The sequence below is a fragment of the Nicotiana tabacum genome, chromosome 7 (genome assembly GCF_000715075.1).
Source record: "Nicotiana tabacum cultivar K326 chromosome 7, ASM71507v2, whole genome shotgun sequence".
Classification (NCBI taxonomy): Eukaryota; Viridiplantae; Streptophyta; class Magnoliopsida; order Solanales; family Solanaceae; genus Nicotiana; species Nicotiana tabacum.
The window spans coordinates 150,201,859-150,273,947 of NC_134086.1; positions in this window are offsets into that span (position 1 = coordinate 150,201,859).

Here is a 72,089-nt window from a genome sequence, read left to right on the forward strand (position 1 = left end):
AGTAGACCCGGAGTTTCCCACACTAGACCGGCCAATCCTCTTATCTCCTCTAGTGAGGGTGTCATTTCAATGTCCCCAAAGCGGAACACAACCCTTTTACAATCCCAAAACAGTGTGGTAGCTTCTATGATCTTGTTGTTAGGTTGGATCTCCAAGAGGGAAGGTAGGTTTCCCAGATACTTTCGGATGAGAGTTTGGTCACTAGAGTGTAGATCTTTCCACCAGCTTAGCAGTTTTGGGTGGATGCTGGTGACCATGCCGAATCTAGGGACTTCGTGCCTCATATTTCTGCAAGACAGATAAAGTTAGGCCCTTACCCCCACCAGACTCGACTATTTAATACCAACAATTAGCATGCAGCATTTAGTTCTTCAAATAAATGCACAGAACGTGACGATGTCCGTTTTGGTTTAGGGAAACCTAGTGGACGTTGGACAAGGCTATATTAAAGGATCATTATATGGACAACATAACTGACCCAGCTAGGTTTGACCATGATGCATGCACAATTCGAACAGAGTAATGGTTTCTATGGGGTTTTAGACTGGTACCCTTGAGCGGACAACTCAAGGGGGAAGGCATGGAACCGTCGACTGCACCACTGATCGACTGGTTCTACCGCAAATATACCTTTTTGAATTTAGGGGGTAATGATATAGGAAGAGTGCTACCACTTATTATAACCGTTGCTATAGTATTTGTTTGGCACGAGTGGAGTATGATGTTGAGTATGATTATGCAATATTAAAACATGTTGGCATGTTAAGAAAGCGATAAATACAGCATTTTCATAATTTAAAGTAGCAATAAAGGAAAGAAATAAGAAGACATGTCAGTTTTGCAGTTGAAAAGGATATTAAATGCTTAAATGAATTAAACAAGTAATTGCATACAAAGAGGTACAAATTCACAAGAATAATCTGAAGTGGTTAAAGCCTAAAAATCCCCAGCAGAGTCGACATGCTGTCGTGCCCCCTTTTTCCCTCTTTGCATCGGAAAATCGAGTTTATGACATTTTTGGGATATGACAACTCATTCCTTTTGGGAATTGGGTTTGCATTTGAAAAGTCGTCACCTAATTATTTAAGGTGTATTAGGACACCTATAGGGTTCATTTCTGAGTTTGTTTGATAACTAGAGATAGGGTAAGGGCTTGAAATTATCCTAAGGGGAAGGTGTTAGGAACCCCTCAGGATCCACTAGTGTGGTTCCCGGCCAGATAGTTTTTGTGAATTTTGTACAATTAGCAGATAGACAGATATAGGCTCAAATAGTAGGGGATTTAAGTTTGAACACATAAGAGTTTGAAAACAATTATTAAAAGGCGAATTTTGAAAATGAGTTACAGTTCTACAAATACTTGAGAATATAAAAAGGAGGGGGTCCTAGGTTTATTTATAATATGAATCACATCAATGTGATACCCGGTATGACACTCCTCAGAAGATGGGATACACGTGGTATTAGCACACCGGTCATCATATCCATATCTACCCTTCCCACCCCATTAAGGTATTGAAGCGTGGATTGGTCTCGACCTCTATTGCATGCTATTACCCATCACATTCCTATCAGCCCAGAGGAATTTAGGACTACGATTCCTATAAGAAGGAGGATTTTAGGCTGACTCTTGGGTTTTAAAGGTAAAAAGGCTAAGGCGACATACAAAACACGTAGGACTGCATATTAGGGAAAACATATAAACAAATAAGAGGCTCATATATACCTCCACAGACAATGCACATAAATAGCATAATTTAAACACAGTTAGGGTCAAAATTTAAAGGTACTAAGGCAGGGTGTTTTAATTGTGCAGACCAAGAAGTCCGAATCAGACCTGCCTGCTGGTTGTAGCAGTTGCTAATTAACAAAGGCAGATTCAATTTTATCATTATTACCTAAGGCTTGCCTAAGTGTGTATTGGTGATGTCCTATAAGCATGATGTCTATTATTGATTGGGAATGCAGTAAAGCAGTGGTTAATTTTAAATAGGCGATTTGGATCCTATAGGCATGCTTTGTAAACTGTATTAATTAACACAAAAGAGCAAGCTGTTTAATTTGATTCAGACAGGCATGAGTCAAACTGATTTTAACTAGACTGATTTAGATCCTATAAGCATGATCTCTATTATAGCTACTTTTAATTCCTATAGACATGGTATCTACGTATTAAAAGCTTATTTTGGTCCTATAGGCATGGTATCTAATTGATCATGCAGTGAAGTAGGCAGGATTTATTTGATTAAAGCGAAATTCCTATGGGCATGATTTCTATTAAAAATTAATTTTTAATCCTATAGGAATGATCTCTATGTGAAAGTAAAGCATGCAGAATTTGAATTAAAACAGAACAGATCATATAGGCATGTTCTTTACCCTTCTAACAGCTAAAACATGCATAATTACCCCATCCCTTTTAACTAGCCAAACCCAATATTTGTTACAAATTATTATAGACCAAATACTGAATTATACCAGAAAAAGTGTAAAACAAGAAGTTACAACCATAGGAAGCCTGATTCTGACTTCCTCGAAGCCTGATTCTGACTTCCTCTCTGAGTTATGGAATAAACCACCTCAAATGCCAATGATGCTCAAAGCATTTCTCAGACCTAGGTGTGTCAAAGTTCCCTAAGGGTCTCAAGGGACCCCGGGCAGTGCTTACACCCAGGTTTGCATAACCAGACAGAAATGAGTGCAGTGTGGAAGGGTCAGCCCTTATAAGTCCAAGTTCAGAGATAGCTCAAGGGCCCCAAGGCAAGGCTCACACAAGAGGGGAAGAACCTAAGTTCTAAGAATATAGTGGAAGTGCAGAAGGGAGTTTGTTTAAAAACTGGACTGGCAAGTCCCCTTTTGAAAGTAATCAGTAGCAGAAATGCTTGAAATCAGTTGGGGTAATGAACAAACTCAAACACACAGAATCAGCAGCTACACAAAAGGGTCAAAGGGTTTTGGGAATACGTTGTATGAAGCATATGACCCCAGAAGGGGTCAGGTTTGGTCATGCACAACAATAACTGATGCTGGCATGCCCACAAACCAGCCAGAGAACACAAACACATAGAGAGGATATGGGGGTTTTGGGATTCATAAGTCAACAGGTGCACACATAGGGGAAACATAAATCTAAATGAGACGGGGGCATATTACAACATGCTAATAATACAACTTGATTGCAAAAACATAAGCAGGAGCAGGCAAGAGGGAAAGAAATTGAAACAACTTAAAGAAACATATTGTTGTTGATGCTTGAAAATTAACTAGGACATACCAGTAGAGAAACAAAGTGCAGAAAGGTAAAGCAGGCAAGATTTTACAGTCTAGCCTTGGCTTTCAGCCGGCTAAACAAAGCAATAACACAAGTAATAGTAAAGAAAGAAAGAGTTTTTTGAATGTGAGTGTGTGTTTTTAAAAATTGTTCATGTCTTTGATAGGAAAAGGGTGCAGGGTATTTATAGCTTCTGAAAACGAGTGAAAAGTAAGGTAATAAGTAAAGTCTTTACACAAAAATGGAAACAATTGCAACTTATAATCAATTAACACAAGTGATTCCCTTTAATAAAGGAATCACTGCTTAACTGATACTATCAGTGATTAATTAAGGAAAGAAATCAGCTTGATACCGATTGATTATTGTCATATAAGGGGGCAACAAAAGTATGCAGTAAATAATTGAGTCTAAGTTAAAAAATAGGCATAGTTTGGGAAAGGATTCAGCAAGGTAAAACATCACAGTAAAGGGAAAGGAATAAATTAATTTTAAACAGGCCAGTGAAATTAGGGTTCATAAAAGAAAAGCTTTTGTAATCAGTCACAAGATCAAAATCAATCAAGGAAGAAACTTCAGTATATAAATAGAGTGAACGGAAGCATCAGAAATGCGAGACCAAACACATTGGCAAAAGAGATAACACAACCATACAGTAGTGGCAGAAATAAGCTAGGATTCAGTAGTAAGGAAAATATTCGAAACATAGTAGTCAAGTAGGTCAAGTAACCATATAGAATTAATAGTGAAGAAGAACATAGTAACAGGTAAAGAGAGTCAGAAAAGGTAAAGGTATCACAATAGTAATAGGTGAGAAAAACCCCTTTTAAGAAATTAGCGCTTCGACAGTAGTCGAGTTTGAGAGATGAAAAGAACTCAAACCAGATAAGTCAAACAAGGAGAAGAGAGTCAGAAACAAAGAACTTAAAATAAGCATACGTTTAGGCAAACAATTTCAGAACTCAGATAGGACAAAAAGGGAACTAGGGTTTTCAACATGCTGAAATAGATAGAAGAACAACATGAGAAAGCCGTTTTCAACATAGCAAAATCACAAACAACATTAAAATAAGAGAAGAGATATTTTGAAAACTTAAAGGAAAACCTTAATCATCGGAAAATGAAGAGTCGTTTTGAAAGAAAAGTTGAAGAACCTTCGAGAAAACACTTAAGAAATTCATAGTAAGCACAGATCTATGGTAGATCTGAAAGAAAAATCAAAAGATGTTAAAGATTAGGGTTTCGGAGAACCCAAAAAAGGTGAGAAAGACCTTGAATGTCACCGATCTAACCAGGAAAGTTAAGGATCTGCCTTGAAAGACCATGAATGGACGGAGAAAGGTCATGGATGGCCAGAGAAACGCCATGAACAGAAGTCGAGCAAAGACTGGACCAGTTCCCTTCTAGGTCTGGCCATGAAACCACATAAACAAACACCTAGGAGCCATAGGAGGCTGATACACATCTCCAATGGCCAGGCCATGGATTAGGTAGGGGTTGAGGTAGATTAAGGTGAAATTATATGGCGGCGGCTAGGGTTCGTGAGAGATCACAGAGAGAGTTGAGAGGGAAGGGATTCAGAGGCGGCAGTTGGTGAGAAATAAAGTAGGGTCAGGGGTCATTTGGGGTTAAAAATGGTAAGGGAGAACGGTGGCCGTTGATCTAAATGATCAACGACCAGAATTAAAATGGTTAGGTAGGGAGTCCAGGTTGGGTCGTTTAAATTAGGTTAGGGTCGGGTTTAAAAGGGAATTGGGCTGGGAAATTGGGTTTAAATTGGGTTCAGATTTAGGCTACAACTGAAATGCAATTGGGCTATTATTTAAATAGCCAATTTCCCCCTTTTAAAATTATAATAATAGTAAATTAATTTCTGGAAACAAATTAAAAGCACTAAAATTATTTGTGACATATAATCAAAAATTTAAAAATATAGGACTTAATTTTATGAATATAAAACACAATTGAATAAGGGCTAATATTGTAATTATATGCAATTTAACTTACAAATACTAAATAAATTTGTAAAAATATGCGAAAAATTACCTTAGTTATATTTTAGCATAGATATAAAAGTCCAATGAATGAATTACCAAAATAATAATTTTCGAAATAATTATTGGGTTTTTATGGATAAAAGAGGGAAATAAATTGATTTAAAAATCTTTAAAAATAATGGAAAAATAACAAAACACTTGGATATGCTTACATATGCATATATATGCCATTTCAAAGCTATTTTGCATATTGAAAATATATAGGAAAAAATTGGGTATCAACACACGACCCCACGCTCGTCATCAAGTGTGTGCGTCACCTCAATATAGCACTACGATGTGCAAATCTGGGGTTTCAAACCCTCAGAATATCATTTACAATCATTACTTACCTCGAACCGGTCAAATCTCTAGCTCGCGACGCCTTTTCCCCTCGAATCGGCCTTCACTCACATCATATCTATCCAAAATCAGAACGAGGACGTCAAAATATGCTAAGGGAACGAAGCCCAAGCAAAAATAATCAATTTACAATATAAATCCTGAAATTACCAAAACCCGACCCCGAGCCCACGTCTCGGAATTCAATAATTTTTATATCAATAGATTCCTTATATCCCCACGAGTTCATACATATAAAAAGTTCTAAAATCCGACCTCAAATAGTCCTTCAAATCCCAATCAAAGGTCTAACTTTTCAAGCCCTAGTTCTTCAATTTTTGGCTTAATTTCTATGATTATTTAGGTGGAATTCATATTAGAATGTTTTAAGTCCAAGAATCTTACCTCTAAGTGATTCCCCTTGAATCCCTCTTCAATCTCTTTCAAAAAGCTCCAAAAACGACCAACAATGGAAGAAATAAACCCTACATTCGCGGACAAGGCGACCTTTTAAACATTCTACCCATGTCTTAATTTCCTTCTTCGCGAACGCGGTCAACGCCTTGCGTTCATGGAGCACGAAAATTCCGTTGACCAAAACTCTTCTTTGCGAATGCGACCCCACCATAGCTAACGCGATGCCTCAGCTTTACCAACCTATGCGAACGCGACCCCACCATCGCGAATGCGATGCCTCAGCTTCACCAACCTACGCGAACACAACCAAGCCTCTTGCGAACACGATGCTTACTATTCCGGCCCTTCATGAATGCAGGACTCCCCTTCGTGAACGTGAAGGCCAAACCTGACGCCTCCTTTCCTGACCTTTCGCGAATGTGAGGGTCCACTCGCGAACGTGAAGACCAAAATGCCAAGCAATAGCTGAAACCAAAATCTGCAATTTTCTTAACCTAAAGATGATCCGTTCAAACCCTCGAAACTCATAGCCCCTGGTGTCACACCTCCTTTTTCCGCCCCCGCGAGGGGGTACAAGGGAGTTTTTTCCAATTAAAGGACAATCAAAACGGGATTTATTTATTTATTTCAGAGTCGCCACTTGGGAGATTTAGGGTGTCCCAAGTCACCAATTTTAATCCCGAATCGAGGAAAAGAATGACTCCGTTTAACAGTCTGCGCACCAGAAATCCGGATAAGGAATTCTGTTTACCCGGGAGAAGGTGTTAGGCATTCCCGAGTTCCGTGGTTCTAGCACGGTCGCTCAACTGTTATATTCGGCTTGATTATCTGATTTTATACAAATATGAACTTATGTGCAAATTTTATCTTTTTACCGCTTTCATAATTGTTATTATTATTTTTACAAGAATGTGAACATTGTTTAAAAACATGTCTTTGGATTGCATCACATAAAATGCACCCGCGATCCGGAACATATTTTTATTCAATGTTTTGGGATTTGGATTTGGGTCGCATAAATGCGCACCCGTGTTTAAGAATGTATTATTATTAAAATCGTACCTAAAGCGATTAACGTATTATTATTTATGGGTAAGACTGTGAAATTCACTAAACAATCCATCCCGAATTCTAAATACTCAATTAAACAATTATTGAGGGCCCCGCAATTAGTGCATTTTATTGGGCGAGGCTCATCACATTTTATTTTTAAAAGGACAGTCCTAAAGTGCCTACATTTTTTATTGAAATTTGTCTCTACAAAATAAAGGAGAAACATCTTAATTTATTTACATGTTATTACCTAGTTACATTATACTAGGCATGTTCTCATTTTGTCAAATTAAAAAAAAAATATAGCAATTCTAATTTTAATCCTAGACCATTTACATGCTGAAATTAACCAATATTATTTACCTAAATAATATTTCTACCAACTTCCTACTAGATGGCCTATTCGTTTGATTTTTGACTCGACGGAATTACTACACCATTTATTTATTTTTAGGCAATAGATGTAGATAGTTCATTTGTTAAGCTATCATCGAATGTTCCACTATATGTATTAAATATCTACATGATTCTGATTTTTTGCAAGCTAAATAATTTATACATAACAAAATTCAGAATATAATTGAATATAATTCAGAATTTCAACTCTTTATTTTTTCGTATTCATGCTTCATATTTCGGATTACAATAACCAGCTTTTCAGTTGTGTACCTGATATTGGAAGCAAAAGAAAATGAAGATGAGAATCAGCAGCAGTAATAACAGTACAATACAGCAACAACAGCCCAGCAACAGTAACAACCCAGTAACAGACCGGTGGAGTAGTAATCCCAAAACAAATGCTTCCAACTTTTATGAAACAAAAACAATTAATGCTGATTTCAAACAATGAAAGAAAGCAGAAGATTTTTTAGTTTTTTTTATTTGAAAGTTTTAATATTTTTCGGAATTTTTCTCTCTTATATATTCAACTTTTTTTTTCTCTCTTATTTTCTTTTTGTTCCAGATTCGTTCCTCTTTTTTTTCTCTATCTGTATTCTGTTCTCTCCCCCGTGTCTTGTGTTCAAGACTTCCTATATATAATCTCAACCCTTTAATCAATTAAAATCAATCCATTTTCTCTACCAAACCCATTATCTTCCAACTTATCCCCGTTACATTAAATAAATATATCACACCACCCCATTATTTTTTGTCCCCCATGCCTAACATAAATAAATACAAGATTCATCCCCACTAAATTTTGTCTTGTCCCCCCTTTATATTAAACAACTATATCACAACCCACCCCATTACACTTTGTCCCTCATGCTTCATATAAGCAATTACAAAATGTACAATTTCTAAACTACCCCTCCGACCTTACTGAAATTACCAAACTACCCCTGAACGTACTGCAAATTACCAAACTACCCCATCAGCTATAACAAATCAATTAATCACACTCAACCAAAATATAGCAAATACGACCAATTTCTACACAAATTTAAACACCAAATCACATGAACATGATTTCTTCAACATTTCAACAACAAATCACATGAACACAAATTGAACAACAAAGAACAACTAAAATTTGATTGAACAATATTTTTTAGCAACAAACAATCCTATTTTCAGATTCAACAACAACAATCAAACAAGTATATTTAGATTTCCAAATTCAATAATATTGAACTTAAAATCAACTCTAACAACATCACAACAAACAATTCCTATATTAAACTTAAACAAGATTATGAGACAAATTCAAGAAATAATCATAAGTGATAAACAAGAAATCAAACTATACAAATTTCGGATTCAAGATCAACCAAACAAAGTATGAACATGAATGAAAATATTTTAAACAACAAACATGATGGATTCAAACGATTAAATCAATATATTTCCCTTAACACAACTAAATTCTTTTAGACAAATAACAAGATCGACGAAGAAACAATTATGAACTTAAGCTTGAACTTAACAATATTAACAATTTCTAAAAATACATAAACACATGAAACAAATTGAAGAAATAGTCAATTAAATTTCAATTTGAATCTAACAAACATTAAACTAACAAATATTCACTTAAACAATAATACAAACATGAAATAAACATGAAAAATAACTAATTAACTTCCATTTGAAATCTGAAAATTAATTCAACAAAAATACATGAACATGAACAAAACCAAAAATCAAATATCTAACCATAGACATGAACAAAACAAACATTTGCCGATTTTAGATTCGAAAATATCAAAACAAAATATGGACAAAATAAAACTCTAAAACTACTAACCGGATCGAAATGAAATATGTACGGACTGTTTCGACAAACTTCGACCAAAACTCGAGCAAACGACGACGAACATGAACCTACGAAGCAACTGAAGCAGACGCAACTCGAAGAGAAGAGACGCAATGGCAGCCATGGTTGCCTGCGTTGATGAGGAGCAGCTGGACGAACTGGAACGACAGCAGCAGTAGCGACAATGGAAGCAGCTGTCCGTCGACGGGGAGAAGAAGAAACATCGGCAGAAGCAGCGGGGACAGAAACGGGCAGCTGTGGCGCGTTTGAACGATGAGGAAGCAGCTGCGGCGAGCAGAAGGAGTAGAAGAAGCAGTAGCAGCTGGTTGACGCAGCATCAACAGAGGTCGTTAATGGCGGACGTCTGGCGTGGTCGTTCATGGGGGGGTAGCTTGGAGACGACGTATGTGTGTGTAAGTATATGCTTGCTGTGTGTGTTGGAGAAGGATGGAGGGGAAGCCATTGATGCTAGGGAGAAACTTGGAGAAGAAGAAGCAAAAGTGGGGGGGGGGGATGACTTAGGTCTTTTTAGGGTTTTTTCTTCTTTTCTTTTTTTATTTTATTTTATTTTGTTTGTAAAATAATAGGGGTGTTGGGTTATGGACTGGGTCGACCCAGTTCAAAATGGACTGGGTCGTAGGGAAGGTTGGGCCATTTTTTTGGGCCTGCGGCTTGAAATCGAAGAAGAGGCCCAATTCCGACTTTCTTTATATTTTTGCTCTCTTTTCTTCTTTTATTTTTCTAAAACTAAATTATAAAAATACTTAAACTATTATTAAGAACTAAATTAAGTTATAAAAGCGCAAATTAACTCCCAATAACAATTAACACACAATTAAGTAATAATTAAGCATAAAATTATATATTTGGACATTAAATGCTAAAAATGCAAACGATGCCTATTTTTGTAATTTTATTTTTTTGTAAAACAAATTTAATTACTAACAATTGTAAAATTAAATCCTACATGCAAAATGCGACATAATTTTGTATTTTTATTAATTTAATAAATAAACATGCACAGACAAATACAAATAATTATTCAAAATATCACAAAATTGCACACCAAGAAAAATTACTTTATTTTTGAATTTTTTGGGAGTAATTCTCATATAGGGCAAAAATCACGTGCTTACAGCTGCCCCTCTTTGCCCGAAGACACGAAGGGTTTTCGTGCAAAGATAAAGCGAGCGATTTTTGCCCATCCGGGTACTCCGTGTGAAACATTTTTTTTTGAAAAAGATTTGACCGAACCTTTGCTTCAAAGGTTTCCTACATATCCTTGGCTAAACAGGAATCAGGTCAATGTAGTTCGGGAAGTTTTGGTAGCTGGGACTACCGTGGGACTGCAATGTTACTGTTGTTGCATGCTATTACCACTGTTTTCCGATCTCCTTGTTACACCGTGCTTAAAAGAAAACAAGAAGCTAGGCTAGACTGCAATTTGTTCTTGTTGCCTTGCTTTCTTGTCTGCTTGCATTTTTTCCGGTGCTTTTCTTCTTTTTGACACATGCACTTGAGTTTGTGCTGTGACCTCTTGTTGCAACCTTCTGCTTCCCGGTGTTGGGAATTTTTATTGTTTCCTGCTGGGAATTCCTATTGTAACCCTCTGTTTTATTGTCCTCTGACTTGATCTTAAAATGTATGCCTCTGTTGTATGGGCGGGCTCCCAACTTCAATACTTGAAAATTAATGCTGAATGTATTCCTCTGTTATATGGGCGGGCTCCCAACTTCAACACTTGAAATGAAAAGACTGAATGTATGCCTCTGTTCTATGGGCGGGCTCCCAATCTTCAACTCTTGAAATGTAAAGACTGAAATGCATGCCTCTGTTATCTAGGCGGGCTCCCAACTTCAACACTTGAAATGAAAAGACTGAAATGTATGCCTCTGTTATCTGGGCGTGCTCCCAACTTCAATGCTTGGAATAAAAAGACTGAAATGTATGCCTCTGTTATCTGGGCAGGATCCCAACTTCAACACTTGAAATGTAAAGACTGAAATGTATGCCTCTATTCTATGGGCGGGCTCCCAACTTCAATGCTTGGAATGAAAAGACTGAAATGTATGCCTCTGTTATCTGGGCGGACTCCCAACTTCAACACTTGAAATGTAAAGACTGAAATGTATGCCTCTGTTCTATGGGCGGGCTCCCAACTTCAACACTTGAAAAATGTATGCCTCTGTTCTATGGGCGGGCTCCTAACTTCAACACTTGAAAAATGTATGCCTCTATTCTATGGGCGGGCTCCCAACTTCGATACTTGAAATGTAAAGACTGAAATGTATGCTTCTGTTATCTGGGCGGGCTCCCAACTTCAATGCTTGAAAAATGTATGCCTCTGTTCTATGGGCGGGCTCCCAACTTCGATACTTGAAATGTAAAGACTGAAATGTATGCCTCTGTTATCTGGGCGGGCTCCCAACTTCAATGCTTGAAATGTAAATATTGAAATGTATGCCTCTGTTATCTGGGCGTGCTCCCAACTTCAACGCTTGAAATGTAAAGACTGAAATGTATGCCTCTGTTATCTGGGCGGGCTCCCAACTTCAACACTTGAAATGTAAAGACTGAAATGTATGCCTCTGTTCTATGGGCGGGCTCCCAACTTCAATGCTTGGAATAAAAAGACTGAAATGTATGCCTCTGTTATCTGGGCGGGCTCCCAACTTCAACACTTAAAATGTAAAGACTGAAATGTATGCCTCTGTTCTATGGGCGGGCTCCCAACTTCAACACTTGAAAAATGTATGCCTCTGTTCTATGGGCGGGCTCCCAACTTCGATACTTGAAATGTAAAGACTGAAATGTATGCCTCTGTTATCTGGGCGGGCTCCCAACTTCAATGCTTGAAAAATGTATGCCTCTGTTCTATGGGCGGGCTCCCAACTTCGATACTTGAAATGTAAAGACTGAAATGTATGCCTCTGTTATCTGGGCGGGCTCCCAACTTCAATGCTTGAAAAATGTATGCCTCTGTTCTATGGGCGGGCTCCCAACTTCGATACTTGAAATGTAAAGATTGAAATGTATGCCTCTGTTATCTGGGCGGGCTCCCAACTTCAATGCTTGAAATGTAAAGATTGAAATGTATGCCTCTGTTCTATGGCCGGGCTCCCAACTTCAACACTTGAAAAGTATGTCTCTGTTCTCCAGGCGGACTCCTGATTGCTAAATTTAAAATTGAATGTCTCTATTCTCCAGGCGGACTCCTAACTTTTAAAATTTAAGCTGTATGTCTCCGTTCTTCAGGCGGACTCCTGACGTCAAACTTGAAAAGTACGTCTCTGTTCTCCAGGCGGACTCCTGATTGCTAAATTTGAAATGGAATGTCTCTATTCTCCAGGCGGACTCCTGACTTCAACAACAACTTAGGAGGAAATGCCTCTCCTATGGATAAAATAAACTTAGGAGGAAATGCCTCTCCTATGGGTAAGACTAAACTTAGGAGGAAATGCATCTCCTATGGGGTGAAACTAAAACAAACTTAGGAGGAAATGCATCTCCTATGGGTGAAACTAAAACAAACTTAGGAGGAAATACATCTCCTATGGGTAAAACTAAAACAAACTTAGGAGGAAATGTATCTCCTATGGGTAAAATTAAACGTAGGAGGAAATGCGTCTCCTATGGGTAAAACTAAACGTAGGAGGAAATGCGTCTCCTATGGGTAAAAACAAACTTAGGAGGAAATGCCTCTCCTATGGGTGAAACTAAACTTAGGAGGAAATGCCTCTCCTATGGGTAAAAATTAAACTTAGGAGGAAATGCATCTCCTATGGGTGAAACTAAACTTAGGAGGAAATGCCTCTCCTATGGGTGAACCATTTCCTTCTTCCTGAATTATTTACTTACCTGTGTTGTCTTCCCTCGGGTAAAACTAAACTTAGGAGGAAATGCGTCTCCTAATGGGTAAAATTAAACTTAGGAGGAAATGCATCTCCAATGGGTGAAACTAAACTTAGGAGGAAATGCCTCTCCTATGGGTAAACCATTTCCTTCTTCCTGAATTATTTACTTACCTGTGTTGTCTTCCCTCGAAACTGCTGGGGATTATTTTGCTGGGGATGAATTTTCCTTTTCTTCCTTACCCACTCTGGGTTGTCCGACCCTCTTGAAACTTGGTCGAGGATGCTTCTACATCTCGATGATCCACTGGGGATAACACTGCTGTGGATAACTCTGTTGAGTAAATATGTTATCTTACTCCTTCCAAAATTACTTCTTTTTGAGTAGGATGTTTCATTCCTCTGCAAACTACTTCCCCCTTTTTCTTTTCTTTTTTCGTTTTTTTAAATGAAAAGACTGAATGTATTCCTCTGTTATATGGGCGGGCTCCCAACTTCAACCAACAAATCGCCATTCTGTTCTTCAGGGGGGCTCCTGACTTCAACCAATAATGTCAAAAATAAAAACTCCATTCTATTTTTCAGGGGGGGCTCCTGATTACTTAAAATTTGAATTGTATTCCCTTATTCTCCAGGTGGGCTCCTGATTGCTGATACTTCAACTGCTCTTCCTTGTTCTCCAGGTGGACGCCTGATTGCTAATACTCCAACTGCTCTTCCTTGTTTTCCAGGTGGACGCCTGATTGTTAATACTCCAACTGCTCTTCCTTGTTCTCCAGGTGGACGCCTGATTGCTAATACTCCAACTGCTCTTCCTTTTTTTTATTCTTTTTTTTATAATTCTTTCGTATTCTTTTTTTTTTTTTGCATAGCTTCTTCCTTCGAAGACTACCTCCCTTAAGACTCGTTTTGCCTTTCCCCGAAAGGAACCGCTGAGGATACCGATTTTTACTAAACTTGTGTTGTACTCCTCAAGACTGTTGGGGATAACACTGTTGGGGAATTTTATCCCTTCAAATCGATGCTTCATTCTTCTGGAAGCTGCTGGGGATGATAATGGCTTTTGCTTTTTCTAAACTCAAGTGTCATCCATTTGTTCTGTCTGCTGGGGAACAACTTCCTCCATTGAAACTTATTATATTGGGGGCAACACTGGTTCAAAGACCACTTCCCTTGAGACTGGTGTTATCTTTATTCTTCCTCGAATGAGTACCTGATTTCCAGAAAATTTTCCAAATGAAAGAAAAATTTTCTGCCCCAGTTTGACAGTCTCCCTTATGGCATGTATTTCCGACATCGATGCCATTTCCTTTACCTGCTTCAAATCAAACAAAATTTGTTAGTTTAAAACGCGGTGGTTGGTTGTGATACTCCTACTGGGGATGGCTTTTCCCTTTTCCCTTTCTCCTTCCCTTCTCTGCGCTCCAACTTGTTGGGGATGATATTATTTGCTGGGAATGATCCCTTTCTGCTGGGGATATCCCTCTTCTTGTGTGGCACAGCTCGGAAACTGGCATTTCCCTGACCTTTTAGTCTCGCATGAATTTCCCAAATCATGCTCATTGCTCTCCCTGATTTGTCCACGGGCCTTGGCCTTGAGGTTTAATAACCTTTGATTTCGGCAAGGATATCCCTCTTGACACTCGTCGATCCTTTTGTCAATTCCCTTTTACTGGGGATATCTTTCTTGACATTGGCCTCGCGCTTGTTCCTTGCTGACTATACCACTTGGATGTACTAGTCAGATCTTGTCTTGCATAATTAGAAAGCTGATGGCCTATTTTGAAGTCATTTCCCACTTGTTCTGACCAGACAGACTCTACTGGGGAATTTTCTATGAAAGGAAAAGATAAAAGGGAACAGAATAAAAGACAACGGAAAAAGATGACTCTTTAACAAAAGAAACTATAAATAAAAACCTATCAAATGCAGATACCGACTCTAATGGTCATGACATGCACATGTAGTCTATCCTCTGCCGTCAATCGTCTTTCAAGACCTTCAATTGGCAATTCCCCATCTGATTCCCAATTTTATTAGACTTGTAGTGCCCGAAGGGTTTTCACTATCAAGCCTCTCTCATTTTGGTTTTTCTCTCAACTTTCATCGCCTTATGGTGTCCGTGAAGATTTTCACCGATAAGACTCTCTCATTTATCACTTTCCAGTTGGGGATTTGGAGTGTTGCCGGTATGACTCTCTCTGCTGGAGATTAGAGTTCTTTCTGCTGTGGAACAGAATGTTATGTTCGCCGGTAAGACTTTCATTTGTCTGACTTGGCATCTTTTGCAGATTGGTCAGAAGGTCTTTCTTTGGACCGTAATGTGGGTTTTTGGACAGGCTAGAAAGAAAGGGTATTAAAGGCTCAAAAACAAAATAAATTTGGGGTTTTAAAATTACAACCTTCGGAACTAATTTTGCTTACCACAAGCGCAACCCTTGCCCCAGTTTCTTGCTTGGGGATTATTTACTTATTTTTTATTATTTTTATTACACCATGCATACTATGGACATTATGGCCATTATGCACCCTATGACCAAGCCGTGAAGCGCCTACGTATCCTCTTTGAGGAATCCGGTCAAACGTAGTTCCCAATTCCTCTGTTTTTATTTGACTTTCCTTTGTTTTTTTGTTATCATTTTTCTTTTCTTTTCCTTTTTTTTCGTTTTTTTTTATTTTTTTTCCTTTACCTTCCAGGCTCGTATTTCCTAGTCGTTGCTATTGATTCCGAACGAGGGGTATGAAAGAAAATAAATAAGGCTCAAAAGGGGTAACGAAGGATAAAGTGTTTAGGTAGCAGAACAAAATGCCTTCGTCAATCCAGTCTTCAAAACATGCCAAGTGCAAACAACACAATTGATCATAGATTTATAGTCTCTTCCGATGGTGCTGGACTTGACAATTGTGTTAAACACTTGCTTTTTCATTTGTCATTTCTAAAGCACTGCTGGGCGACACTCTCATTCTCATGAACGACCCTCATGCCAATTTGGCGAATCTTGCATTTAACGGTTTTCTTTATGTTTTACTTGCCCCAGTTCCACATGACTCGGGCTTCAAATAATCTCAAACCGTTCTTATTTCCTTTAAATGCTTTGATCACCTTCCGAGGGTTTTATGATTAACTTTTAAGATTAGGCCCAAACTGTGTGCGCATGTCATGTCACGAGAATCGGCGCTGAACAAAATGATGAAAGGACTAAACAAAAAGATGACTGGAAACAATAAAAGACCGGCTTTTGTATTAGACTACCGACGAAATGGTTTGAATAATAAAACAAACAAAACAACCATAATAAAATCCTAACACAACCTTGACAAAACTTAAACAAACTGATATGACAAACTGGAAAGATAAGAAGGTTTAACACAAGACAATATTCGGATTACAACCCTAAGAATAATCCGGACAACAGAAATGACAACAAAATAAGCCACCAAAAACTTCTCTCCTGCTAACCAAGGAACGGAGCGTCCTCCCATTTTATCAAAACTGGCATCTCAGCCACTGAGCTTCGCATCAGTATTGCCCAGACCATTGCCAACTTCAATATCATCAACTTTAGTCAACAAGTCCCAATATGATTTGAGTGCTTCTGTTATCAGGCCTGATCCCCGCAAAGTATGCTTCTGGGCCTTGTATTTCCGGCTTACCACAAACCAACCACCTTCTTTCTTTGTGATTCAAAACAAAACAGGTTAGAATGGACTCTAAAGGTCCTCATTATTAACAACATCTTTTTTCTTTTTTTTTCGATTTTTCATCATTTTTTTTCATTTTTTCTTTTTCTTTTTTTTTTTCATTCTTTTTTTTTGTTGTGGTCGAATCTTATGGAGATTGCCTACGTATCATGACCCCGCATGAATCAGACCTTGCGTAGTTCGGACCAATAAAGATAAACAATAATAAACATTTTTTCAATTTTCATATTAAAACAAACTGGGTTTCTAAGGTTTAAAGATGACCTACAAACTCGAAATCAAACAACTCACATATGATACTCAAAAGATTTACAAACTCCAAAAACAAATGGCCAGCTTCCTCTCTCCGTTTGACAAATGCAACCGAATGGTTATTTTTGCAAATGTAGCCCCTTCCAAATTTCACATGAATTTTGAGGCCGGGGAGGATTATTTTATGACACTTTACAAACTTGTCCGTTCTTTTACGAAAATAGCCTTTCGACAACTGAAAGATACTCTAAGGCTATTTCGGCAAGAACGGTTTAAGACGCGGACGAAGCTGGCTTGGCTTATTTTTGACAAAACCCAAAGGTATTCACCTGACCGCTGACTCTTTTTTTTCAAATTACAATAAAAACCTGGTGTTGCAAACACGGCCCTTCAGCGCCTCGGGGACGAAGGTTTTTTAAGGCTGTGTGGGTCAATTTGACCAAATCTAAAATAATGACCCAAGGTGGCTGTTTATACAAAGTCAGCCTTCCGGCGTCCCTTTCGGGAACATTCGGCTATTTATGACAAAACAACATCACCTGACTTATTCATGACTCTTTTTATCGTTTTCCAAATTAGAAAACTCAATATTGCAAACACGGCCTTTCAACGTCTCGGGGACGAAGATTTTTAAGGCTGTGTGGGTCAACTGGACCAAATCTTAAAAAAATGAACCAAAGGTGGTTGTTTATGCAAAGTCAGCCTTCCGGCGTCCCTTTCGGGAACATTCGACTATTTTTGACAAAAACAGCATCACCCAACTTCTCTATGATTAAATTAAAATTTGACATATTTTTTTTATTATTTATTTGTTTTTGGCTTTTTAGCACAAGGTGGGGTTGGACCCGATGAGGGTTGCCTACGTATCTCACATCCGGTGAGAATCAAACCCGCGTAGTTCGGGCGAATTAACCGAACCATTTTAAAACAAGTCTCTTTTTGATTTTCATTTTTCATTGCAAGACAAACCATTTTCCTTTTCTATTTTTTGAAAACAAGACAAAATAACGACTCTTTTTTCATTTTCAACAAAAATAAAACAACCTATTTTTCCAAACTAAAATAAAGACTCTTTTCATTTTCTTTTCAACAAACGACTTTCCAAAAATAAAATACTTCTTTTTTTTTCTATTTTTTTTCATTTTCTAAAATAATCAATTAACGCCTTAACTGTTATTTCTCTTTTTGTTTTCTCTTTTCTCTTTTTTTTTTCAACATTCCCGAGATTCAGAAACCGGTCAACATGCAGGTTCGAAACAAATATATGTACATAGCAAGTAGGATGCATCAGGATGGTCTTTTCATATCAGGTTGCTAGTCCTAGACGGACTCAACCCCTGTGTTGAGTCCCCTAAGTCAAATGCAACGTGATGCAAATAAGCGTTCCTACTAGGGATCCGGCATGAAGTCACGTTATTCTATGTTCAAAACCTGGGTCGGTGTTCTAGACAGTGTACCCGAGCGGACAACTCAAGTCGAGGAGGGGGCAACTTACCGGGAACCAAAAGGCCATCCGGCTTCGTAACTTGTCCGAGCCTCTTTTTTATTTCAGGGTATGACACTAACAGAATAAGGAGTCTCAACCAGTAAGCACATCCCCGGAGGTGAAGAGAGAAGGGTTCGACACAGTTTATATATACAGTCAAATAATATCAAAGCGGTAAAAGCAGCATTTAGCACATTAGGCTCAAACATGTAAAAATCAGATAAAGCCAAATATAACAATTTATCTAAGCTCGAATTTCTAACCCTGAACCAGTGGTTCTGGGTTTAAGTTGTTCCCCAGCAGAGTCGCCAGAGCTGTCACACCTCCTTTTTACATACCCGAGGGGGTACAAGGGAGTTTTTTCCAATTAAAGGACAATCGAAACGGGATTTATTTATTTATTTCAGAGTCGCCACTTGGGAGATTTAGGGTGTCCCAAGTCACCAATTTTAATCCCGAATCGAGGAAAAGAATGACTCTGTTTAACAGTCTGCGCACCAGAAATCCGGATAAGGAATTCTGTTAACCCGGGAGAAGGTGTTAGGCATTCCCGAGTTCCGTGGTTCTAGCACGGTCGCTCAACTGTTATATTCGGCTTGATTATCTGATTTTATACAAATATGAACTTATGTGCAAATTTTATCTTTTTACCGCTTTCATAATTGTTATTATTATTTTTACAAGAATGTGAACATTGTTTAAAAAATGTCTTTGGATTGCGTCACATAAAATGCACCCGCGATCCGGAACATATTTTTATTCAATGTTTTGGGATTTGGATTTGGGTCGCATAAATGCGCACCCGTGTTTAAGAATGTATTATTATTAAAATCGTGCCTAAAGCGATTAGCGTATTATTATTTATGGGTAAGACTGTGGAATTCACTAAACAGTCCATCCCGAATTCTAAATACTCAATTAAACAATTATTGAGGGCCCCGCAATTAGTGCATTTTATCGGGCGAGGCTCATCACATTTTATTTTTAAAAGGACAGTCCTAAAGTGCCTACATTTTTTATTGAAATTTGTCTCTACAAAATAAAGGAGAAACATCTTAATTTATTTACATGTTATTACCTAGTTACATTATACTAGGCATGTTCTCATTTTGTCAAATTAAAAAAAATATAGCAATTCTAATTTTAATCCTAGACCATTTACATGCTGAAATTAACCAATATTATTTAACTAAATAATATTTCTACCAACTTCCTACTAGATGGCATATTCGTTTGATTTTTGACTCGACGGAATTACTACACCATTTATTTATTTTTAGGCAATAGATGTAGATAGTTCATTTGTTAAGCTATCGGCGAATGTTCCACTATATGTATTAAATATCTACATGATTCTGATTTTTTGCAAGCTAAATAATTTATACAAACAAAATTCAGAATATAATTGAATATAATTCAGAATTTCAACTCTTCATTTTTTCGTATTCATGCTTCATATTTCGGATTACATTAACCAACTTTTCAGTTGTGTACCTGATATTGGAAGCAAAAGAAAATGAAGATGAGAATCAGCAGCAGTAATAACAGTACAACACAGCAACAACAGCCCAGCAACAGTAACAACCCAGTAACAGACCGGTGGAGTAGTAATCCCAAAACAAATGCTTCCAACTTTTATGAAACAAAAACAATTAATGCTGATTTCAAACAATGAAAGAAAGCAGAAGATTTTTTAGTTTTTTTTATTTGAAAGTTTTAATATTTTTCGGAATTTTTCTCTCTTATATATTCAACTTTTTTTTTCTCTCTTATTTTCTTTTTGTTCCAGATTCGTTCCTCTTTTTTTTCTCTATCTGTATTCTGTTCTCTCCCCCGTGTCTTGTGTTCAAGACTTCCTATATATAATCTCAACCCTTTAATCAATTAAAATCAATCCATTTTCTCTACCAAACCCATTATCTTCCCACTTATTCCCATTACATTAAATAAATATATCACACCACCGCATTATTTTTTGTCCCCCATGCCTAACATAAATAAATACAAGATTCCTCCCCACTAAATTTTATCTTGTCCCCCCTTTATATTAAACAACTATATCACAACCCACCTCATTACACTTTGTCCCCCATGCTTCATATAAACAATTACAAAATGTACAATTTCTAAAGTACCCCTCCGACCTTACTGAAATTACCAAACTACCCCTGAACGTACTGCAAATTACCAAACTACCCCATCAGCTATAACAAATCAATTAATCATACTCAACCAAAATATAGCCAATATGACCAATTTCTACACAAATTTAAACACCAAATCACATGAACATGATTTCTTCAACATTTCAACAACAAATCACATGAACACAAATTGAACAACAAAGAACAACTAAAATTTGATTGAACAATATTTTTTAGCAACAAACAATCCTATTTCAGATTCAACAACAACAATCAAACAAGTATATTTAGATTTCCAAATTCAATAATATTGAACTTAAAATCAACTCTAACAACATCACAACAAACAATTCTTATATTAAACTTAAACAAGATTATGAGACAAATTCAAGAAATAATCATAAGTGATAAACAAGAAATCAAACTATACAAATTTTGGATTCAAGATCAACCAAACAAAGTATGAACATGAATGAAAATATTTTAAACAACAAACATGATGGATTCAAATGATTAAATCAATATATTTCCCTTAACACAACTAAATTCTTTTAGACAAATAACAAGATCGACGAAGAAACAATTATGAACTTAAGCTTGAACTTAACAATATTAACAATTTCTAAAAATACATAAACACATGAAACAAATTGAAGAAATAGTCAATTAAATTTCAATTTGAATCTAACAAACATTAAACTAACAAATATTCACTTAAACAATAATACAAACATGAAATAAACATGAAAAATAACTAATTAACTTCCATTTGAAATCTGAAAATTAATTCAACAAAAACACATGAACATGAACAAAACCAAAAATCAAATATCTAACCATAGACATGAACAAAACAAACATTTGCCGATTTTAGATTCGAAAATATCAAAACAAAATACGGACAAAATAAAACTCTAAAACTACTAACCGGATCGAAATGAAATATGTACGGACTGTTTCGACAAACTTCGACCAAAACTCGAGCAAACGATGACGAACATGAACCTACGAAGCAACTGAAGCAGACGCAGCTCGAAGAAAAGAGAGCAATGGCAGCCATGGCTGCCTGCGTTGATGAGGAGCAGCTGGACGAGCTGGAACGACAGTAGCAGTGGCGACCATGGCAGCAGCTGTCCGTCGACGGGGAGAAGAAGAAACATCGGCATAAGCAGCGGGGACAGAAACGGGCAGCTGTGGCGCGTTTGAACGATGAGGAAGCAGCTGCGGCGAGCAGAAGGAGTAGAAGAAGCAGTAGCAGCTGGTTGACGCAGCATCAACGGAGGTCGTTAATGGCGGACGTCTGGCGTGGTCGTTCATGGGGGTAGCTTGGAGACGACGTGTGTGTGTATAAGTATATGCTTGCTGTGTGTGTTGGAGAAGGATGGAGGGGAAGCCATTGATGCTAGGGAGAAACTTGGAGAAGAAGAAGCAAAAGTGGGGGGGGGGGGGGGCGGATGACTTAGGTCTTTTTTAGGGTTTTTTCTTCTTATTTTATTTTATTTTATTTTGTTTGTAAAATAATAGGGGTGTTGGGTTATGGACTGGGTCGACCCAGTTCGAAATGGACTGGGTCGTAGGGAAGGTTGGGCCATTGTTTTGGGCCTGCGGCTTGAAATCGAAGAAGAGGCCTAATTCCGACTTTCTTTATATTTTCGCTCTCTTTTCTTCTTTTATTTTTCTAAAACTAAATTATAAAAATACTTAAACTATTATTAAGAACTAAATTAAGTTAATAAAGTGCAAATTAACTCCCAATAATAATTAACGCACAATTAAGTAATAATTAAGCATAAAATTGTATATTTGGACATTAAATGCTAAAAATGCAAACGATGCCTATTTTTGTAATTTTATTTTTTTGTGAAACAAATTTAATTACTAACAATTGTAGAATTAAATCCTACATGCAAAATATGCGACATATTTTTGTATTTTTATTAATTTAACAAATAAACATGCACAGACAAATACAAATAATTATTCAAAATATCACAAAATTGCACACCAAGAAAAATTACTTTATTTTTGAATTTTTTGGGAGTAATTCTCATATAGGGCAAAAATCACGTGCTTACAGCTGCCCCTCTTTGCCCGAAGACACGAAGGGTTTTCGTGCAAAGATAAAGCGAGCGATTTTTGCCCATCCGAGTACTCCGTGTGAAGCATTTTTTGAAAAAGATTTAACCGAACCTTTGCTTCAAAGGTTTCCTACATATCCTGGGCTAAACAAGAATCAGATCAATGTAGTTCGGGAAGTTTTGCACACACATCCCAATTGACACAACGAAACTATTGCAACTCTCAGAATTCTATTCCGACCCCTATATCAAAATCTCACCTACCAACCAGAAACCGCGAAAATATCAACTTCGCCAATTCAAGCCTAAGTCTACTACGAACCTCCAAAACTCATTCCGATCACACTCCTAAGTCCCAAATCACCTCTCGAAGCTAACCGAACCATAAGAACTCACATCCGAGCCCTCTAACACATAAGTTAATGTCCGGTTGACTTTTCCAACTCAAGCTTCATCAAAAGAGACTAAGTGTCTCAAACCTTACCAAAATCATTCCAGATTCGATCCGACCAACCCGATACCACAAAACACGGATAACAAAGAATAAATGGGGGAAAATGGGGTGGTAACTCATGAGACGACTGGTCGGGTCATCACATATCCACCAACAGAACGTGAAGAATCCAACACCTCCTCAAAACACACAAAACCAACAGCCACAAAATCCTACCATACCAAATTAATACGCAACTCCACCTCAAAATATCAATCCATTGTCGGTACCAACTCCCCCACAACAACATCATCAACCAATTCCATACCCACCAACCACCACTTACCACACTCCCCAAAATACACCACCACTCATTTCCGATCCACAAAACTCCACCAATGACCATCATTATACCCAAGTTCCTAGCACCCATCAGAGCAACCCCATATACGTGGAAACTATACCACATTCTACCTAGCTAATATCCTATGCGTCAGAATCCTCCGAAAAGGACCTGCTCATTAAGAACATGGACGAAGAACTCAAGAAATTGACAAGCCGAGTTCAAGGTGTTGAAGGCGACAGAGGAATAGAAGGTTTGAACTATGAAGATCTGTGCATACAGCCCGATGTGGAACTGCCAGAGAAGTACAAACCTCCCAAGTTCGAAATGTTCGATGGTACATGTGATCCTAGGGTTTACCTAAGGACTTACTATGATAAGCTGGTCGGGGTTGGAAAAGACAAAAAGATTCGAATGAAGCTATTTATGAGGAGCCTTACTGGGGATGCGTTGTCTTGATATATCAGCCAGAGTCCTAAGAAATGGTCAAATTAGGTAAGCATGGCGTCAGATTTCATGGACCGGTTCAGGTTCAACACAAAAAATGCACATGGTATCTTCTACATTCAGAATCTCAAGAAGAAGCCTATTGAGACTTTCCGCGAGTATGCTACTCATTGGAGGTCGGAAGCCGCCAAGGTCAGGCCCTCTTTGGAAGAAGAACAAATGAATAAATTCTTCGTCAGAGCACATGATCCACAATATTATGAGAGACTGATGGTCATCGAAAATCACAAATTCTCTAATATCATCAAGCTCGATGAAAGGATCGAGGAAGGAATCAAGAGCGGGATGGTAACAAATTTCGAAGCACTGCAAGCCACAAATAAGGCACTTAAATCAGGTGGCATATCGAAGAAAAGAGATGTCCGGGCAGTAATAGTGGCCCAGGTCCCAAAAACTCCACTCACATACCAAATTCCCCTACCCACTTACCCAAACACCCCTACCCACATACCAGATACCTCCACCCAACTATCAAACACCTTCACCCACATACCAAGCATCACCACCTATATATCAACCTTCATCTCCCAGGTATTCCCAACCAGCCGCTATCCATCATACCTATAATTCCAACTATCCCACTTCCAATCACCACCAACTTGCCAAAAATTATCCAAGACCAAGACCCAACTTCGATCGCAAGCTATCCAGACAATACACCGCCATTGCTGAGCCCATCGACCAATTGTATGAAAGGTTAAATGCAGTATGTTACGTCACTCCTATTCCCATTGTGGCACTAGAAAATCCATCCCAATGGGTCAATCCAAACAAAACTTGTGCATACCACTCCGACATGAAAGGGCACATCACTGCTGAGTGCCAAACATTGAAGGATAAGATTCAGGCACTCACTGACAACAAAGTCATACAAGCGAAGGAAGCCGCACCTAATGTCCGTAGCAATCTCCTCCCTGATCATAGAGGTGACGGTGTACATGTTATAGAAACAAATGAGGAATGGGACCCTAAGGGGTCAATTGGGCTTATCCAAGAAGGCGATGACTTTAAGGTCACGGTTACACTCACTCATATTGTGATTCAGACTCAGGCACCTATTGACGTTGAGGTAACTACATCAGTTCCATTCCAGGTGGAAGTAGCTCTGCCAGCAGCCACCTCCGCTCCATTTGAGGTAGAAGTGGTCACACCTTTTACTGTGACAGTGTCAACTACACCCCCATTCAACTCAAAGGTGATACCCTGGGATTATGTCGCCGAGGCTCGACGAAAAGGGAAGACTAAGATAGAAGAATATGACGCTACATAAGGGATGACTAGAACTGGAAGAGTCTACACACCTGAACACCTGGGAGGTTCAAGTAAGGATGCCACTGCTAGGCAGCCTATCATCGAGACAGGGCCAGATGACCTATGGAGGAAAGTACAGGCGAAAGAGTATTCTGTTATTGATCACCTGAACAAATGCTCGAATATCTATCCTATCACTACTACAGAATTCAGAGGCACACAAGAACGCCTTGATGAAAGTACTGAGCGAGGATTATGTACCCAATAACATCACTGGTGGAGAAATGGCCAACATGGTCAGTCAGGTACTGGAGAGCCATAAGATTATCTCCCATGAAGATGAGCTGCCGCTGGAAGGTTTGAATCACAATCGAGCATTGCACATTACGGTACAATTTGAAGACAAGTTCATTGCTAGGGTCCTAGTTGATGGAGGTTCTAGTCTGAATATTTGTCCACTGGATACCCTGAAAAGGTTGGTCAAAGGTTTACAGAAAATACGGATCGGAAGCATGAATGTAAAGGCTTTCGATGGGTCATAGAGGGCCACGACTGGGGAAATCAACCTTTGCTTGCAAATGGGGCCAACTTGGTTGGATGTTGAATTCCAAGTGCTTGACATACCAGCCTCATATAATCTTTTGTTGGGCCGCCCATAGATCCATGCTGCTGGAGCCGTGCCCTCCACACTACATCAAGCCGTAAAATTCAAATGGAACCGTCAAGAGGTGATCATTCATGGAGATGGGAGTAACCCCATCTACACTAGTCAAACCATTCCGGCCATTGGACATAGAAGGAGGTTAGGAGGAGAAACCTATCATCACATTGAACGGGTCAATGCCATCGACAAGGATTAGTGGTGGAGTAACAAAATAGAAAGCGTACTAGCATGGTCCTGATATAAATTTGGCAAACGGTTGGGAAATAATCTCTAGGGTATCACCAAGCTGATACGGTTGAAAAACCATGGTACCACCTTTGGTCTCGAATACCAGTATACATGGCAAAAGTACAATGATTGGTCACCTCCATGGTGTGGATCGTACTACCCTCTTGAGCAACCAGTACCACGTTTGGAACAAGCTTTCCACCAGGCTGACACAATATGGGGAACTACAGAAGAAAAGGCACTAGCTAGGCTGAAAGATCTATTCTTGGAAGATGAGGACATGGACTGTTGTACCATAATTGAGAAGGAGGAAGAAGACCTCACCATTCAGACTGTAGTAGAGGGAGCAATTCTCAGAAACTGGACCACCACACCATCCCGAGCCCGCCGAGTCCCTTGGTAACTTTGCAAAATTTATAAACCATTCTAGGCATTTTAATTTTTTAGCAATTTTGTTTTAAGATTTCTTTGTTTTAAAATAAATGCTCGATCCACCGAGTCAAGCTTTGTTTGAACAATTTTCTCAGTTTTAATCAAATGCATTTATACTTTATCATTATTCATTAATATTTTTATTTTATATTTCTTCTATAGTGTTATTATTACTTTTCCTGATGAGCCAGTGACTGTGACATGTAATGAGGCAATACAACATGAGAATAGTGACTTAGAGGAAGAAGATGAGATACCCGAGGAAATTGTTAGGGAAGTTGAGAATTTTGAGAACAAGCCTAAATCCAACTTGGACGAAACAGAAGCAGTAAATTTGGGAGATGCCGAGACCATCAAAGAGACCCGCATCAACATTTATTTGTCACCAATAGAGAAGGAAGAGTACATCCATTTTCTAAAGGAGGATATCTTCGCATGGTCGTATGACGATATGACCGGTTTGAGCACATCTATAGTAGCTCACAAGTTGCCTACCAATCCTATGCGTCCGCCAGTCAAGCAGAAACTTAGAAAATTCAAACCAGACATGAGTTTGAAAATCAAAGAGGAAATTACCAAGCAGATCAAAGCCAAAGTTCTTAGGGTGGTTGAGTACCCATCTTGGTTAGCTAACATCGTGCCAGTTCCGAAGCAGGACGGGAAGGTCAAGGTATATGTTGATTATCGGGATTTAAACAGAGCGAGTCCCAAAGACGATTTTTCACTGCCAAATATACACATCCTGATCAATAACTGCGCCAAGCATGAACTCCAATCCTTTGTAGATTGCTTCGCAGGTTATCACCAGATCTGGATAGATGAAGAAGATGTAGAGAAGATAGCTTTTATTACGCCTTGGGGTGTATATTGTTACAAGATAATGCTATTCAGTCTAAAGAATGCTGGGGCCACTTACATGAGGGCCATGACAACCATATTTCATGATATGATACACAAAGAAATAGAGGTATATGTGGACGACATCATCATCAAATCCAAGAGGTCCGCAGATCACATAGCAGACTTGAGGAAATTCTTCTACAGGCTCAGGAGATACAATTTGAAGTTGAACCCCGCAAAGTGTGCATTCGGGGTTCCTATAGGAAAGTTATTGGGATATTGTCAGTCACCGAGGGATCGAACTGGATCCGATTAAAGTCAAAGCTATTCAGGAGTTACCACCACCCAAAAGTAAGAAGGACGTGATGAGCTTCCTGGGACGGCTCAACTACATCAGCCGATTCATAGAACAGTCCACAGTAATATGTGAACCCATCTACAAGATGTTGAGGAAAGATACCGAGACAAGTTGGACTCAGGATTGTCAGAAAGCTTTTGACAAGATTAAGGAATATCTGTCCACACCGCCAATTCTGGTCCCGCCAAAACCAGGACGACCTTTGCTACTTTATCTATCTGTGTTAGATGGATCCTTCGAATGTGTTTTGGGACAACATGATGAGACAGGAAGAAAGGAGAAAGCCATATACTACACGAGTAAGAAATTAACACCTTATGAAGCATGGTATTCTCTACTCGAACGCACTTGCTGTGCTTTGACATGGACAACCCAGAAGTTGAGGCATTATTTGTATGCCTACACTACATACCTCATATCCAGGATGGATCCTCTGAAGTACATATTTCATAAGCCCATGCCTACGGGGAAGTTGGATAAATGGCAGATACTATTGAGTGAATTCAACATCGTTTATGTAACTCAAAAGGCAGTCAAGGGACAAGCATTGGCAGATCACCTCACTAAAAATCCGGTGGGAGGAGAATACGAACCCTTGAAAACGTATTTTCCTGATGAAGATGTATCATTCGTCGGAGAAGACATTACGGAAACATATGACGGTTGGAGGATGTTCTTTGACGGAGCTGCAAATTTCAAAGGAGTAGGCATTGGAGGAGTTTTGGTATCAGAAATGGGTCAGCATTATCCGGTATCTGCTAAACTCAGATTTCCTTGATCCAACAACATGACAGAATATAAAGCCTGCATACTAGGGCTCAACATGGCAGTCGACATGAACAATCAGGAGTTGTTGGTGATCGGCGATTCAGATTTGCTTGTGCACCAGGTGCAAGGGAGTTGGACTTAAAACTTATTCCTATGCTATTATTCCATGGATTAGAGCTAGAAAATAGGGAAATTAAGGGTGAAATTTGGGAAAAACTAGGGCTTGGGAACGTAGGCCTTTATTTGAGGATTTGAAGGACCATTTAGGGTCAGATTTGAGAACTTTTGATATATATAAACTCATGGGGAGATAAGGAACCTATTGATATAAAAATTTCTGAATTCTGAGACGTGGGCCCAGGGGTAGGGTATTGGTAATTTCGGGATTTGTGCCATTTATTGATTGTTTTTGCTTGGACTTCGTTCCCTTAGCATATTTTGACGTCCTCTTCTGATTTTGGATGGATTCGATGCGAGTGGAGGCCGATTCGAGTGGCAAAGGCATTGCGAGCTAGAGATTTGACCGGTTCGAGGTGAGTAATGATTGTAAATGATGTTTTGAGGGTTTGAAACCCCGGATTGCACATCATAGTGCTATATTGAGGTGAGAAACATGCTTGATGATGAGCGTGGGGTCGTGCACTATTGGGGATTGTGACTTAGTCCGTCCCGATTGATGATTTTACCGCGTATTTGACTGAGATCTATTTGATATCATCATTATTTGGGATGAATGCCATATTTAGGCTTCGTGCCAACTATTTGAACCCTTCGGGGCTTTTTAATGATATTCTCTCACTATTTTGACTTTATACTTGAGCTCAGTCATGTTATTTTCCACTGCTTTTATACTCAGCCATGTTTACTATGTTTTAACACCTAAATGATCTTTTAAATGATATTTTGGGTTGAGAATCGTGTTTCACTATTGCCCGAGTGGCTTGTGAAGATTTTGATTGAGTAAGGTCGAGGGCCTATGTTATGAGGAAACATTTGATATTAATTATGAGGCCGAAGGCCTGAGATGTGTAAGCCACGAGGTGGCTTGATCGATATGAGGCCGAGAGCCTAGTGATGACGCCATGAGATGGCTTGATATTGCGCTTGGGCCGTAAGGGGCCCCTCCAGGAGTCTGCACACCCCCAGTGAACGCGGGTACTCATTGTGATGTGAGATTGAGCCCGAAGGGCTGGTATTGTTCTAAGATATTTCCCGAGGGGCGGTTTTGTTGATATAGTGCTCGATGGGCGAACCTTTATGTGTTTATTTTCCTTAATTGCCTGTCAATTACCTGCTTACTTGTTGAAAAGGATTTTACGTATCTTTTCAGTGGTTCACTATTTTCAAATGGTTTTACGGCTTCATTATAGAATGCCTTGTGCCTTACATGTTTTTCTTAATTTCAATCTTTATTTACATTTGTTACTCACTGAGTTGAAGTACTCATTTTACTCTCTGCACCCCTGTGTGCAGATTTAGGCGTAGCTAGTTCCGCTCCCGAGTGCTGATCCTTTCAGCTTCAGGTGGACATTCGGAATTCACGAGGTAGCTGCTTGACGTCCGCAGTTCTGTGTTCCTCATCCTTTATCATTTCTACCCCTTTTCAGACAGTTGTACTAGTTTATAGACTTAGCGGATTGATATTATGACTTATAGATGCTCATGACTAGTGACACCCCGGTTAGGGCTGTATTGTGTTGTACTTCCGTATTTTATTGATATTATCTGCTACTTAGTATTATTAAATCATGTTTTAGATTGTTTTCTTGTTGTTTAACTGTTTAACTTAGAATTGGGAATAGTTTGTTGGCCTTGCCTTCACGAGAGGCGCCGTAGTGACCGGGTTCGGGTTTAGGGTCGTGACAAGTTGGTATCAGAGCCTAGGTTATGTAGGTCTCATGAGTCATGAGCAGGTTTAGTAAAGTCTTGCAGATCGGTACAGAGACGTCTGTATTTATCCTCGAAAGGCTGCAAAACCTTTGGGAAAAACTCTATATTCTTGAAATTCTTGTCGTGCGAATTTGTTTATCCGAGTACTAAACTTCTGTTATTCTATTCTCTCATAGATGGTGAGGACATGCACCACCGGTCAGGATGGACAACCACTAGTACAACCAATTGTGGCCACTAGAGGCCGAGGACACGGCCGTGGTTGTGGTAGAGGTAGAGCAGCGAGGGCAGCACCTACGGATCCACCAGCTACCCCAGTTCAGGATCAGGTCCTAGTTATGGATGCTCCAGCAGCACTAGCTCAGGCACCAGCTGTGCCCATTATGATTCCGGGTCTTCAGGAGGCCTTGGCTCAGATCTTATCAGTTTGCACTGGCCTAGCTCAAGCGGTTTCAGCCACTACAGCCGCAACTACTTCTCAGGTGGGGGGAGACAATCAGACTCCCGCCACTCGCACACCTGAGCAGGTCATACATGGACTTTAGACTTCATGGGCACATCCAACCCAGCCGGTTGCAGCTGCTCAGGACTATGTAGTTCCTACCATGCTAGAGGATGAGCATCGTAGGTTGGAGAGATTTGGTAGGTTTCAGCCTCCGAACTTCAGTGGTGCCGAGGGCGAGGATGCCCAGGGATTTTTGGACAAGTGTTAGAGGATGCTTTATACAACGGGTATTCTGGAGACCAGCAGGGTCACTTTCACTACTTATCAGTTTTTAGGAGCTGTTTTCAATTGGTGGGAGGATTTTGAGAGGCGTAGGCCTGTTGGTGAAGCACCCCTTACCTAGCAGCGGTTCTCTGTTCTCTTTCTGGAGAAGTATGTGTCGCAGTCTCACAAAGAGGAGCTGCGTAGGCAGTTTGAGTGGTTGCGTCTGGGGGAGATAACCATGTCACAGTATGAGTTGAGGTTCTCCGAGTTAGCTCGTCATGCCATTTGGTTGGTTCCGATAGATAGAGCGAGGATTAGGAGGTTTGTTGATGGTCTTACTTATCATCTCCATATTCTCATGACCAAGGAGAGGGTGACTGGTGCTACTTTCGAGGAAGTTGTGGATATCGCTCGTGAGATTGAGTCTGTTCGTCGCCAGGAACGAGAGGAGAGGGAGGCCAAGAGGCCTCGAGGATCTGGCAGTTATAGTGGTGCTCCTTTGAGAGGTCAGTTTTAACACGGCTGAGGCCGTCCATTCAGGAATGCTCAGCCTACTCACCTAGGTTATCGTGGGGCATCGTCGGGTCAGGGTTATCACAGTTCTTAGCAGGTCCAGTCATCACTTAGTGCCCTTCCAGCTCAGAGTTCATCCCATGCTCCATCAGTTCAGGGTTCTTCTATATCGAGTGCATTTGCTAGTCACTCCGGTGAGAGGGGTTCCCTTCAGTCCCCTTCTCCATCACCTGGGAGTTGTTATGCGTGTGGAGAGATGGGTTATATGTGGAGGCAGTGTCCTCGTCATTTTGCTAGTTCATCTCAGTAGAGGGGTCAGTCATCAGCTTTAGCGCTAGTTGCTTCATCACCACCTGTCCAGCCAGCTAGGGGTGTCGGTCAGTCAGCTAGAGGCCATCCCAAAGGAGGAGGTCGATCAGGAGGCGGTCAGGTCCGTTTCTATGCACTTCCAGGCAGACCCGATGCTATTGCTTCAAATGCTTTTATTACAGGTATTGTTTCACTCTGCCACAGAGATGCCTCTGTATTATTTGATCCCGGTTCCACCTTTTTTTATGTGTCTTCATATTTTGCTCGTTATTTTGGTACGTCCCGTGAGTTTCTTGCTTTACCTATTCATGTATCTACCCCGGTGGGCGATACTGTTGTTGTGGATCGTGTGTACTGGTTGTGTGTGGTGACTATTGGGGGTCTAGAGACGCGAGTGGATCTTTTATTATTGAGTATTGTGGACTTCTATGTCATTTTGGGAATGGATTGGTTGTCTCCGTGTCGTGCTATTATGGATTGTCATGCTAAGACAGTAACATTGACTATTCTGGATGTGCCACGGATTGAGTGGCAAGGTATGACTGATTATGTTCCTAGTAGAGTGATCTCTTTCTTGGAAGCCTAGCGTATGGTTGGGAAGGGTTGTCTTTCATATCTAGCCTTTGTTCGGGATGTCAGAGCTGAGACTCCCAGTATTGATTCTGTTCCAGTTGTAAGGGATTTTCCTGATGTGTTTCCTGCAGACCTGCCGGGCATGCCACCGGACAGGGATATTGATTTTGGTATTGACCTGGTGTCGGGCACTCAGCCCATTTCTATTCCGTCGTATTGTATGGAACCAACAGAGTTGAAGGAATTAAAGGAGCAGCTTTAGGAACTCCTTGATAAGGGGTTCATTCGGCCTAGTATGTCACCTTAGGGTGTGCCCATTCTGTTTGTGAAGAAGAAGGATGGCACAATGAGGATGTGTATTAACTATAGGCAATTAAGCAAGGTATCAATTAAGAACAAGTATCCTTTGCCTCGCACTGATGATTTATTCGACCAGCTTCAGGGAGCGAGAGTGTTCTCCAAAATTGATCTCCGTTCAGGTTATCACCAGTTGAAGATCAGGGATTCAGATATACTTAAGACGGTTTTCAGGAACCGATATGGTCACTATGAGTTCTTGGTGATGTCTTTTGGGCTGACAGATGCCCCTGCAACATTCATGCATTTGATGAACAACGTGTTTTGGCCTTATCTTGATTCGTTCATGATTGTCTTCATAGATAATATTCTGGTGTACTCGCGTAGTCAGGAGGAGCACGCGGAGTATTTGAGAGTTGTGTTGCAGAGATTAAGGGAGGAGAAGCTTTATGCGAAATTCTCCAAGTGAGAGTTTTGGCTCAGTTCAGTGGTTTTCTTGGGGCACGTGGTGTCCAGCGAGGGTATTCAGGTTGATTCGAAGAAGATAGAGGCGGTTCAGAGTTGGCCCAGACCATCCTCAGCTACAGATATTCGCAGCTTTCTTGGTTTGGCAGGCTATTATCACCGGTTTGTTCAGGTATTCTCATCTATCGCATCGCCCTTGACCAAGTTGACTCAGAAGGGTGCTTCATTTGTATGGTCAAACGAGTGTGAGGAGAGATTTCAGAAGCTCAAGACAACCTTGACCACAACTCCATTATTGGTTTTTCCATCAACTTCAGGTTCATATATCGTGTATTGTGATGCTTCGATAGTTGGGATTGGTTGTGTGTTGATGCATGAGGGTAGAGTTATTGCTTATGCTTCTCGTCAGTTGAAGCCCCATGAGAAGAACTAACCTGTTCATGATTGGAGTTGGCTGCCATAATTCACGCATTGAAGATTTGGAGGCATTACTTGTATGGCGTATCTTGTGAGGTGTTCATTGATCATCGTAGTCTTCAGCATTTGTTCAAGCAAAAGGATCTTAATTTGAGGCAGAGGAGATGGTTGGAGTTGCTTAAGGATTATGATATCACTATATTATACCATCCGGGAAAGGCCAATATAGTGGCCGATGCTTTGAGCCGAAAGGCAGTGAGTATGAGGAGTTTGGCGTATATTCCAGTTGGGGAGAGACCTCTTACATTTGATGTTCAGGCTTTGTCAATCAGTTCGTGAGGTTAGATATTTTGGAGCTCAGTCGGGTATTGGCTTGTGTGGTTTCTCGGTCTTTCTTATATGATCGCATCAGAGAGTGCCAGTATGATGATCCGCATTTGCTTGTCCTTAAGGACAGAGTTCAGCATGATGATGCCAGATATGTGACCATTGGTGATGATGGGGTGTTGAGAATGCAGAGCCGGATTTGTGTGCCCAATATGGATGGGCTTCGGGAGTTGATTTTGAAGGAGGCCCATAGCTCGCGGTATTACATTCATCCGCGTGCCGCGAAGATGTATCAGGATTTGAGACAACATTATTGGTGGAGAAGAATGAAGAAGGATATCATGGGATTTGTGACTCAGTGTCTCAATTGTCAGCAGGTGAAATATGAGCATCAAAGACTGGGCGGCTCGCTTCAGCGGATAGATATTCTAGAGTGGAAGTGGGAGAGGATCACTATGGACTTTGTTGTTGGACTTCCACGAATTTTGAGAAAGTTCGATACTATTTGTGTGATTATGGATTGGCTGACTAAGTCCGCGCACTTCATTCCTATGTGTACTACCTATTCTTCGGAGCGGTTGGTAGAGATCTATATTCGGGAGATTGTTCGTTTGCATGGTGTCCTCGTTTCCATCATTTCAGATAGGGGCACTCAGTTTACATCACAGTTTTGGAGGTCTGTGCCGAGAGAGAGTTGGGTACTCAGGTTGAGTTGAGCACAGCTTTTCATCCTCAGACGGATGGGCAGTCCGAGCGTACTATTCAAATATTGGATGACATGTTGTGCGCTTGTGTCATTGATTTCGGAGGGTCATATGATGAGTTTCTACCGCTTGTAGAGTTTGCTTATAACAATAGCTACCAGTCAAGTATTTAGATGGCTCCATATGAGGCTTTGTATGGGAGGCGGTATAGATCTCCAGTTGGTTGGTTCGAGCCCAGTGAGGCCAGGCTATTGGGGACTGATTTAGTGCAGGATGCTTTAGAGAAGGTGAAGGTTATGCAGGAGAGGCTTTGTATAGCGTAGTCAAGGCAAAAGAGTTATGCTAATAGGAAGATTCGAGTTGTGTCCTACATGGTTGGCGAGAAGGTTCTGTTGAAGGTTTCACCTATGAAAGGTGTTATGAGATTTGGGAAGAAAGGGAAATTGAGTCTGCGGTTCATTGGACCTTTTGAGGTGCTTCGGAGGATTGGGGAGGTGTCTTATGAGCTTGCTTTGCCACCCAGCTTGTTGAGTGTGCATCCGGTATTTCATGTTTCCATGCTCCGAAAGTATATTGGGGATCCATCTCATGTTCTGAATTTCAGCAAGGTTCAGTTGGACAATGATTTGACCTATGATGTGGAGCCAGTAGTTATTTTGGGTCGTCAGGTTAGGAAGTTGAGGTCAAAAGATATAGCTTCAGTGAAAGTGCAGTGGAGAGGTTGGCCTGTGGAGGAGGCTACCTGGGAGACCGAGCGGTAGATGCGGGGCAGATATCCTCACCTGTTTGAGGCTTCAGGTATGTTTCTTGATTCGTTCGCGGACGAACATTTGTTTAAGTTGGGGAGGATGTGACGACCCGGCCAGTCGTCTCCTAATTTACCACTCTGTTTCCCCCATTTCTACTTCTTTATGCTCTGTTTATCTGTGTTTTGTGGTATCAGGTTGGTCGGATCGAATCCGAAATGATTTTTGGTAAGGTTTGAGACACTTAGTCTCTTTTAACGAAGTTTAAGTTGGAAAAGTCAATCAGATGTTGACTTATGTGTTAGAGGGCTCAGATGTGAGTTCTGATGGTTTGTTTAGCTTCGGGAGGTGATTTGGGACTTAGGATCTTGATCGGAATGAGTTTCGGAGGTTTGGAGTAGACTTAGACTTGAATTGGCGAAGTTGATATTTTGGCGATTTCCGGTTGGTAGACGAGATTTTGATATAGAGTCGGAATGGAATTCCAAGAGTTGCAGTAGTTCCGTTATGTCAATTGGGATGTGTGTGCAAAATTTCAGGTCATTCGGACGTGGTTTGGTTGGGTTTTTGATCAAGAGCAGAATTTAGAAGATTTTAGAAAGTTTGGCTTGAATCCGATGTGTTTTGGGTGATTTGATGTTGTTTGAGGTGTTTTGATGATTGGTGTCACACCTCCTTTTTCACCCGCGCCGCCTCAAAGGGGCGCAGAAGGGAGTTTTTCCAATTAAAGTACAATCGAAACGGGATTTATTTATTTATTCTCAAAGTCGCCACTTGGGAGATTTATGGTGTCCCAAGTCACCGGTTGAATCCCAAATCGAGGAAAAGAATGACTCTGTTTAATAGTCTGCGCACCAGAAATCCGGATAAGGAATTCTGTTAACCGGGGAGAAGGTGTTAGGCATTCCCGAGTTCCGTGGTTCTAGTACGGTCGCTCAACTGTCATATTCGGCTTGATTATCTGATTTAATACAATTATGAACATATGTGCGAATTTTAACTTTTAACCGCTTTTATTGTTATTATTATTTTTATCGAGAATTACAACATTGTGAAAATACATCTCGAACCACGTCACATCAATGTACCCGTGGTTATCGACACATTTTGACTCTGTTGAGATTTGGATTTGGGTCACATAAATGTGCACCCGAGTTTAAGAAAGTAAATTGTTAAAGGCGCGCCTAAAGCGACTAGAGTATCATTATTTTGGGTAAGGCCATGAAATTTTCTAAATGGCCGATCCCAAAGTCTATACAATTATTAACCAATTATTGAGGGCCCCGCGACTTGTGCGTTTTATTGGGCGAGGCTCATCTCGTTTATTTTAAAAGGATAATCCTAAAGTGATTACATTTTTTCTATTTTAAGTTCGTCTCTAAAAAAGAGAAAAATTCTAATTAATTACATGCTTGAAAAGGTCGCTACTTATTTATCGGATTAAGACAAATGCAAACTGAAAACTGCAATCGAGACAAAGGGAGATTGTTTCATGCCTTATTCTATAATTGAATATTACTAAAATTGAAATTATAAATAGAATACGGAATTTACAAATAATATTACCAAAATAAACTAATTATCCTCTAACTAATTTAAACCCACATTGTTAGATGAATTGAACCGTTGGAATTAATTGTTTATAACTATTTGAAACTGGAATTAACCTTAATCACTAATGCTTATTCGAAAGTTTGTTAAACTTAATCGTTAACTCGTCTTGTTTGAACTCAACTCATGCCTATTGGATTAATGATCTTAGCAATTACTACTACGATCCTAACTTAAAATATAGTGGGCCTACTGATTATACGAAATTACTGACCATTTTTTATTCTGCCTAATATTTACAGATCTCCATTACTAACATGATTAAAAATTCACAAGCTTTGACTCATTTCTATTCCGGTTTGCACGAATTCAGAGTTATACTTCTTAAATCAAAATAATCTCCAATAATGACTATCTATCAATTCATGTACCCATAGGCATATAGAAAACAGTTCAAACTACTTAGAATAGTTCTAAGCACAGTCTAATTTTCAGTATAGTTGTACAATGTAAATACATGTTTAAGATGAGCATAAACATATACAATATTTCCTAATGTACATTCTAATACATTAATTGAACACACTTTAATAGGCAATCTATTAAGCCTTTTAATTCAGCATTTTTGCAGTTTGAAGTCACATCAGTACTAATCTCAGAAATGTGTACCTGGAAAGGGATCACAAGGAAAAGGAAGAAAAGGATCGGCAGGAGTAGTAGCAACAACACAGCAACAGCAACAGTAACGGAAACAGAACAGGCCAGTAACAATGTTTAATAAAACCAGCAGAATTCCAGCAATACCCCAATGAAACAATAACAAATAACCAACCAAACTCAAGGAACAAACCAAATGAAAGCCCAGAAAAACCAACAGTAATCAACGGGCAGAAAAAAAGTGAACCAGAAATGCAATAGGACAATCGATTTCTGACTCTCTGTCTTTCAGACTCTTATGGAAAGAAACTCACAACTTCAATTCAAAAAAAACCAACACTAATTCTGATTTTCAGTAGTCAAAGCAAGACCTCACTCTTTCAGTTTTTATTTCTTAAGTTACTCACCTTTTTTAGATTGAAAGACCAGTTAATGTTTAACCCTTAATTCTCTCTTAATGTTCAGAAAAAACTCTTCAACTCTCTTCAAAAATCCTCTCTCGAATCTCCCCTTAATATTCAGAAAATTCCCTCCAATCTGTTCTAAGTGACTCTATTTATAATCAAAAACAGGTATGGGCCATATATTTTAATCAATTCCTTTTTTAATCTTTTCATCCCATTATGTTTTGTTCCCCACTCTTGCATGCCTTGTCCCCCACTATATTAAACAAATGCGTTATTGTCCACTATCACATGTCTTATCTCCCACTATATTAAACAATGTATTATTGCCCACTACCACATGTCTTGTCCCCCACCATGTATTAAACAATGTATTATTTTAATATTATTAGTACTTAGTGGACAGAACACTCAAATTAATCATTTTTTAAAACTTAAAATCCCGAAAATGCCCCTAAAACTACTGAAATTACCATTCTACCCCTAAAAATACTGCAATTTACCATTCTACCCTCATCCCTTTCAATCTGTACCCAAAAACCATATCAGCTATAACCAATTCACCTAATCAATTATCCAATTAACAAACAGACTCTGAATAAACAAACTCCTAATCAACAACATTCATGAATTACTTCAACAGAGTCAGATTCGTATTAGAACAAACTTAACAGAACAAACAAATAGATTTAAATCACTAAACTCAACATCAGTTGAACTCAAATTGGGTCAAACAACATTACAACCAAGATGAAAGATTCAACGATTTAGAAATATTTGTATTGAACTAATAAGGTCAAAAATTGATTCACATAGATATAGAGGAATAAGCTAACTGTATTCACAATTCTCCATTAAACTTCAGACAAAGTGAATGAATGCTGTAAACGTACTGAATTGACAAACAAACTGAACTCATATGCAAAATATGACAAACAACAAAGTGAAAGGAACCAAACATCACACAAAATGAAATCATCTGAACCAACTCAATATTAGCAAAAATACTATAGATTCTACAACTAATACTAATCTACAAGAAACTTACGGAAAACAAGCAATCCCAGAAACAAATTCTCATTTATCACCACTATTTATAAGCACAATAAAGAGAAAGGAGAGATGTTAGAACCTTAATTGGATCCATAATTTAAGCGAAGAAACAATGACGGACAGAACCCTGGACGGGATTCGAAACGGCATACCAAACTCAATTCAGTTGAAATCCATCTTTGTTTGTATTTTCGAACTTGACAAATATCGATTTATACTACCCTCTCTCTTGCTACTGTTGCTATGATTTTTCTGAAGAATAAGGAAATCAAGAAGGGTGGGCGTCGGTGACTGTCGTGTTTCAGGCGACTGGAGGGGTCGTTTGGACGTGAGGCTGGAAGCGGTGTGACGACGAACTGGGCGACGAAGCTGGTGGTGGTCGTAGGCAGTGTCGTCGACGGGTGGTTTGGGTGGACGACGAGGGTCGTGACTGGTTAACGCAGCAGCGCTGCTTCTCGTCAATGGCGGACGGGGGGTCGACTTGGGTGGTCCGACGGACTGTGAGGACGAAGCAGAAGAAGCAGCAGGTGAAGCTGGCTGGAGCTCGACGGACTATTTGAGCTCGACAAAGAAGATGAAGATGGGGCAGTTGCTGCTCAATGGCGACGTGATCTGAGTGGTCTGGTGGTTGAAGATGAAGCAGAAGAGAAAGGAAGCCATGGGAGGGTGGTTTTGAGCTGGAGGGGTCGCTTGGGTAAGGTGGTTCGTTTGGAGAAGGAGAGAAGAGGGGGAGGGCAGGTGTGGTTGTGTGTGGCTGTGTGTGGCTACGTCGCTTGGAGTAGATGGTAGTGGTTTGGGCAGGCATGGGACGTGAGGGGTAAGGGGGGTGGTTTGGGGAAGATGAAGAGGGGGCAGGTGGTTTTAGGTTTTGTTAGGTTAGGTTTTTTTTTTCAAAAATGAAAAATGGAAGAAGGGGGGGTGTTGTTTGGTTATGGGGCGGACCGGGTCGGGTTGACCCGATAGGGGTTTGGTTAAGGGGTTATCTGGTTTTGGGCTTGTGGTTTTAAATTGAAGAAAAGGCCCAATCCGATTTTCTTCTTCTTTTATTGCTTTTTTTCTCTTCTTTTATTTTTTCTTAAACTAAAACTAAATTCTAAAAATCCTAAATTATCCTATAGAACTAAATTAATTTATAAAAGTGCAAATTACCTCTTAATAACAATTAACACATCATTAAATAGCAAATACGATAAAATCACACAATTTGGACATTAAATGCTAAACATGCAACGTACATTATTTTTTATGATTTTTTTTGTTCTTGTAAAATATACTTAATTGCTCCTAATTGTAGAATTAAATCCTAAATGCAAATGCGATATATTTTTGTATTTTTTATTAATTTAACAAATAAACATGCACGGACAAATACAAATAATTATCCAAAAATGTCACTAAAATTCTCAAAATTGCACACAAAGAAAAATTGTTTTATTTTGAAGTTTTTGGGAGTAATTCTCATATAGGGCAAAAATCACGTGCTTACAGCTGCCCCTCTTTGTCCAAAAACACGAAGAGTTTTCGTGCAAAGATAAAGTGAGTGATTTTTGCCCATCCGAGTACTCCGTGTGAAGCAAATTTTTTTTTTAAAGATTTAACCGAACCTTTGCTTCAAAGGTTTCCTACATATCCCTGGCTAGAAGGGAATCAGGTTAATGTAGTTCGGGAAGTTTTGGTAGCTGGGACTACCATGGGACTGCAATGTTACTGTTGTTGCATGCTGTTATTACTGCTTGCTGACCACCTTATTACACCATGCTGAAAGAAAACAAGAAGCTAGACTAAACTATAGTCTATGAATTACAAAATCTTATCTAAATCTTCAGTCGTGCTCTTGTATCTCTTGTTGCTTTGATGTCTTGGTGACTCCTCTGGTATTTCTTGTCTTGTATTTTCCCTTGACTGCCGATCTCGAACTGCTTATGTCCTTCTCGGGAGCTTCGCATTATTTTTCCATCGAATCTTGAACTTCCTTCCTCTGCAGGGGATTTTTGTTGTTTCCCGCTGGGGATTTCGGTTGTATTCCTCTCTGCTGTTTCTTTACTTCTGGCTCGACGTGTGGTCTTCCTTCTGATTTCTGCTGGGTTTTCTTGTTGTAACCCTCTGCTTTACTGACTTCAAACTTCCATGTATTCCTCTGTTATATGGGCGGGCTCCCAACTTCAAAACTTGAATTTTAACAACTGAAATGTATTCCTCTGTTATATGGGCGGGCTCCCAACTTCCAGACTTAAAATGTAAAGATTGAAATGTATTCCTCTGTTATATGAGCGGGCTCCCAACTTCTTCAACTTAAAATGTAAAGACTGAAATGTATTCCTCTGTTATATGGGCGGGCTCCCAACTTCTGGACTTGAAATTTAAAGACTGAAATGTATTCCTCTGTTATATGGGCGGGCTCCCAACTTCTGGACTTTAAAATTTAAAGACTGAAATGTATTCCTCTGTTATATGGGCGGGCTCCCAACTTCTGGACTTTGAAATTTAAAGACTGAAATGTATTCCTCTGTTATATGGGCGGGCTCCCAACCTCAACAACAACTTCGACAATAAATCGTCATTCTGTTCTTCAGGGGGGCTCCTGACCTCATCAACAACTTCGAAAAATAAATCGTCATTATGTTCTTCAGGGGAGGCTCCTGACCTCAATCAACACCTTCGAAAAATAAATCGCCATTCCTTCCTTCAGGCGGGAGAGACTTCAACAACAACTTCGAAAATAAATCGCCATGCCTTTCTTCAGGCGGGCGAGATTTCAACAACAACTTTGAAAAATAAATCGCCATTCTGTTCTTCAGGGGGGCTCCTGACCTCATCAACAACTTCGAAAAATAAATCGCCATTTTGTTCTTCAGGGGGGCTCCTGACCTCAATCAACACCTTCGAAAAATAAATCGCCATTCCTTCCTTCAGTCGGGCGAGACTTCAACAACAACTTCGGAAATAAATCGCTATTCCTTTCTTCAGGCGGGCGAGATTTCAACAACAACTTTGAAAAATAAATCGTCATTCCGTCCTTCAGGCGGGCGAGATTTCAACAACTTCGAAAAATAAATCGTCATTCTATTCTTCAGGGCGGGCTCCTGACCTCAACACAACTTCGAAAAATAAATCGCCATTCTGTTCTTCAGGGCGGGCTCCTGACCTCAACAACAACTTCGAAAGATAAATCGCCATTCTGTTCTTCAGGGGGGGCTCCTGACCTCAACAACAACTTCGAAAATAAATCGCCATTCCTTTCTTCAGGCGGGCGAGATTTCAACAACTTCGAAAAATAAATCGCCATTCTGTTGTTTAGGGGAGGCTCCTAACCTCAACAACAACTTCGAAAAATAAATCGCCATACTGTTCTTCAGGGGGATCTCCTGACCTCGACAACAACGTTGAAAAATAAATCGCCATTCTGTTCTTCAGGGGGGAGGGCTCCTGACCTTAACAACTGCGAAAAATAAATCGCCATTATGTTTTTCAGGGGGGCTCCTGACCTCAACAACAACTTTGAAAATAAATCGCCATTCTGTTCTTCAGGGGGGCTCCTGACCTCAACAACAACTTTGAAAAATAAATCGCCATTCCTTTCTTCAGGCGGGCAAGATTTCAACAACTTCGAAAAATAAATCGCCATTCTGTTCTTCAGGGGGGCTCCTGACCTCAACAACAACTTTGAAAAATAAATCGCCATTCTGTTCTTCAGGGGGGGCTCCTGACCTCAACAACAAACTCGAAAATAAATCGCCATTCTGTTCTTCACGGAGGGCTCTTGACCTCAACAAAAAATAAGTCGTCATTCTGTCCTTCAGGGGGGGCTCCTGACCTTAACAAAAAATAAATCGTCATTCTGTTCTTCAGGGGGGGGATCCTGACCTCAACAACAACTTCGAAAAATAAATCGCCATTCCTTTCTTCAGGCGGGCGAGATTTCAACAACTTCGAAAAATAAATCATCATTCTGTTCTTCAGGGGGGGCTCCTGACCTCATCAACAACTTCAAAAAATAAATCGCCATTCTGTTCTTCAGGGGGGCTCCTGACCTCAACAACAACTTCGAAAAATAAATCGCCATTCTGTTCTTCAGGGGGGCTCCTGACCTCAACAACAACTTCGAAAATAAATCGCCATTCTGTTCTTCAGGGGGGCTCCTGACCTCAACAACAACTTCAAAAATAAATCTCTATTCCTTTCTTCAGGCCGGCGAGATTTCAACAACTTCAAAAAATAAATCGTCATTCTGTTCTTCAGGGGGGCTCCTGACCTCAACAACAACTTCGAAAGATAAATCGCCATTCTGTTCTTCAGGGGGGGCTCCTGACCTCAACAACAACTTCGAAAATAAATCGCCATTCTGTTCTTCAGGGGGGGCTCCTGACCTCAATAACAACTTCAAAAATAAATCGCCATTCCTTTCTTCAGGCGGGCGAGATTTCAACAACTTCGAAAAATAAATCGTCATTCTGTTCTTCAGGGGGGGCTCCTGACCTCAACAAAAATTTCGAAAAATAAATCGCCATTCTGTTCTTCAGGAGGGGCTCCTCACCTCAACAACAACTTCGAAAAATAAATCGTCATTCTGTTCTTCAGGGGGGCTCCTGACCTCAACAACAACTTTAAAAATAAATCGCCATTCCTTTTTTCAGGCGGGCGAGATTTCAACAACTTCGAAAAATAAATCGTCATTCTGTTCTTCAGGAGGGCTCCTAACCTCAACAGCCATTTTCCTTCTAACTTGAATTATCTTTCTTCAAAACTACTTCCCTTAAAACTTGTGTTGTCTTCTATGCGAACGCTGGGGATAACATTTTTTCAAAAATATGTTATCTTACTCCCTCAAAGACTATTTCCCTCAAGACTGATGTTTCATTCATCTGCAAACCGTTTCCTTTTGCAAAACTGGTCTTCTCTTTTTTTTTATCTTTTCTCTTTTCTCTTAAAAAAAATTTTCTTTCTTTATTTTTTTTTATTTTTTTCTTTGTTTTGTTATCTTCTTCCTTCGAAGACTACCTCCCTTAAAACTCGTGTTATCTTCCTCCTGACATTGCTTTCTTCAAAACTTGTTTTGCCTTCTCCCGAAGAAACTGCTGGGGATACCGCTTTTCACCAAACTTGTGTTAGACTTCCCGAAAATTTTCGAAATGAACGAAAATTTTCTGTCCCAGTTTGACAATCTTTCTTGTGGTGCATCTTTCCGTCATCGGTATCATTCCCTGTCTCTGCTTCAAATCAAAGAAAATTTGGTCAGTTTAAAATGTGGTGGTTGGTTGTGATACTGCTGCTGGGGATGCCATCAACCATTCTCCATCTATACGTTGTCTGACCATCTTGAAGCTTGGCTGATACCTTCCGACCTTCTTGACGATTCCTTATTCACAAACCTCTTAACCATTTTCCCAGTCTCCTTATCTGACCTCATGTATTTTCATGACAGCCGATTTCACTTGAAGATCTTGCATGTTCGTTCATTGATTAACCACTCCCTCCATCATCGGTGTTACTGAAATACCCTTTCCCGGTGAAGACCCAATATCTTCTTGCGGTACTGTCCGTGAACTTGGCATTTCCCCAACCTTTGGGTCTCCTATGAATTTCCCAATTATGTCCATTGCTTTCCGCGTTGTTCTTTCTTGATTTTCCGCTGGCCTTGGTCTTATAACCCTTGATTTCTGCTGGGGATATCTTTCTTGACGCTGGTCCATCCTTTTGTCAATCTTATCATCGAATATACCCTCGGTTCAATCCCACTGGCCCTCTTTTTGTTGCACTGTCCCTGAATTGATATGGACCAATCTTGGGTATTTTGCGCGAACCACAAAGCACGTTGACTATTACCAGCTCATTGCGCTTGTTCTTTCCTGAGTTATACCACTTTGACATGCTAGTCAGATCTCGTCTTGCATAATTGGAAAGCTGATGGCAAATTTTGAAATCATTTCTCGCTTGTTCTGACCAAAGAGACTCAAGAAGAGGAAATGACAAAGGTAAAAGGAACAGAGTAAAAGACAAAAGAAATAGATGACTCCTAACAAGAAAACTACGAAGTAAAATCTATCAGATGTGGATACCAACTCTATTAGCCATGACATGCACACGTAGCCTATCCTCCCTCGTTAATCGCCTTTCACAATCTTCGTCTGGTGCTTTCCTGTATGATTCTCAATCTTTATTCGACTTGTAGTGCCCGAAGGGTTTTCACTATCAAGCCTCTCTCATTTTGATTTTTCTCTCAACTTATAGCCGCCTCAAGGTGCCCGTGAAGGTTTTCACCGATAAGACTCTCTCATTTTATTACTTTTCTGCCGGGGATCAGAGTGTTATTCTCGACTTCCATTTGCATGACTTGGCATCTTTCGAAGACTGGTCAAAAGGTCTTTCTTTGGACCGTAACGTGGGGTTTTGGATAGGGCTAGAAAGAAAGGGTATTAGCGGCTCAAAACGAATCAATTTGGGTTCAAAATTTACAACCTTCGGAACCAGATTTCTTTACATCAAACACAACTTCTGCCCCAGTTTCTTGCTTGGGGATTTTTTTTATATTTTTTTTATTTTTACACTATGTTACACCCACACTATGCACACTATGACCGAGCCGTGAGGCAGCTGTAAGCACGTGATTTTTGCCCTATATGAGAATTACTCCCAAAAAATTCAAAAATAAAATGATTTTCCTTGGTGTGCAATTTTGTGGTATTTTTGTGTAATTATTTGTATGTTTGTCTGTGTATGTTTATTTGTTAAATTATTAAAAATACAAAAATATGTCGCATTTTGCATGTAGGATTTAATTCTACAATTGTTAGTAATTAAGTTTGTTTTACAAAAAATAAAAAATTACAAAAATAGGCATCATTTGCATTTTTAGCATTTAATGTCCAAATATACAATTTTATGCTTAATTATTACTTAATTGTGCGTTAATTGTTATTGAGAGTTAATTTGCGCTTTTATAACTTAATTTAATTCTTAATAATAATTTAAGTATTTTTATAATTTAGTTTTAGAGAAATAAAAGAAGAAAAGAGAGCGAAAATATAAAGAAAATCGGAATTGGGCCTCTTCTTCGATTTCAAGCCACAGGCCCAAAAAATGGCCCAACCTTCCCCACGACCCGGTCCATTTCAAACCGGGTCGACTCAATCCATAACCTAAATACCCAACACCCCCCTATCTTGTAAAACAAAACAAAAGAAAAAAAAAACAAACCCTAAAAAACCTAAACCATCCGCCACCCCCCTCCCTATCTTCTTCTTCTCCAACTCCCCGAGCCCCCTCCCATGGCAGCTGCCCTTCCTCCCCAGCCTCCATTGTCACCACGCACACACATACACACCTCGCCTAGTCCCCGAGCAGCCATAGCTGCTGCCCAAGCTCCTTCATCTTCGTCAACGAACAACACCCCTCCCTGTCCGCCATTGACGAGTATCTACTGTTGCTGCATCGACCCCCAACTTCACGTGCTGCCTTTTGCTGCTTTTGTTACGTCCAAACAGACCCCGTCACTCCAAACAACCAGTCCGTCGTTGCTGCTCTATTCCAGCTGCATTGTCGAGCTACTGTTATTGCGGCATCATCCAGTTCCTCAATTGTTGCTGCTGGTTGCTCACGCTGTTGCTATGGCTGCTGCGTGATTGCTTCTTCAGCTTGTGCTGCTGCTGTTTCTTCTCCTCCGAGCTGCTGCTTCTCCGCCATGGACGAGCACGCACAGCTGCTCGCGTTTCTGCTTCGGCTTGCCGCGTCGCCTTCACGCTTTTGTTTACTTGCTGCTTCTTCTATGGCCAAAGAAGCCCAGTTGTGGTTGCTTCATCTTCTTCGTTGTTCGTCGTTTCATTTCCGGTTATTTGGTTTTTGAGTCTCATTTATTGTTCGTAATTTTGTTTGATATTTTTCGGATCCGAAATCGTTAAATGTTTGTTTCATTCATTATTTTGTGAATTTTTCAGTTTGTTTCATGTTTGTTTTATCGTTCTTGATTATTGTTTAGGTAAAAGTTGTTAGTTTAATGTTGGTTAGATACAAATTGAAGTTTAATTAATTGTTTTTTCAGTTTGTTTCATGTATTTTATGTATTTTCCAGAAATTGTTAATATTGTTAAGTTCAAGTTTAAATTCATAATTGTTTCTTCTTAGGTTTTGTTTTGTTATTTGCCTAAAAGAATTTAGTTGTAAAAGAGAATTGTTAGTTTAAGTTCAATATTGTTAAATTTAGTTTAAATCATGTGAATCCGTCATGTTTTGTTGTTTAAAATAGATTTAATTCATGTTCATCTTTGATTGAAGTTCGCTTTTAATTTAGTAATTTAATGTGAAGTTATGTTTTGGTTTTAATTTTTGGATCATGTATCTTTGTTATAATTTTGTGGGATTTGATTTTATTGATTATTTGAAGATTAGTGATTTGAATATGTTTATTTGTTTTGTTTAAGTTTAATTCAAAGTTTGAATAAAGCTTGTTGTTGTTGTTGTTGAATCTGAAAATAGGTTTGTTTGTTGCTAAAAATATTGTTCAATCAAAATTTTAGTTGTTCTTTGTTGTTCAATTTGTGTTCATGTGATATTGTTGTTGTGTTGTTCATCCGTGTTCATATGATTTGTTGTTTGAATTTGTGTAGAAATTGGTCATATTGGCTATATTTTGGTTGAGTTTGATTAATTGATTTGTTATAGCTGATGGGGGTAGTTTGGTAATTTGCTGTACGTTCAGGGTTAGTTTGGTAATTGCAATAAGGTCGGAGGGGTAGTTTGGTAATTGAACATTTTGTAATTCTTTATGTTAAGCATGGGGGACAAAATGTATTGGGGTGTGGGTGATATAATTATTTAATATAAATGGGGGACAAGACAAAGTATAGTGGAGGGGAATATGACAATTGTTTATGGTAGGCATGGGGGACAAAATGTAATGGGTTGGTTTGATATATTAGTTTAATATAGTGAGGGATGAGTGGGAAGATAATGGGTTTGGTAGGAGAAAGTGATTGATTTTAATTGATTAAAGGGTTGGGGATATAAAATAGAGGTCTTGGGATCAGATACAGAAAAAAAAAAGACAGGAATAAGAATAGGAGAGAATACACATAGACAGAAAAAAAAGAATAGAAGAGAGAGAATAAGAAAAAAACGGACAGATAGAGAGAGAGAGAAGAAAAAAAAGAGCTGAATATTTAAGAGAGAAAGAAAAATTCCGAAAAATATTTAAACTTTCAAATAAAAAAAAAACTAAAAAAAAATCTTCTGCTTTCATTCATTGTTTTGAAATCAGCATTAATTGTTGGTTGTTTCATAAGAGCTTGAAGCTTTTATTTTGGGATTACTACTCCACCGGTCTGTTCCTGGGTTGTTACTATTGCTGGACTGTTGTTGTTGTGCTGTATTGTTATTACTGCTGCTGATTCTCATCTTCATTTTCTTTTGCTTCCAATATCAGGTACACAATTGACACGCTGGTTATTGTAATCCGAATATGAAGCATGAATACGAAAAATGAAGAGTTGAAATTCTAAATTTGCTTTAATTATATTCTGAATTTTATTTGTATGTACAAATTATTTAGCTTGCAAAAATCAGAATCATGTAGCTATTTAATACATATAGTGTAACATCCGACAATAGCTTAACAGATGAACTATCTACATATATTGCCTAAAAATAAATAAATGGTGTAGTAACTCCGTCGAGCCAAAAATCAAACGAATAGGCCATCTAGCAAGAACTTGGCAGAAATATTGTTTAGTTAAATAATATTGGTTAATTTCAGCATGTAAATGGTCTAGGATTAAAATTAGATTGCTATATTTTTTTTAATTTGACAAACTGAGAACATGCCTAGTATAATGTAACTAGGTAATAACATGTAAATAAATTAAGATATTTTCTCTTTTGTTTTGTAGAGACAAATTTCAATAGAAAAATGTAGGCATTTTAGGACTGTCCTTTTAAAAATAAAAATGAGATGAGCTTCGCCCAATAAAATGCACCAATTGCGGGGCCCTCAATAAATGTTTAATTGAGTATTTAGAATTCGGGATTGACTGTTTAGTGAATTCCACGGTCTTACCCAGAAATAATAATACGCTAATCGCTTTAGGCACTATTTTAATAATAATATATTCTTAAACACGGGTGCGCATTTATGCGACCCAAATCCAAATCCCAAAACATTGAATAAAAATACGTTCCGGATCGCGGGTGCATTTTATGTGACGCAATCCAAAGACATGTTTTTAACAATGTTCAAATTCTTTTAAAAATAATAATAACAATTATGAAAGCGGTAAAAAGATAAAATTTGCACATGAGCGCATAATTGCATAAAATCAGATAAACAAGCCGAATATGACAGTTGAGCGACCGTGCTAGAACCACGGAACCTCGGAAATGCCTAACACCTTCTCCCGGGTTAACAGAATTCCTTATCCGAATTTCTGGTTCGCGGACTGTAATACAGAGTCATTCTTTTCCTCGATTCGGGATTAAAATAGGTGACTTGGGACACCCTAAATCTCCCAAGTGGCGACTCTAAAATAAATAAACAAATCCCGTTTCGATTGTCCTTTAATTGGAAAAACTCCTTCACCCCTCGCGGGGGCGGAAAAAGGAGGTGTGACAGCACCTACGTATCCTCTTTGAGAAATCAGGTCAAACATAGTTCCCAATTCCTCTTTTTCCATTTATTTATTATTTTCTTTTCTTTTCTTTCTCTTTCTCATTTCTCTTTTGTTGTTTCTGTTGTTTTCTTTTCCTTTTTCTTTATCTTCCATGCTTGTGTTTTCTAATCTTTGCTACTGATTCCGAATGAGGGGTACGAAAGAAAACCAATAAAGCTCAAAAGGGTTAACGAAGGATAAAGTGTTTAGATAGAAGAATAGAATGCCTTCGTCATTCCAATCTTCAAAACATGCCAAGCACAAACAACCCCATTAAATATTCGCTACATCTTCTGATTGTGCCGGACTTGATAACCATATCCATACATTCGCCTTTTCATTTATCATTTTTATAGCACCGTTGGGCAATACTCTCACTTGCTTTTATGGGTTTTCTTTATGTTCTGCTTGCCCCAGTTTCACGTGGCTCGGGCTTCAAATGATCTCAAGCTGTTCTTATTTCCCTTAAGTGTCCCGATCATCTCCCAATGGCTTTATAATTAACTCTTAAGATTAGGCCCAAACTGTGTGCGCATGTCATGTCACTAGAATCGGCGTTGAACAAAGACAAAACAAAATGATAAAAAGAACTAAACAAAGAAGATGGCTGGAGGTAACAAAAGACCGGAATTTGCATTAGACAAGCGGTGAAACGGTTCGTATAACAAAACAAGCAAAACAACTGGGGTACAACCTTGGAACAAACCCTAAAACAAATCCTAGAAAACACTAAACAAACCACTATGACAAAAATGGGAGGATAAGAGGGTTTGACACAAGACAATGTCCGGATTATAACCCTGCAAATAACCCGAACAACAGAAATGATAACAAAATGAACCACCAAAACCCCTCCCTGACCAACCAAGAAAGGAGCGTCTTTCCAATTGCCAAGCTCGGCATCTCAGCCACTGGGTTCCCCATCAATATTTCCAAAACCATTAACAACTACAATATCATTAACTTCAATCCGCAAATTCCTAAGAGGATTCGCATGCTCCTTGTCATTGTCATTGATCACAATTACCCCTTCTTGAATCATTCTTTCTATTTCCCTTTTCAAAGAACGACAATATTCAATGCTATGCCCTTGGACATTAGAGTGGTACATGCATCGTACAGTAGGATCAAAGCCTTTTGCATATGGGTCTGGAGTATAGCTGAGGAGCGTCTCAATCAGGCCAGAATGCTTTAACTTTTCAAACAGACTTGCATAAGATTCTCCAATCGGGGTGAGAGCCTTTTCTCGTTTCAGCAACCTCTCGTTCCTAAATGCTTGATTGGGCTGGAAACCTGATCCAGAGGGCTTTCGGTAGGCTTCTGAAAGTGGATAGGCATTTTGTGGAGCTGGGTATTTGGAAAGTGAAGCATGTCTTTGGGAGTCTCGTGGAGAGAAGTAGCGTTGGGGAGGGGAGTAGCGTTGATGAGTGATGGAGCTACTTGGGTAGCTGGGAAAGCTATCATAAGTGGGTTGATATGGAGAGTATGGGGGATCATCCGTTATGGTGTTGGGTGCTTGGGTAAGGACAGAGTTCAAGAAGCTAGGCGGTGGCGGGGGTGGTGTTTTCCCAGTCATCCATGCCTGATATATGTCTGCCACATGCTGTCTCAACATTTTTACCTCTTCTACCAACCTGTAGTCCTGTTCAACCAACCGCTTTCGGGCATCGGTACAAACCCACTCAGCTCTGTTGTTTTCTGCCATTGTCTTTTGCCCTTGTGTTGCAGGGAAGCGTTACTTTCAGGACCACAACCAACCACCTTTCTAAAGATTGAAAAGGAACAAAATGGAAGCAACCTTTTAGTGTTAGGGTTTTCAACAAATAAGAAAACACACATTAGGGATGCAATGCAACTAGGCAATTAATCCTTTCTATCATGCATTTGCTTCAGTCACGTGCGTCATTCCGGCTTCTTGTAATTGTGCTCCCTTTTTTCTTTTCTTTTTTTCTTTTTCTCTCTCTTTTTTTTTTTTTCTTTTTCTATGTATATATATTTTTCTTTTTTTTTCTTTTTCTTTTTTTTTTCTTTTTAATGGTGGTCGAATCTTATGTGGATTGCCTACGTATCATGTCCCCGCATGAATCAGACCGGGCGTAGTTCTGCCACATAAAAGGTAAACAACAATAAAACATTTTTGGAATCACTTAAAGACGAACACCCCTAGGAGACGCACTTCCTAGTCTGGTTCATTTAAGTTCATTTATAGGAGACGCACTTCCTAGTTTGAATCATTGAAGTTTCACCCCTAGAAAATGCATTTCGTAGTCTGGGTCGTTCAGGTTATATTTTGCTTTAGGAGACGCACTTCCTAAAAATGAGAGTTTACCACTAGGAGACACACTTCCTGATCTTGGTTCATACAAGTTTTACTCGTAGGAGACGCACTTCCTAGTTGGGTTCATCCGCCCTCGAATAGGATATTTTGGGTTCATCCGCCCTCGAATAGGATATTTTGGGTTCATCCGCCCTCGAATAGGATATTTTGGGTTCATCCGCCCTCGAATAGGATATTTTGGGTTCATCCGCCCTCGAATAAGATATTTTGGGTTCATCCGCCCTCGAATAGGATATTTTGGGTTCATCCGCCCTCGAATAGGATATTTTGGGTTCATCCGCCCTCGAATAGGATATTTTGGGTTCATCCGCCCTCGAATAGGATATTTTGGGTTCATCCGCCCTCGAATAGGATATTTTGGGTTCATCCGCCCTCGAATAGGATATTTTGGGTTCATCCGCCCTCGAATAGGATATTTTGGGTTCATCCGCCCTCGAATAGGATATTTTAGGTTCATCCGCCCTCGAATAGGATATTTTGGGTTCATCCGCCCTCGAATAGGATATTTTGGGTTCATCCGCCCTCGAATAGGATATGTTGGGTTCATCCGCCCTCGAATAGGATATGTTGGGTTCATCCGCCCTCGAATAGGATATTTTGGGTTCATCCGCCCTCGAATAGGATATTTTGGGTTCATCCGCCCTCGAATAGGATATTTTGGGTTCATCCGCCCTCGAATAGGATATTTTGGGTTCATCCGCCCTCGAATAGGATATCTTGGGTTCATCCGCCCTCGAATAGGATATCTTGGGTTCATCCGCCCTCGAATAGGATATTTTGGGTTCATCCGCCCTCGAATAGGATATCTTGGGTTCATCCGTCCTCGAATAGGATATCTTGGGTTCATCCACCCTCGAATAGGATATTTTGGGTTCATCCACCCTCAAAATAGGATATTTTGGGTTGTTGAAATCAGGAGCCTGCCTGAAAGAGGAAAGACGTTTTATTTTTCAAAGTTGTTGAAATCTCGTCAGCCTAAAGAAAGGAATGTCGTTTTAGTTTCAAAGTTGTTGAAGTCAGGAGCCCGCCTGAAGAGAGGAAAGGCATTTTGTTTTTAAAAGTTGTTGAAATCTCGCCAGCCTAAAGAAAGGAATGGCGTTTTAGTTTCAAAGTTGTTGAAGTCAGGAGCCCGCCTGAAGAGAGGAAAGACGTTTATTTTGCAAAGTTGTTGTTGAGGTCAGGAGCCCGCCTGAAGAGAGGAAAGGCGTTTTGTTTTTAAAAGTTGTTGAAATCTCGCCAGCCTAAAGAAAGGAATGGCGTTTTAGTTTCAAAGTTGTTGAAGTCAGGAGCCCGCCTGAAGAGAGGAAAGGCGTTTTGTTTTTAAAAGTTGTTGAAATCTCGCCAGCCTAAAGAAAGGAATGGCGTTTTAGTTTCAAAGTTGTTGAAGTCAGGAGCCCGCCTGAAGAGAGGAAAGGCGTTTATTTTGCAAAGTTGTTGTTGAGGTCAGGAGCCCGCCTGAAGAGAGGAAAGGCGTTTTATTTTTAAAAGTTGTTGAAATCTCGCCAGCCTAAAGAAAGGAATGGCGTTTTAGTTTCAAAGTTGTTGAAGTCAGGAGCCCGCCTGAAGAGAGGAAAGGCGTTTATTTTGCAAAGTTGTTGTTGAGGTCAGGAGCTCGCCTGAAGAGAGGAAAGGCTTTTTGTTTTTAAAAGTTGTTGAAATCTCGCCACCCTAAAGAAAGAAATGGCGTTTTAGTTTCAAAGTTGTTGAAGTCAGGAGCCCGCCTGAAGAGAGGAAAGACGTTTATTTTGCAATGTTGTTGTTGAGATCAGGAGCCCGCCTGAAGAGAGGAAAGGCATTTTATTTTTAAAGTTGTTTAAATTTCGCCAACCTAAAGAAAGGAATGACATTTTATTTTCAAAGTTGTTGTTGAAGTCAGGAGCCCGCCTGAAGAGAGGAAAGGCATTTTATTTTTAAAGTTGTTTAAATCTCGCCAACCTAAAGGAAGGAATGACACTTTATTTTCAAAAGTTGTTGTTGAAATTAGAAGCCCGCCTGAAGAGAGGAAAGACGTTTATTTTTCAAAGTTGTTGAAGTCAGGAGCCCGCCTGAAGAGAGGAAAGGCGTTTTATTTTTAAAAGTTGTTGAAATCTCGCCAGCCTAAAGAAAGGAATGACATTTTATTTTCAAAGTTGTTGTTGAAATCAGGAGCCCGCCTGAAGAGAGGAAAGGTGTTTATTTTTCAAAGTTGTTGAAGTCAGGAGCCCGCCTGAAGAGAGGAAAGGCGTTTTATTTTTAAAGTTGTTTAAATCTCGCCAACCTAAAGGAAGGAATGACACTTTATTTTCAAAAGTTGTTGTTGAAATCAGGAGCCCGCCTGAAGAGAGGAAAGATGTTTATTTTTCAAAGTTGTTGAAGTCAGGAGCCCGCCTGAAGAGAGGAGAAGGCGTTTTATTTTTAAAAGTTGTTGAAATCTCGCCAACCTAAAGAAAGGAATGACATTTTATTTTTCAAAGTTGTTGAAGTCAGGAGCCCGCCTGAAGAGAGGAAAGGCGTTTTATTTTTAAAGTTATTTAAATCTCGCCAACCTAAAGAAAGGAATGACATTTTATTTTCAAAGTTGTTGTTGAAGTCAGGAGCCCGCCTGAAGAGAGGAAAGACGTTTTATTTTTAATGTTGTTTAAATCTCGCCAACCTAAAGGAAGGAATGGCACTTTATTTTCAAAAGTTGTTGTTGAAATCAGGAGCCCGCCTGAAGAGAGGAAAGACGTTTTATTTTTAAAAGTTGTTGAAATCTCGCCAGCCTAAAGAAAGGAATGACATTTTATTTTCAAAGTTGTTGTTGAAATCAGGAGCCCACCTGAAGAGAGGAAATGCGTTTATTTTTCAAAGTTGTTGTTGAAATCAGGAGCCCGCCTGAAGAGAGGAAAGACGTTTATTTTTCAAAGTTGTTGAAGTCAGGAGCCTGCCTGAAAGAAAGGAATGACATTTTATTTTCAAAGTTGTTGAAGTCAGGAGCCTGCCTGAAGAGAGGAAAGATGTTTTATTTTTAAAAGTTATTGTTGAAATCTCGCCAGCCTATAGAAAGGAATGACATTTTATATTCAAAAATGTTGTTGAAGTCAGGAGCCCGCCTGAAGAGAAGAAAGGCGTTTTATTTTTAAAAGTTGTTGAAATCTCGCCAGCCTAAAGAAAGGAATGACATTTTATTTTTCAAAGTTGTTGTTAAAATCAGGCGCCCACCTATATAACGAGAGTTATACTTTTCAGTCTTTACATTTTATGTATCAGGCGCCCACCTGTATAACGAGAGGAATACTTTTCAGTCTTTACATTTCTTGTTTCAGGCGCCCACCTGTATAACGAGAGGAATACTTTTCAGTCTTATACTTCAGGTCTTGAAATCAGTAACCCCTCCGGAAGGCAGAAGGTTACAACAGGAATCCCCAGCAGGAAACAATAAAAATCCCCAGCACCGGGAAGCAGAAGGTTGCAACAAGAGGTCCCAGCACAAGTTCAAGCGCATGAGTCAAAAGGAAGAAAGACGCGTCTTGAAAGAAGCGGCCTGTGAACATTAAATTATGCCCAGCATAACAAATCTGATGAAGAAAGTCGTATCCCCCGAGGAACCACCGAAAAACTTAATGAAGGAGGCCATATCCCTAATAGACCAAACAAAATGATGAAAACTGGTAATCAGAAAAGCAAAAGGCCAGTGTCATCCCCAAATTCTCGGAAGAAAAGCACCGGAAAAAACACAAGCCGACAAGAAAGCAAAGCAACAAGAACAAGTTGAAGATAGATGAGATCTTATGATCCGTAGTCTAGCCTAGCTTCTTGTTTTCTTTTAAGCACGGTGTAACAAGGAGATCGGTAAGCAGTGGTAATAGCATGAAACAGCAGTAACATTGCAGTCCCATGGTAGTCCCAACTACCAAAACTTCCCGAACTACATTAACCTGATTCCCCTTTAGCCAGGGATATGTAGGAAACCTTTGAAGCAAAGGTTCGGTTAAATCTTTTTCAAAAAATGCTTCACACGGAGTACTCGGATGGGCAAAAATCGCTCACTTTATCTTTGCACGAAAACCCTTCGTGTCTTCGGGCAAAGAGGGGCAGCTGTAAGCACGTGATTTTTGCCCTATGAGAGAATTACTATCAAAAAATCCAAAATAAAACAATTTTCCTTTGTGTGCAATTTTAGAATTTTTGTGGCATTTTTGATAATTATTTGTATTTCTGTCTGTGCGTGTTTATTGGTTAAATTAATAAAAAATTAAAAAAATATGTCGCATTTGCATTTAGTATTTATATAAGTTTGTTTTACAAAATCATAAAAATAATGTACGTTGCATTTTTAGCATTTAACGTCTAAATTGTGTGATTTTTATAGTTAATTGCTATTTAAATGTGTGATAATTGTTATTTGGACAGATTTTTGAAGTTATAACAGATTTTGAATCAGGGCAGTAACAGTAGTTTTAGGGGTAATACGGGAATTAACCAATTGTAGATTATTTAATTATGGTGGGGGACAAGACGTAATGATAAAAGCAAAAAGGAAAAGGTGGATAATGATGTCTTTTTTTCAAAAAGAGGGAACAAGGGGGCCCACTTTGACTACTTTTCAAAAGGAGGGAACATGTGAGCCCACTTTGACTACTTTTCAAAAAGAGGGAACACGGGGGGCCTACGTTGACTATTTTTACTAAAGTAAAAGTGTGGGTAATAATAAAAGTTAAAGGGGAAAGAGGTAAAAGGGGGTCTTGTTTTGTATATAAGGGGGGATGAGGGGATTGAAAAGGGAGGAGATTTTGGAAGAATTTTGAGAGATAGAATTTTGGGAGAGAAATTTCAAAACTAAAGGAGAGAACAAAAACTGAAAAGAAATCTTCTACTTTCCTTCATTGTTTGAAATCAGCATTAATTGTTGTTGTTTCATCGAAGCTTGAAGCTTTTTTTTTGGGGATTACTACTCCACCGGTTTGCAAACTCTGTTCCGTGTTGTTACTGTTGTTGGGCTGTTGTTGTTGGGCTGTATTGTTACTACTGCTGCTGATTCTCATCTTCATCTTCTTCCAACACCAGGTACACGACTGTAATACTAGCTATTACAAGATAATAATGTGGAAGCATGAATACATATGAAGAATGGAATTTTGAAGTTTTGATTTCGCTTTTTCTTTCTTCCTTTTATTGATTGTATTTAGGCTATTTCATGTATTACTGAATAATAATTGGAATAAGAGAAAATAACATAAGTTAGTCTTTAATGAATCGGCTCGGCAAAACGAGTTAACTCGCTAGTTATGAAAGTTTTAAGATTATCAACAGTAGGTTAATCGTAAACAAGTAGCTAAATTTAGCTGAGGCATGAATTTGAACTAAATTTCGTGAATTAGGCATTAAGGTATGATTTGAGTTCAAACAAGATTAGAAGAACGTTTAAGTTTAATAAACTTTCTAATAAGCTTTAGTAATTATGGTTAAATCTAGTTTCAAATGGTTATGAATAATTAATCTCAATAGTTTTTTGTAACAATGCGAGTTTTAATCTAGCTATATTTGATTCTTTTGAATATTAATTGTCGAATTTTATTTTTATTTATAATTTCATTTTTTTTTTGTAAAATTCCTTTTCATCAATATTTGTATTAATCTAGCAATTAGTATGTCATGCTTTCTTAAATAAAAAAAGGGCTCATAATTAATTAGGATTTTCTTTCTTTATTTTAGAGACTAATTTTAGTAGAAAAAATGTAGTCGCTTTAGGATTTGTCCATTTAAAATAAATAAGATGAGTCTCGCCTAGTAAAATGTATAGATTGCGGGGCCCTCACAAATGTATGCATTAATTACTTAGAACATCGGAGTTGGCCGTCTAGAGAAATTTTACGGCCTTTCCCAAAACAACAATACGCTAGTCGTTCTAGGCGCGTCTTTAACAAATCATTTTCTTAAATATGGGTGTGCATTTATGTAACCCAAATTCAAATCTCAACGGAGTCAAAATGTGTCAATAACCATGAGTGCATTGATTGCGACGTGGTCTGAAATACGTTTTCACAATGTTGCAATTCTCCGTAAAATAATAATAATGACAAAAGCGGTTAAGAGTTAAAATTTGCTCATGAGCTCATAATTGTACAAAATCAGATAAACAAGTTGAATATGACAGTTGAGCGACCGTGCTAGAACCACGGAACTCGGGAATGCCTAACACCTTCTCCCGGGTTAACAGAATTCCTTATCCGGATTTCTGGTTCGCGAACTGTAATATAGAGTCATTCTTTTCCTCGATTCAGGATTAAATTGGTGACTTGAGACACCCTAAATCTCCCAAGTGGCGACTCTGAAATAAACAAACAAATCCCATTTCAATTGTCCCTTAATTGGAAAAACTCTTTCACCCCTCGCGGGGGCGGAAAAAGGAGGTGTGACAACTGCTATTTTTCTTTTTCTTTTTTTTTCACAATTTTTCAAAAATTCCCGATTTCAGAAGCCGGTCAGCATGCAGATCTGAAGCAAATAAATGTGCAAAACAAACAGGATGCAGCAGGATGGTCTTTTTTCATTTCAGGTTGCTTGTCCTAGACGGACCCAACCCCTGTGTTGAGTCCCCTAAGTCAAATGCAACATGATGCAAATAAACGTTACTACTAGGGATCCGGTATGAAGTCACGTTATTCTAGGTTCAACCTGGGTATATGTTCTAGACAGCGTACCCGAGCGGACAACTCGAGTTGAGGAAGGAGCTCCTTTCCGGGAACCAAAAGGCCAGCCGGCTTAAAAACTTTCCGAGCCTCTTTTATTTCAGGGTATGACACTAACAAAATAGGGAGTCTCAACCAGTAAGCACATCCCCGGAGGTGAGAAGAGAAGGTTTTGGCACAGTTTAGATGTACAGTTCAAATAATATCAAAGCGGTAAAAAAAGCATCATTTTGCACATTTAGACCAAAACATGTAATAAGATCAAATAATAAATAAAGCCAAATAATTGTCAGTGATAATGGACTCAGGAACTCCGAATCGACACACAATATGATCCTTGACAAAATCTGCGATGACCTTCTTAGTTACAGCTTTGTAAGATGCAGCTTCTACCCATTTTGTGAAGTAATCAATGGCTACCAGAATAAACCGGTGTCCGTTTGAAGCCGTGGGCTCAATGGACCAATAACATTCATTCCCTAGGCAGTGAATGACCAAGGCGGTCTTGTTGCATTGAGATCGTTTTGTGGCACATTTATCATGTCGGCATGTACTTGACATTGAAAGCATTTGCGATTATACTGAATACAATCTATCTCCATGGTCATCCAAAAGTAACCTGCCCTGAGTATCTTCTTGGCCAGAACAAAGCCATTCATGTGCGGACCGCAGGTCCCAGCATGCACATCCTTAAGTAACTTAGAAGCTTCCTTTGCATCGACACCTCTTAGCAAACCCAAATCCGGAGTTCTTTTGTACAGGCTCCCTCCGCTGTGGAAGAATTGATTTGATAATCTCCAGAGCATGCGTTTCTGAATGTGATTTGCGTGCTCTGGATATTCTCCTTTTGATAAGTATTCCTTGATGTCATGGAACCAAGACTTTCCAACTATTTTTTCCTTAACATGAGCACAATATTCCGGCTGATTATGGATCCTCACCGGAATGGGATCAATATAGTTATTATCTGGATGCTGTATCATTGATGATAAAGTGGCGAATGCGTCGACGAACTCATTCTGAATTCTGGGCACATGTCAGAATTCTATTTTCGTGAACCTCCTATTCAATTCTTGCATGTGGTGCAGATATGGAAATATCTTGGAATTCTTATGTCACGACCCTAAACCCGGACTCGGTCGTGATGGCGCCTCTCGTGAAGCCAAGGCCAGTCAATTATTCCCAATTCGAGGTTAAACAGTTAAACAACAAGAAAACAGTCTAAAACATGATTTAATAATACTAAGTAGCAGATAATATCAATAAAATGCGGAAGTACAACCCTACACAGACCTAATCGGGGTGTCACTAGTCATGAGCATCTATAAGTCCTAATATCAATCCGCTAAGTCTATAAACTAGTACAACTGTCTGAAAAGGGGTAGAAATAATAAAGGATGAGGAACACGGGACTGCGGACGTCAAGCAGCTACCTCGTGAACTCCGAATGTCCGCCTGAAGCTGGAAGGATTAGCACTCGGGAGCGGAACCAGCTATGCCTAAATCTGCACACAGGGGTGCAGGAAGTAAAGTGAGTACTCCAACTCAATGAGTAAAAAATGTAAATAAAGACTGAAAACAAGAAAAACACGTAAGGCACAAGGCATTCTATAATGAAGTTGTAAAACCATTTGAAAACAGTGAGCCAGTGAAAAAATACGTAAAGTTCATTTTCAATAAGTAAGCAGGTAATTGATAGGCAATTAAGGAAAATAAACACATAAAGGTTTGCCCATCGGGCACTGTATCAACAAAACCGTCCCTCGGGCAACATCACAGAACAATACCAGCCCCTCGGGCTCACTCTCACATCACATGGGTACCCTCGCTCACTGGGGGTGTGCAGACTCCTGGAGAGGCCCCTTACGGTCCAAGCGCAATATCAAGTCATATCGTGGCGTCATCACTAGGCTCTCGGCCTCATATCGATCAAGCCACCTTGTGCCATACACATCTCAGGCCCTCGGCCTCATAATCAATATCAAATGTTTCCTCACAACATAGGCCATTGGCCTTACTCAGTCAAAATCTTCACAAGCCAATCGGGCAATAGTGAAACACGATTCTTAGCCCAAAATATCATTTAAAAGATCATTTAGGTGTTAAAACATAGTAAACATGGCTGAGTATAAACGCAGTGGAAAATAACATGATTGAGCTTAAGTATAAAGTCAAAACAGTGAGAAAATATCATTAACAAGCCCCGAAGGGTTCAAATAGTTGGCATTCAGCCCAAATATGGCATTCAGCCCAAATAATGATGATATCAAATAGATCTCAGTCAAATACGCGATAAAATCATCAATCGGGACGGACTAAGTCACAATCCCCAATAGTGCACGACCTCACGCTCGTCATCAAGCGTGCGTCTCACCTATATAGCACTACGATGTGCAATCCGGGGTTTCAAACCCTCAGAACATCATTTACAACCATTACTCACCTCGAAGCGGTCAAATCGCTAGCTTGCGACGCCTTTGCCCCTCGAATCGGCCTCCACTCGCGTCGAATCTATCCAAAATCAGAAGAGGACGTCAAAATATGCTAAGGGAACGAAGCCCAAACAAAAACAATAAATAAATGGCACAAATCTCAAAATTACCAAAACCCGACCCCCCGGGGACCATATCTTAGAATTCAGAAATTTTTACATCAATAGGTTCCTTATCTCCCCACAAGTTCACACATATCAAAAGTTCTCAAATCCGACCCCAAATGGTCCTTCAAATCCTCAACTAAAGGCCTAAGTTCCCAAGCCCTAGTTTTCCCCAAATTTCACTCTTATTTTCCTTAATTTCTAGCTCTAATCCATGGAATAATAGCATAGGAGAGTTTTAAGTCCAAATCCCTTACCTCAATAAAGTTCCCTTGAAATCCCTCTTTTAAATCGCCCAAAAAGCTCCAAAGGCGAAGTCCAAAATGGTGAAATAGCTCAATTTTGTGAAATGAAATAACTTATATGTTTTGCCCAGACATTTCCGCATCTGCGGTACTTCAACCGCATATGCGGTACCGCATTTGCGGTTATTTCTCTACTTCTGCAGAAATCACTTAACTCACTAGTTTCCGCATTTGCGATCCCTCATCCTCATCTGCGACACCGCAGATGCGGTCCATCTCACCGCTTCTGCAGTTTCTGACTCCCTCAGCACTTTCCGCTTCTACGATCACACTTCCGCATCTGCGACATTGCAGATGCGGTCACCCTAACCGCTTCTGCGGTCGCTGCTCATCAGGCCCACTTTCACATCTGCGATCGATCTCCCGCACGTGCGGCGTCGCACCTGCGGTTCCCAATCTCAGTTGCGGAAATACCAGAAGTAGCAAAAGTTCAGCAGTTGCAAACATTCCTCAAACTTCCCGTCGACCATCCGAAATCACCCCGAGACCCCCGGGACCTCAACCAAAAGCACAAACATATCCTAATACCTTATTCAAACTTGTTCCAATTGTAAGCACGTGATTTTTGTCCTATATGAGAATTACTCCCAAAAACTTCAAAATAAAACAATTTTTCTTTGTGTGTAATTTTGAGAATTTTCGTGGCATTTTTGGATAATTATTTGTATTTGTCCGTGCATGTTTATTTGTTAAATTAATAAAAAATACAAAAAGATGTTGCATTTGCATTTAGGATTTAATTCTACAATTAGAAGCAATTAATTATGTTTTACAAGAACAAAAAAATCATAAAAAATAATGTACGTTGCATGTTTAGCATTTAATGTCCAAATTGTGTGATTTTATCGTAATTGCTATTTAATGGTGTGTTAATTGTTATTAAGAGTTAATTTGCACTTTTATAAATTAATTTAGTTCTATAGGATGATTTAGGATTTTTAGAATTTAGTTTTAGTTTAAGAAAAAATAAAAGAAGAGAAAAAAAAGCAATAAAAGAAGAAGAAAATCGGATTGGGTCTTTTCTTCAATTTTAAACCACAAGCCCAAAATCAGATAACCCCTTAACCAAACCCCTACCGGGTCAACCCGACCCGGTCCTCCCCATAACCAAACAACACCCCCCTTCTTCCATTTTTCATTTTTGAAAAAAAAAACTAACCTAACAAAACCTAAAAAACCTAAAACCACCCGCCCCCTCTTCTTCATCTTCCCCAAACCCCCCCCCCCTTCCCCTCACGTCCCATGGATGCCCAAACCACCTCCATTTTCACTCTTCATTTCCCCAAACCCTAAAACACCTGCCCGCCCCCTCTCCTCTCCTTCTCCAAACGAACCACCTTACCCAAGCGACCCCTCCAGCTCAAAACCACCCTCCCATGGCTGCCTTTCTCTTCTACTTCGTCTTCAACCACCAGACCACTCAGCTCACGTCGCCATTGACGCAGCAGCTGCCCCATCTTCATCTTCTTCGTTGAGCTCAAAAAGTCCGTCGAGCTCCAGCCAGCTTCACCTGCTGCTTCTTCTGCTTCGTCCTCACAGTACGTCGGACCACCCAAGTCGACCCCCCATCCGCCATTGATGAGTAGCAGCGCTGCTGCGTCGACCAGTCACGACCCTCGTCATCCACCCAAACCACCCGTCGACGACACTTCCTACGACCACCACCAGCTTCGTCGCCCAGTTCGTCGTCACACCGCCTCCAGCCTCATGCCCAGAGAGTCAGAAATCGATTGTCCTATTGCATTTCTGGTTCACTTTGTTTCTGCCCGTTGATTGCTGTTGGTGTTTCTGGGCTTTTATTTGGTTTGTTCCTTGAGTTTGGTTGGTTATTTGTTATTGTTTCATTGGGGTGTTGCTGGAATTCTGCTGGTTTTATTAAACATTGTTACTGGGCTGTTCTGTTTCCGTTACTGTTGTTGTTGTTGTGTTGTTGCTACTACTCCTGCTGATCCTTTTCTTCCTTTTCCTTGTGGTCCCTTTCCAGGTACACATTTTTGAGATTAGTACTGATATGACTTCAAACTGCAAAAATGCTGAATTAAAAGGCTTAACAAATTGCCTATTAAAGTGTGTTCAATTAATGTATTAGAATGTACATTAGGAAATATTGTATATGTTTATGCTCATCTTAAACATGTATTTACATTGTACAACTATACTGAAAATTGGACTGTGCTTAGAACTATTCTAAGTAGTTTGAACTGTTTTCTATATGCCTATGGGTATATGAATTGATAGATAGTCATTATTGGAGATTATTTTGATTTAAGAAGTATAACTCTCAATTCATGCAAACCAGAATAGAAATGAGTCAAAGCTTGTGAATTTTTAATCATATTAGTAATGGAGATCTGTAAATATTAGGCAAAATAAAAAATGGTCAGTAATTTCATATAATCAGTAGGCCCACTATATTTTAAGTTAGGATCGTAGTAGTAATTGCTAAGATCATTAATCCAATAGGCATGAGTTGAGTTCAAACAAGACGAGTTAACGATTAAGTTTAACAAACTTTCGAATAAGCATTAGTGATTAAGGTTAATTCCAGTTTCAAATAGTTATAAACAATTAATTCCAACGGTTCAATTCATCTAACAATGTGGGTTTAAATTAGTTAGAGGATAATTAGTTTATTTTGGTAATATTATTTGTAAATTCTGTATTCTATTTATAATTTCAATTTTAGTAATATTCAATTATAGAATAAGGCATGAAACAATCTCCCTTTGTCTCGATTGAAGTTTTCAGTTTGCATTTGTCTTAATCCGATAAATAAGTAGCGGCCTTTTCAAGCATGTAATTAATTAGAATTTTTCTCTTTTTTAGAGACGAAGTTAAAATAGAAAAAATGTAGTCACTTTAGGATTATCCTTTTAAAATAAACGAGATGAGCCTCGCCCGATAAAACGCACAAGTCGCGGGGCCCTCAATAATTGGTTAATAATTGTATAGACTTCGGGATCGGCCGTTTAGAAAATTTCACGGCCTTACCCAAAATAATGACACGCTAGTCGCTTTAGGTGCGCCTTTAACAATTTACTTTCTTAAAATCGGGTGCATATTTATGTGACCCAAATCCAAATCTCAACAGAGTCGAAATATGTCGATAACCACGAGTACATTGATGTGACGTGGTTCGAGATGTATTTTCACAATGTTGTAATTCTCGATAAAAATAATAATAATGATAGAAGCGGTTAAAAGTTAAAATTCGCACATATGTTCATAATTGTATTAAATCAGATAATCAAGCCGAATATGACAGTTGAGCGACCATGCTAGAACCACGGAACTCGGGAATGCCTAACATCTTCTCCTGGGTTAACAGAATTCCTTATCCGGATTTCTGGTGCGCAGATTGTTAAACAGAGTCATTCTTTTCCTCGATTTAGGATTCAACCGGTGACTTGGGACACCATAAATCTCCCAAGTGGCGACTCTGAGAATAAATAAATAAATCCCGTTTCGATTGTCCTTTAATTGGAAAAACTTCCTTCTGCGCCCTTTTGAGGCGGCGCGGGTAAAAAGGAGGTGTGACAGCTCTGGCGACTCTGCTGGGGAACTGAACCCAGAATCTCTGGTTCAGGGTTCAGAATTCGAGTTTAGCTGAATTGTTATCCTTGCCATTTCTTCAAAAATTTTATTCTTCCTTTTCCCAACTACATTTTTCTATGGAGCTCTAAGGACTGAGAAGTTATGGGTAATGCCATTCTCGTTGCAGAAATCATCAAACTTAGCATTGTCGAATTCTATTCCATGATCTGATCTAATGCATGTTACTTTTGATTCCATTTTTACTTGAATTTTCTTCACAAAGGCTACAAAAACTTCAAAAGTCTCATCTTTTGTTATGAGGAACAGAGTCCGAGTAAATCTGGAATAGTCATCCACTATCACAAAAATGTATCTTTTTCCTCCCCTGCTTTGCACTCTTATAGGACCACATAGATCCATATGAAGACGATCAAGTGGTTTTGAGGTGCTGACGTCCTTATTTGGCTTGAATAAGGATTTCACATGCTTCCTTCTAGTGCAGGAATCACAAACTTTATGCTCCATGAACTTTGACTTGGGCAGACCGCGAACTAGGTCCTTCTGAACTAGCTTATTCAGTAGAGAGAATCATGTATGCCTCATTCTTCTGTGCCACAGTTCAGCATCATCATCAACTCCTTTCAAGCAACTCAGATCACCACTTTGTAGGGACTCAAAATCAGCAATGTAGATATTCTTGTATCTTTTGGCCACAAGTACCACTTCACCAGTTACTAGATTTGTAACTATACATATCTTTGACAAGAACTCCACCTTGTTTCATTTATCACATATTTGGGAAACACTTAGGAGACTGTACTTAAGACCATTGACATAATACACATTCTCAATTTAGTGAGTGAGTGATTTTTCAATCTTTCTAACTCCAAGAATGTACCCCTTTTTCCTATTACCAAAGGATACACTCCCTCATTGCAGGACTTTTAGTGAAAGAAAGTCCATGGTATTCCCAGTCATATACTTTGAGCATCCACTGTCCATAAACCATTGTTTACTGCTTCCTTTCATTGTTCCATGCACAAAGAGATCACGGGTTAGATTTAGGAACCCAAGCAAGTTTGGGTCCCTTGTAATAAACAAGAGGATGAATAAGTGTTCTTATAGTCCATGCAAGTAACATGCGATTTTTATGGGTGGCACCTGATCCTTTTTTAGCAGTTACTCTCTCAGTAAAAACCTTGTTTTTCTTAAGAGACTGAACCCTGGTTTGTCAATTTTCTTTGAAATGCCTATTGTTCCCACAGTGGATACACAACCAATTGTCAGGTACAGTAACATACTTTCTATAAGGATTATAAGGAGTTCTCTCCCTTTGAAACCCTATACCCTGCCTATTTCCACCATTGTTAACGTACATGGCAGTAATAGCATCCGAGGACCAGGACCACTTAAGAGACTTCTCAAGATCATTTTTTACTCTTTCCAATTCTGCTTGAAGTTGTCTATTTTTCTCAAGTTCAGCACATAAACTAGTTTTTACAGCATTTAACTCATTTTCAAGCCTAATATATGCTTCACTAGCAGCTTCTTTTCTTTTCTTAGAATTTCCAGGCCTACATTCTGTTTTGACTTCCTATATTGTTTCCTTCAAGTCTATCATCACAACTAAGAGGTCATCTCTTTCTTGCTCTAAGGCATCAACTTTCTCCACTAAGTCATTCTTTTCTTTACTAAAATTTTCAATGGTTTCTTTTAAGTCAGCCACTACTACCATCAAATCGTCTCTTTCATGTTCTACACTAGCAACTTTCTCAGTTAGAACCTTCGTTTCATTTTCCAGATTACCTATGGTTTCCTTTAGATCAACCACACAAACTACCAATTCATCTCTAGTTTGTTCAGCATCTCCTAACTCTATGGTTAAGGCATCCTTATCATCTACAAGACTATGATAGACATCAATTAATACATTTTCTAATGACATGAGTTTCTTAGGAGAATAGGATTTCAGATTTCTCTGAACATCCCTGAATGTTACCTCATCATTGTCATCATCTTCATCATTGTCTGACTAAGCCATCAAAGCAAATATTGAATCATATTCATTTGCCTCACTTTCAACGGCCATCATAGAACTATCACCTGCATCATTTTCTTCTTCAGACTCACTGAAGGAATCTCCCCATGCTGCAAGAGCTTGCTTCATAACATTATCAGCGGCGTTCTTTCTTTTGAAGCATTTGTCGGGAACCGGGTTCCTCTTGGCTGCTTTATCAGATTTGTACTTGAAGTTTTATTGCTTCAGGAGAGGGCAATTCTTGATGAAATGCCCAGACTTTCCACATTTATGACAAAGGTCATAATTCTTTGGTTTGCTGGAATTGCCTCTCTTTGATATGCCTCCATTCCTTCAGACCATTTTCTGAAACCTTCTATTTAAGTAAGCCATGTCACTGTCCTCCTCACTTGAGTCATTGCTTTCAGCTTTGGGTACCAGGTTCTTTTCCTTCATTGGTTCTCTTCTTTCACTATCCTTCTTCTTCTTTATTTCGTAGGTTTTCAGCTTTCCAACTAGCTCATCTATAGTTAGAGCCTGCAGATCCTTTGCTTCAGTAATGGCATTCACTGTACTCTCCCATGAACTGGGCAAAACACTGAGAATTTTCCTCACAAACTTGTTCCTAGTAATGATTTCACCAAGCGAGTGTAGCTTATTTATGATAGACGTGAATCTTGTGTGCATGTCTTGAATGGATTCATCGTCACTCATTCTGAAGAGCTCACACTCAGTGGTGAGCATGTCAATCTTAGATTGCTTTACTTGAGTGGTTCCCTCGTGTGTTGTCTGTAAAGCTTCTCGTATTTCCTTGGCAGATTGACAGGCTAAGATCTTGTTGTATTCATCAGGTCCTATGCCACACACCAAAATTTTCTTTTGCGTGAAAGATTTTCTCCACAGCTTTCCTATCTACATCATTGTATTCTTTCCTGGTTTTTGACATCTTCTCTGGAGGTTCTCCGACCTTCTTTGTTGGGACATAAGGACCGTCACAATTAACATCCCACAACTCAGAATCTTCTGCCATGATGAAGTCATGCATTCTTGTCTTCCACCAGATGAATGGAGCCGTAGAAGCCGCCAACAAGAACATTAAAAAGATACTAAAGAAAATGGCAGAGAATCATAAATAGTGGCATGAAAAGTTACCCTTTGCTCTGTTAGGGTACCACACCACAGTTTGCACATCAACCAGGACAACCCCCTACATGCTGGTTTATGGTACCGAGGTTGTCATCCCGACCGAGGTAGAGATTCTTTTTTTATAAATCATACAGGAAGCTGAACTCAGAGATGCAGAATAGATAAGAAGTCGCTATGAGCAATTGGCCCTTATCGATGGAAAAAGGATGAACGCAATATGTCACGGCCAACTTTATCAGAACAAAATGTCTAGAGCTTTCAACAAAAGGGTCAAACCAAGACAGTTCGCACAAGGGTAACTGGTGTTGAAGAAGATTTTCCCACACCAAGATGAAGCCAAAGGGAAATTCTCTCCCAACTGGCAAGGTCCGTATATGGTTCATAGAATACTAACAAGAGGAGCACTCATACTTGCAAAAATGGATGGAGAAATCTGGCCAAAACCAATCAATTCAGACACAGTCAAGAGATACTATGCTTAGATTATTTCACATTTCTTTTCTGATGTAATTGAACTACGCTTGACCTGATTCCTATTTAAGAGGGGATACGTAGACAGCCTTATAGGTTCGGTCATATCATAATAAAATTTTCATTTCCCCTACAATCAGAAACTGAGGCTGAATTTTGAGGAGGGTCCTCAAAATTTCAGAGCAAGTCCAGCTAGTGCCATAACATGCCAGGAAGTCAATCATTAGTCAAGAACTGGGGCAGAATTTTGAGGAGGACCCTCAAAATTCCAACATAAGAGAGCTGCAATGCCTTTGAAATGTGTCATAGTCGCTAGTTCATCAAAAGTTACTTGATATATCAATACGCTTCCAAAACAATCCTATTTTATCAATGAACGCATATTTTTCGAAAATTCTATATTTTTAACAATCAGGTGCTACCTAGGGGCACTCGAATGGGGCTTCCAGGGCGAAGCAAAACAAGGTCGTCATATGAAGAAAGAACCAACCTCCCCTCATGAAACTTACAATTTTTCTTTGAACACAGGCACACTTGACGATAGCATTCGTACACAAAGCAAATTCACTATCCATCCGGCTGTTAGACGCTAAACCTATCCTGGCGAAGATATACTCTACCCTTATCTGCTATTTTCTCTTTGCATGAGTCTAATCTATGACTCCACATTTGCATGAGTCTAAGCTCTGACTCCATATTTGCATGAGTCTAATCTCCGACTCCACATCTGCATGATTCTAAGCCTTGACTCCATATTTGCATGAGTCTAATCTCTGACTCTATATTTGCATGAGTATAAGCCCTGACTCCATATTTTCATGAGTCTAATCTCTAACTCCACATTTGCATGAGTCTAATCTTTGACTCCATATTTGCATGAGTCTAAGCCCTGACTCCATATCTGCATGAGTCTGGTCTCTAACTCCATTTCCATGGGACTAGGCCATGTCCCGCATCTTGCATGAGGTTAAGCTCTACCTCCATATCTGTATAAGGCTAAAAATTGCCTTCCATTTGCATGGGACTAAGCCCTGTCCTGCATATTGCATGGGGTTAAGCTCTACCTCCATATCTGCATAAGGCTATGCGCTGCCTTCTCCTTGTATGAGACTAAGCTCTGTCTCCAATCTTGCTTGAGTCTAATCTCGGACTCCATATTTGGATAAGGCTAAGCATCGCCTTCTCTCTGCATGAGTCTAAGCCCTGACTCCATATTTGCATGAGGCTGATCCTTACCTCCATACCTGCATGAGTCTAAGCCTTGACTCCATATTTGCATGAGGCTGATCCTTACCTCTATACCTGCATGAGTCTAAGCCCTGACTCCATATTTGCATGAGGCTGATCCTTACCTCCATACCTGCATGAATCTAAGCCTTGACTCCATATTTGCATGAGGCTAATCCTTGCCTCCCCATTTGCATAAAGCTAATCCTTGCCTCCCCACTTGCATGGGACTAAGCACTGTCCCTCTTTGCACCAATATTGCTCTGTTTTCTCTACTACTATCTACCTGCTTTTCAATCGGGCTAAGCTCTGCCCTCTACTTCCCAAGACTAAACCTTGTCTTGTTACATCATATTGTTGCATATCATGGGCTGAAACATCGTCAATCCGTCCAAAGGCGTCATAGTCTAAAGGCACCATCCTCATAGCCGGAAGACACCATGCCATGGTCTGAGGATCTCTCAAATTTGCATATCATTATTCAAAGGCGTCATGGTTCGGAGGCACCATTCTCATGGCCCGAGAACATTATTTCATGGCCTACGAATCCATCATTAAACAATTCATGGCCCAGGACGTCATGATCCAAGGACGCCATCTTTAACCGTCCAAAGACAACCTTCATGGTCCAAAGGGAATTTGCATCATGTTTAAATTTTGGCAAATACGTTTGTAGCATCTTTTATCTGCAGGTAACCAGTAAGCAATCACTATCCTATCAGGAGCGATCCCGCTCCAGTTCCCTCTGACCGTACCGATCGTAGCCGCTTCTGTGCCTTATGTTCATTCTTACAATAATTTAATTGGCATAATCCGCAGGTGAATCCAAAACTACACATGGCCCGATTCCTGTAAAACCAAGGATATGTAGGCAACGCGAAAACCAGGGCTCGGCCTCTGTCTTTTTGGCATGAAATACAAGAGATTGTGTTATGTTTGATGGCAAGTAAGACCATCGAACTATTTTATTCAATCAAAAAATAACCAACTGTTATATTCATTTCTTACTCTGCAACCTTCACCGAGCACAATGATCTAAGCTTTCATAAAATGAGATATAACCGTAGTCTCTTTAGCCAATTCAGCCATCATCAAGGAGTCGTTAGGGCCTTTGTCCTTGTACTACACCCGTTTGATTCTTACCTAATTAGAGTCTAATTGAAGTAGTAGGTGATGTTGTTTTAAGTTCTTTCTCAAACTATTATCTAGTTACATGACGGCAAGTGAAACACCTTAATTTGAATTTATGTGTAGAACTCTCATGTGTCACTGATACTCAAAGGTAAGTTTTATAGAGCTGTGATTAGACCGGCCATGTTGTATGGGGCAGAGTGCTGGCCGGTTAAGAACTCTCATATTCAGAGGATGAAAGTAGCAAAAATGCGGATGCTGAGGTGGATGTGCGGGCACACTAGGATAGACAAGATTAGGAATGAAGACATTCGGAAGAAGGTGGGCATCGCCCCTGTGGATGACAAGATGCGGGAAGCGAGGATCAGATGGTTCGGGCACGTGCAGAGGAGAAGCCTTGATGTACCGGTGAGGAGGTGTGAGCGGTTGGCCGTGGTGGGTACGAGAAGAGGTAGAGGGAGACCTAAGAAGTATTGAGGATAGGTGATCATGCAGGACATGATACGACTGCAGATTTCTGAGGATATGGCCCTTAATAGGAAGGCCTGGAGGTCAAGCATTAGGGTTGTAGGATATGGGTAGTAGAGCTTTCCTTACTTCATACTGGGGGTAAGGCGGGGTTGGATTAGGGTTGATCTTAGATGGCTTGCAGTTTATGTTGAACCCACACTATTCTTGTTGTTTATCTTAGCCCCGGGCCTTAGACTCTGGT